The sequence below is a fragment of the Lactuca serriola genome, chromosome 6 (genome assembly GCF_051521515.1).
Source record: "Lactuca serriola cultivar US96UC23 chromosome 6, Lser_US96UC23_V15, whole genome shotgun sequence".
Taxonomy (NCBI): domain Eukaryota; kingdom Viridiplantae; phylum Streptophyta; class Magnoliopsida; order Asterales; family Asteraceae; genus Lactuca; species Lactuca serriola.
Window position 1 is genome coordinate 161,375,593 of NC_136413.1, and position 72,089 is coordinate 161,447,681.

The 72,089-nt window shown below is 36.8% G+C and overlaps 3 protein-coding genes across 3 annotated transcripts; 1 reads left to right on the forward strand and 2 right to left on the reverse strand.

Moving 5' to 3' along the window:
* Positions 1-5,852: 5,852 nt before the first annotated feature.
* Positions 5,853-8,515, reverse strand: LOC145060333 (uncharacterized). The gene is made up of 4 exons (XM_079008021.1): positions 8,392-8,515; positions 7,062-8,234; positions 6,815-6,999; positions 5,853-6,482 (listed from the first exon to the last, which is right to left on the reverse strand). Exons 1-4 carry the CDS (start codon positions 8,513-8,515, stop codon positions 5,853-5,855), a joined length of 2,112 nt encoding a protein of 703 aa, XP_078864147.1.
* Positions 8,516-17,978: 9,463 nt separating this feature from the next.
* LOC145057197 (ATP-dependent caseinolytic (Clp) protease/crotonase family protein) lies at positions 17,979-20,132 on the reverse strand. The gene is made up of 8 exons (XM_079004977.1): positions 19,923-20,132; positions 19,312-19,481; positions 19,160-19,234; positions 18,981-19,071; positions 18,833-18,884; positions 18,631-18,734; positions 18,407-18,483; positions 17,979-18,340 (listed from the first exon to the last, which is right to left on the reverse strand). The coding sequence occupies exons 1-8, from the start codon at positions 20,086-20,088 to the stop codon at positions 18,164-18,166; spliced, it is 912 nt and encodes a 303-aa protein (XP_078861103.1). The 5' UTR covers positions 20,089-20,132; the 3' UTR covers positions 17,979-18,163.
* Positions 20,133-60,122: 39,990 nt separating this feature from the next.
* Positions 60,123-62,012, forward strand: LOC145060334 (increased DNA methylation 1-like). Its single transcript, XM_079008022.1, has 5 exons — positions 60,123-60,767; positions 60,845-60,956; positions 61,032-61,353; positions 61,444-61,530; positions 61,604-62,012. The coding sequence occupies exons 1-5, from the start codon at positions 60,123-60,125 to the stop codon at positions 62,010-62,012; spliced, it is 1,575 nt and encodes a 524-aa protein (XP_078864148.1).
* The last annotated feature ends 10,077 nt before the right edge of the window (positions 62,013-72,089 follow it).

The window sequence follows — 72,089 nt, forward strand, 5'->3', positions numbered from 1 at the left end:
GTCATGGATAGTGCAAATCTAGGGCTTGTAAAGTTAAGATTTAAACCTACAAATTGATTGTAGATTGGTTGTGTGTGTGTGTGTGTGTGTATATATATATATATATATATATATATATATATATATATATATATGCATGTGTGTTCATTAGTATGTATGAGTTTTGAATCATGAAGACGTCGATAGAGAAATGGAAGATGATGCAGGTTAAAGTAAGATTTTGCATGTGAAAGGGAGAAGGGAAGATTGCAGGGGCGATCTTGGGGTTTCGGTGCTTATCGGAGTTCTGGTGTTCACCGGAGATCTTGGTTTCTAACGAAGCGCACACACTTACAAATTTTTTGTTCTGAATTTTTCTTGCTTTGCAGGTTTTGTATGAGAGAGAGAAAGAGAGGGACAAAGAGAAAGCCAAATGGAAGAACGATGGGGTTATAGGTTGCTCTCTCTCTTTTTTTTTTAATTTGCAGGTGAAAAAGAAGAAGAAGAAGAAGAAGAAGAAGAAGAAGAAGAAGAGAGAGAGAGAGAGAGAGAGAGAGAGAGAGAGAGAGAGGAGAAGGGGTACGGTGGGTGGAATCGAGGGGTAGGGTGATATTTTTTATTTTTTTTTTATTTTTTTTATAAGTTTTTAAACACTAAACTCAATAAAAATGAAAAAAAGAAATAAGAAGGGTAAAATGGACATTTCATTATTTTCAGAACTAAAACCAAAACTAAAGAAAAACTTTGATTTTGGACCATCTATTCAAGTTGGAAACTTTTTGGATCCTATCCAAAGTTTTTTTAATATCACAGGGACCAATTTTATAGTTTTGTGGCTAACCATATGGATCAATTTTGCATTTTATTGTACTTTTAACAAAATACTAATAAATAAATAAAATTAAAAAATTAATCATAAATTGATTTCATAAGCAACAAGTATACAAATTTGTACCCAGAAATTATTAAGGATATAAAAAACCAAATATAAAATTTAGAAAACAAAAACTTTTTAAAATTATTGAATTTAAAGCTAATCCATCAAAAACTTTTTTTGCTACCGTTTGAAGAAAAAAATCAAATGGGTGTAAAATATATGAACTTGACAAGTCATTAATTTGAGTCCATAGAAAAGACATAACCTCGGGCTTTTCGAAAAGGGCAAAACGAAAAAGGCAAAAGATGAATCGTGTTCAATTTAACTACTCAACTTATTTATTTAAGTGATCGAAGATAAAGTTGTAATCGGGTAACTTCCAACCCAATCTATTAAGTAAAGGAAAAATGACTCAAAAATGTAATTAAGTTTCAAATTTGTATAAAGAATACCATCGAAGTATATCATGTTCAAAAAATACCATTAAACTTAAGAAACCGTTCAAAAAATACCATCGAACTTGACTTTTTGTTATTATGTAACCTAGTGGTAACTGGATGATTAATTTACTAAGGCCCCGTTTGATATGCGTCTGAGTGAGTCAAGTCAGACATTTGATATGCGTCTGACTCGGTCAGCAAAATGTGTTTGGTAATCTAACTTTGGCCATCTGACTCGGTAAGAAATGTCTGACCGAGAAAGGAGTTGGCAGATGTTGACTAAAAAAGGAAGCAAGGCTTTCCAATAATACCCTTACCCTTGGATAAAGAATTCGTAGTTCAACAAAGTGGAATGGGAGGTTACGGGAAGTGAGCTCGGGTCTCCCCTATAAAAACATTGGTGTTTACCAACAAGCTAAATGATTTTTTGTATTTTAATCTCTAAAATAGTATATTTAATGTCTATTATGCTGGAAGTTTTTGTATATATTATTATTATTATAAAGAGCATCAGGGTAAAATGATCATTTTGCATCGGTCAACATATTGAGTGAAGTACAATCAAATAATATGATTTCTTACCCAGTCAGAATTTATTACTCAGATAGACATTTCCCAATCAACACTTTCTCAGCCAGCAACTATCAAACGGATCCTACATAAGTTAGATTTTACTTAACCTATTGACTGCTTAACTTACCATGTAGGTTTAAATGAATTTGCTTTGTTTTTGTTGTTTGAAGTGGCCGCTAAAATTTATATAGAATCAAACAAACTCCTCTTTTCTTTCGTCCTTTTCTTATTCGACAACTCCAAAGCAAAAACCAATTATCCTTCACTTTTCTTCTTCTTTTCTTTCTTGTTCCTGATGTACACCTAATTTCACACACAAAAAACTTGGATGATTTCTACTTACTTATTCTTCCTTGTTCTATTCCAAAAATAAGATCATGAAATCAAATATCCTTCTTTCTTCTTCTTGTTTCTTCTTTCTATTCGAGTTACATGAATCAAAAAAATTTCGTTCGAACCTTCAGGTGGTGCTCGGTTGTTGGTTTTTTCGACAAGGAAAGCAACAAGTGGCCAGTGTTTATCAGAGGTTGAGGGTAGTGATATGAGTTGTGTTAAACGAAGGTGGAGGTATTTGGTTTTCGTATTTTTTTTTTCTTCTTTTTTGTTTGGTTTTTCAGAAGGATGAAGATATATGATGAACAGTGGAGTGATTTGGTTTGTTTTTCTTTCTGGTTCATAGTTCGACAGAAAAAGGATCAAATATCCTTTCATTCCTTTCTTCTTCTTCTCTGGTTCACACGAAATCAGAGGCGGAGCTACTAAGGGGCCAGGGGAGGCCATGGCCCCCTGATTTTTGACTTCCTAAATACTTGTAGTATATATAAAATATAGATATTATTTCTTGACAAACTTTTTGGCCCCTCATTAACGTATTAACGTATGTATATATGTAATTTTATAAAGTTATCTACATCTTAATTAAATCTATAAGACAAAAAAATCAATCTTATATGATATTTCATATGAAGCCTAACAAATTAGGAAAACAGATTGATAACTAACAGATTCCATCAGAAATTTTGGAACAATAAAATCAATTATAACAAAATTAGGATTCTAATAAACTAGGAAATAAAAATTCTATAAAACTATCTGAAAATTATTCTACTATCCAGTCTATTAACTCGATTCTTTAAGAAGATACAAAACCCTAGACTAAAATTGTTGCTCACCGGAAAACATTTCACCACCGGAGTGCTAATCTCCGCCGGCCTTGCCGCCAGAAAACACGACGTGTAAATCCGAGGAGAAGCCTCTATCAGTCCGTCGCCAGTGCGTTTTCTATAACCCCTTTTTGTTGTCGGGGATCTCCATCTCTCTACTACGCTGGACTTGTAAATCCGACATTAAGACATTGAATGACCTGCAAATCCTAGGAGAAGCATCCGATAGTCCTTCAACGGTGTATTTTTTGCAACTCCCTTTCTCTTGTCGGTGCTCTCCATCTTTCTACAATGTCGGTTGCCGGATCTAGACTTGTAAGCTCCTCCATCTGATATCTCTTTCTCTATCTATCGTTCACTCCTTTCTCTCAGTAAAGTAGGTTGAATTTTTGTTTTTGAAAGATTAAAAGGCTGCCATATTAAAAAATACTTTTAATGCTATTTTAATGTGTGGTAGTTCCAAAATTCATTGATGTTACTTGATCATATTATTTGTAAATTGTCATTAAGGTATAATTGCAAATTTTATAAAACATATTTCAGTAAAACTAAAATAATTATTTGAATCAATATATAATCATAAATTGTTGTTTTAATTTGCTATTTTGTTAACCATTAGTAAATTATGTTACGTAGTGTATATAAAAATGAAAAAACAAATGGATAAAAAAAGCATGAAATTCTTTTCAAGTGCCCAAAAAGTCACCTAACTATTGCTTTGGATACTAATACCTCTATACCTAGTATTTGTTGAGAACCAATAAATAGTAATGATAAAATTATTTCACATGAACTTAATTTCTTTTTTGAAATTTTTATATGACATAGCTTTGAACAAAATTCGACTAAATTAAAACGTGTTATATGTTTAGTTTCGGCCCCTCCAGTTAAAATGTTTATGTTCCGCCCCTGACACGAAACACAAAGAAATCAAATATTTTTCTTTTTTCTTTGTTCGTGCTTCCTTGTTGCAGGTGGTCTCGGTGGTGTTTGATAGTTGGAACAAAAACGAAAGCAACTGGTGTGTATCATCAGAGAAAAGAAAATGAAGAAAATTACTTGTCTTCACTGTATTGACTTTCTTACAAGTACAAATGCTTTTTATATTACAGCTTACACTACGCACATCTAACTAATATGCACCTAACAGATTAACAACTATGGTTAAGTTAACTACTAAACTAACTATGATTAGAAATGTAACGGTAATACCCCCCCTCAAGATGGACTTTGAAAAATGTTTTTCAAACCCATCTTGGCCATTATAGGTATCATCTTATGTCGAGGTAACGATTTAGTAAAAATGTCTGCTAATTGGTGTGTTGTGCGTATGGGCATGAGTTTGATTGTATTATCCAAAATCTTATCACGAATGAAGTGGCAATCGATTTCGATATGCTTTGTTCATTCATGAAAGGTTGGATTTGATGCAAGCTTGATCGCCGATTCATTATCACAAAAAATTAAAGTAGGCTCATGAGTGTGAATGTTAAAGTTGCTTAGCAAATGATGAAGCCAAATGATCTCAGTTGTAGCAACAACTATTGCTCGGTATTCAGCTTCGATAGATGATCTAGAAACAATGGATTGTTTCTTTGACTTCTAAGAAATCATCAAGTCCCCTAGAAAAACACAAAAGCCAGAAACAGATCTCCTAGTATCCTGACATCCTGCCCAATCAGAATCTGAAAAAGCTGTAATCTTCAAAGAAGGTTTGGAAGAAAAAAACAATCCTTGACCAGGATTGAGTTTGAGGAACTTAAGCAGATGATTAGTAGCTTGAAGATGAGGTAATCTTGGATCTGTAACAAATTGACTTAACCTATTTACTACATAGGTAATGTCCGGTCGGGTTATGGTTAAGTACATTAACCGGCCAATTAAGCGTCTATATTGAGAAGGATCCAATAAGGGTGCCCCATTGAAATTTGATGTTTTACATGCAGGATCCATTGGATAATGGACAGGTTTGGCAGCTAACATACCAGTTTCTTCTAGAAGATTAAGGACATATTGTCTCTGAGAAATATAAATGCCATCTGTTGATCTGGCAATTTCAAGACCCAAGAAGTGTTGCAACTTTCCTAAATCCTTAAGCTTGAATGTGTTGCTTAAAGATTGTTTGATAGAGTCAATTTCATGGAGAGAAGCACCTGTTAACACAATATCGTCTACGTATACTAACAGGGCTACATATGAGGATCTTTTGCCCTTATAAAACAATGAGTAATCAGCTTTCGATTGTGTAAATCCTTGGGAAAGTAGAAATGAAGAAAAAGTGGCATACCGTTGACGAGATGCCTGCCTCAAACCATATAAAAATTTCTCTAGTTTGCATACAAATGGTTTACCATTCGAAGATACAGAATTACAACTATACCCTTGAGGTAACTTCATGTAAACCTCTTCTTCCAAAGCTCCATTCACGAAAGCATTATTCACGTCCAATTGAATAAGAGGCCAAGAACGTTGAGCAGCTGAAGTAAGCAACAATTTGACAGTAACGAGTTTAGCTACTGGGGAATAAGTATCCAAAAAATTGATACCTTCTTGTTGATTGAAGCCCTTAGCAACAAGGTGTGCCTTGTATCGTTCAACAGCACCATTAGAACGTCTTTTGATTTTGTATACCCTGTTAGATCCCAAAGCTTTTCTATCAGGAGGAAAGGGTACTATCGTCCAAGTATTATTGGCTTCAAGAGCCTTTAATTCTTCTTGCATAGCTAATTGCCATTCTTTGGATTTAGATGCTTCAGAATAGGATTGTGGTTCAGATTCAGTTGAAATGGCAAGAGTGAATGCTTGATATTTAGGTGAGAGTTAGGAATATGAGAGAACAGAAGATAAAGGGTATTTTGCATTGGTATCAATGGTCACATTGTTTACTAAACCACAATGATAATCTTGTAGATAAGTTGGACGGGTTCTATTTCTTTGAGGCCTTTGATTTCCAACTGAATGATCTTCATTGAAAATGGGAATGTGATCTGTATTATCAACTGGAACAGATGAATCAGGTAAAGGATCAGAAATAAAAGTATCTTCCTGGGAGCAAGGTATGACCATTGAATGAAAAGGATCTGATTGATGGTTATATGTGGAATGCTTAAAAGGAAAAACATGTTCATGAAACACAACATCACGAGATACGAATATTTCTTTTGTCTTAACATCCATCATTTTATACGCTTTCATTCCCATTGGATAACCAATAAAGATACAACATCTGGCACGTGTAGTAAATTTGTCCCTGTGACTGAGAAGTGTTGAAGCAAAAGTTAAACATCCAAAACTCCTAAATCTTGAATAATCTGGAGGATACTCATACAGCTTTTGAAATGGGGACAAATTATCATGAACATGTGAAGGAGTACGATTGATAAGAAATGTAGCACATAAAATACATTCAAACCAATATGATGTAGGAATATTTGACTGAAAGAATAACGCCTAAGCAACATTTAATAGGTGTTGATGCTTTCGTTCAACTATAGAATTCTGTTCTGGACATTGAGCACAAGAGAATTGATGCAATACTCCTTTTTGATTGAAAAATGCAGTAAAAGCCAACTCCTTTGCATTATCAGACCGAAAACCCTTAATTTTGGTGTTAAATTGTGTTTCAACCATAGCAAAAAATCGTGGAGTTATGCTTTGAACATCAGATTTATGCTTCATCATGTATACCCATGTAAATCTAGTGCAATCATCAACAATAGTTGCAAAATATTGATATCCCTTATAATCCTTTACATGATAAGGACCCATACATCACAATGTACCAACTCAAAAGGTTCATTTGCAATATTCTTGAAAGACTGAAAAGGTAAACGTTTCTGTTTAGCTAAAGGATAAATGGAACATACACTTTTATTCAAATCTTTATTTGAAACAGTGATACTACTAATAGATTGCAACTTTTCATTTGAAGGATGCCCAAACCGTTGGTGCCAACAATCAGCTGATACTACATTCACATTTAATCAGCTGATACTGCATTCACATTTACTTGTGCTTGTACTCCTATACGCATATCCTCAAGCACATAAAGTCCAACATGAACTCTAGCATTGCCAATCGTTATCTTGGTGTGTATCTGCTTCAAAATAGCATAATCATGATAAAACTTTGCCTTAATAGTCTTGAATTTAGCCAATTGAGAAATTGATACCAAATTCAATTCAAACTGTGGCACATAAAGAACATTAGTGAGAGTAATATGTTCATTTATGTTAACTTTTCCCATGCATTCAACTTGAATAACCATTTGATTGGGTAAACAAACACGAGTGTGTGAGATATCCACCAAATCATGAAACATATTTTTATCATTGCAAATATGCCTAGTTGCTCCGGTATCTAATATCCATATATTAGAATTGTAATGACTAGAAAAGAGAGTCAGAACATAATGATTACCTGAAGTGGTAACATGATCATGTGAAACAGAATTTGCTGAAGCCAATTGACCAGTAAGCATAGCAATAAGTTGTTGGCATTGTTCATTGGTAAGATTTGTAAGAGGAGAACTTGTATCATTACCAGAAGACTGACCCTCTGTAGCAGCAGCAACAACATTCACACGAGAATTATTTGAGATTGAGTTTTGATTTGAATGATATCCTGGCGGAAATCCATGCAGTTTGTAACACTTATCAACAGTGTGTCCTGAACGCTTGCAATGAGAACACATTGATGAATTCTTGTTGGAACCTTTGTTGAAATTGTTGTTGGAAACCCGATTTCTTGAATTGTTCAAGTTGTTATTGAAACTCTGAACATTACAAGCCATTGGAATGTTCATAGATTGATTATTTCCAATTTCTCGTTGTCTTTCTTCTTGAATAACCAAGGAAAAGATCCGATTAACTACAGGTATAGGATCCATGAGAAGTATTTGCCCTCGAATTTGGGCATATGAATCATTTAAACCCATAAGAAACATCATAGCGTGTTCAATTTCTTTTGCACCACCACATGTACATAAACCACATGTACAGTGAGTATCAAAATTGGACAATTCCTCCCAAAGAACTTTGAGCTTAGTAAAATACATACTTACAGAGTCCTGTCCTTGAACAGTATTCATCAAATCACGCTTAATTTGGAATATGCGAGGTCCATTGCTCTGTTGAAACCTTTCTTTGAGTTCATTCCAAATTGCAAAAGCAGTTTTTAGGTAAATCACTGAAGAAGAAATTTCTTTAGATATAGAGTTTAGGATCCAGGAAATTACAATACTGTTGTTGCGATTCTAGGCCTTGAAACGAATTACATCAGTATCCGGAGGTTAAGGAAGATCTCCAGTAACAAAATCAAGTTTGTTCGTAACTGAAAGGGCAATTGTCATGGATCGGACCAGGACGCATAACTGTCTCCAATAAGGTGCTGATTGACAAGAAGAGTGCCAGGATTATCCGAATGATGTAGAAAATACGGATCATCTGAAGAAAATTTGAATTTTGAGAACTTTCTCCAGACATTTTGACAAAACAAAAGATCCAGAAAAAAAAGACAAAATTGCAAGAATGGTCCCTGTGGTTAGGTCGAAATTGCCACTTTGGGCCAAACATGTTTAGGCTAGCACTTATGGTCCAAAGGTTTTCATTTTCTTGCCACTTTGATCCAATTTACTTTAAACTTTTTTGTAATGACGATTTTGCCCTTGGATTTTGTTTTTTCAATTATTTATTTATTTAAATACTTTTATAATTAAAAAAAATAAAAAAATAAGTATCTCTCTCTTTCTCTCTCTCTCTCTCTCTCTACCTACCTCCTCCCCCTCTCTCTCTCTCTCCCAAAACCATTTATCGTCCTTTTTTACCCAAACCATCGGAGCCAATCGTCATAACCATAGTGTCGGAACCCTAACTCCACCTTCACTAACAAATCTCATCTCCACCACTCCATCTTCAACAATTTAATCGATGGCCATTATCTGTTTCCACTTCAATTTATATGCGTACATGGTACCAGCCTACCTCTAGAATGATTTAAAAAGTAAACTGGTTGGAAACATGTGGCAATAGAAATTCATGTCTAACTGCCTGTTAGTTAGACGTTGAAGAACAAACTGCACGTTGACAAAACAATTACAAGAAGAAATATTCATTTAATGGCATAAAACTTGAACAGCTTACACAATTAGACAAAATTGCAGTATTCTTTTATGAAATTGGTGCTAGCTCTTCCCCTATCAAACAATAAACTCAAACACCCAATCCAAATACCCATTGATGTCTATAAAAAAATGAAGGCAAACAATCGGAGCTATTGCCTCGTTTCCAACCTCAACGACTAGCTGGAGACCCTTTCCCTTAAGGGGATTCTTTCAAAACAAAAAAAAAAACGGAGATACCTTATACATGTGAACTTCAATTACCTAACAATCTATACTCGAACCTTTTCTCATCCTTCTGTCAATCCTTGCTGACAAACCGTCCCCACCGGAGATGCCCCCCTCCTCGTGACTGAGTAACCATCGCCAGAGATCGAATGCTCCTTGTTTGTTATAGATTACCACCATCAAGCCACTTCCTACCTTCGATCCTATTTCTTCGTCTCAGACCAACTGAGGACCAAAGACCTTTTCCCCCCTCTCTCGACGCCCACCTTCCCTCCCTTCCTCCTTCGCACCTTACAGTCAGATTGGAACGAGCAAAACTTTGCTGCTTCTTCACACATTCGTCACTTCGGTCTCGTCGACCTCAAAGACAATCTCAGCCTACAATTCGACAGACGAAGCCTTATGCTCCATTCTACCAACGTCGTTGATTTTATCTATGTCAATTCCTTCGTGTTTGACTTCCTTTCGTTTGACAATCAGACAAAAAACGAGGGCATATGAGCCCTAATTTCATTAAGTTCGGCCACTTAAACACAATCAATATCTCATGAGATCCCTTTTTACATAAAAGCCCTAAATCATTTTGTGTTTATAAGAGAGAGAGAGAGAGAGAGAGAGAGAGAGAGAGAGAGAGAGAGAGAGAGAGAGAGAGAGAGAGAGAGAGAGAGACCTATTTTTTGTTTTTCTTTTAATTATAAAAGTATTTAAATAAATAAAAAACTGAAAAAACAAAATCCAAGGGCAAAATCGTCATTACAAAAAAGTTTAAAGTAAATTGGACAAAAGTGGCAAGAAAATGAAAACCTTTGGACCATAAGTGCTAGTCCAAACCTGTTTGGCCCAAAGTGGCAATTTCGACCTAACCATAGGGACCGTTCTTGCAATTTTGTCAGAAAAAAATAACGATCTTAAAGAAGAAAACAAAGAGATACAAATTGATTGAATCAAGCAATCAAGAAAAATCAAAGGAGAGAAATCAATCAAAGATCGTGAAGAAAGAACAATCAAGAATCAAGATTGAAATTGAGGATGCGGAAGCAAAAACCACGCTCTGATACCATATCATCAGAGAAAAGAAAATGAAGAAAATTACTTGTCTTCACTGTATTGACTTTCTTACAAGTACAAATGCTTTTTATATTATAGCTTACACTACGCACGTCTAACTAATATGCACCTAACAGATTAACAACTATGGTTAAGTTAACTACTAAACTAACTATGATTAGAAATGTAACGGTAATAGTGTGAAAGGTGAAAACGAAGGCAGCAATGGGTAGTCATAACAGCTGGTCAGTCTTGATGGTGATCACGATGGTGATGCTGGTTCTCAGAGCTGGAAAAGGTGGTGATAGTTTACGGTTGCAGCAGAGATGGGGTAGGGCTGTTGCAGACCGAAGGCAGCAACAGGAAGGAGACTAATTGCTGGTTCTGATGATTGACGACGGTTCAGAGTGGGGATGGAAACTGGAAATCGAGGTTGCAGTGGATGGAGATGCTAAGGTTGTTGCAGCTCTAGGTAAAGGAGGTGATTAAAACCGGTTTTGTTTTCGGTTGTGGGAAAAACGAAAGCAACAGGTGAGTGCACAGAAGGTCTTCGATTCCAAAAAAACTTGGCACATAATAGAGAAGGGTACCTAATTCCACGTAAGGGATGGAGTAAGATGGCCATGTAAAATTTAGTTGTGTTTTCCCGGTCATGTTTTACCTATAGTTCCCACATGGAAATATGAGAACAAAAAGTCAAGTTTAATGGTATTTTTTGATCGGTTTCTTAATTAAGCTTAATATTATTTTTTGAACAGGATAAACTTTCATGGTATATTTTGTACAAATTTGAAACTTAATTACCATTTTGAGTGAGTAAACATGAGTTAACCTATTTACAATAGAAAAAGGTAAATTAATTAACTAAAAATTATATCACTCAAATTAGTTACAAGCTTAAATAAAATTTCAAAGTACGATAAAAACATAATTCTAATTTAAATACATATAAATTGTTCAATAATAATTAAAATATTTAATTTCAAAGTAATTTTGGACAGTGGTCAGTACTGTCGACACAAAAATAAATAAATAAATAAATAAAAAAGATGAGAATTAGGATTTTTTTAAACATAAATAATAAGACAACATTATAATTTATGAATTAGTATTTAGATTGCTGCATAATAATATTTAAATAAGTATTAAAATAAATATATAATAAAATTAAGTGGATAGACAGGTTGAAAATGACTTGATAATTTTTATTTAACCCAACCCATTTAATTTAAATGGATTTAAAATCTCAACCCAACCCGTTAATTTTGGATAATTAGATTGGGTTGGTAGGTTGTGTCGATCATTGTTTTTCTACTACATACACACAGACATGCATAGTAAAAATGACGTTTTGTATAATAATAATAATAATAATAATAATAATAAGACATGTGCATCTCCTTTTGGCATATGCACAATATTTGCATTTTTTAAATAGGGAAAAAATCTATTAACCGTAAATTATTCCAGATGGTTTATACACACGTACTACTTTACTCATAAATCTTAATCCTAATAAAAGAGTACTTTTAATGACGTGGCATGTCCTTATGCCTTCTCATCCTTCAAGTTAAATTATTTTTTTACCCCGACTTTTAATCTCTCCTTAACCGGCTCAATTCTTCTTCATTTTCAGGAAACTCATTCGCTTCTCTTTAAAATCATAATCAAAATTCAAATCCTCCCAAATTTAAGCCGTAATTTAAGTAATGATCTACAAAACGTCGAGAATTCGTCGGTGTCATGGGATTATAAATTTATAATTGGATGTTTTGGCAGCAGGGCAGAAGCATCGGCTAGGGTTTATGTTTTCTAAGAATTCGTCGGTATAATCATCTTCTTTGTATGTTCTCAAATTGTTGTACTTTACCATTGTATTTACGATTTTTTGAACTTGATTTATAAAATTGTTGGATTTAGGATTTTGGAAATATATTTGTTCATTCTATTTTGATTTGATATTCGGATGTGGTTGAGGGTTATTATATCGTGGTGTCGACCTTGAGCTTTTCACTTGGAGCTACAGATTATGGAGTTATATTTCTTTGGCAAAGGTTGAGAAGTCTTCATCTCTATCTCTACTTTAGCCTAACATGTAAATCAAATATTTAAATTTCATTAACTTTACTCATTCGCACCCTCCTAAGTTGCTACATGTCAATCATCCTTTCTAAATTTCTACATGAGAACGACAAAGTGTATCGCAAGGATCAGTGATGTTGGGGAAATTATCTTTGGTCTGGTGATCTACCTCTTGGTACGACATTTCTTCTTCAATGACCAAGACCACTATAACATCCATAACTTTTACGTCAAATTTTAAAATTTTCAATCATAAATAAAACCCAATGGTATTGTTTACAGAAAATGTTTTCAAATCATTATTCAATCAAAGTGTCCCAAAAGCCAGATCATAAGGATGAGGAGCGGTACGGTCATGCATTCGCCTTTCCATGATCTCCTAAAGTACTTGAAACAATAACTGTAAATTGTAAGCCTGAGGGCTTAGTGTGCTACCCCCAAAATGCCAATACCACACTGATAATATCATATCAGTAATAATCAATCAATCAACATGCATACTGGGCCATCGACCTGACTGGTCCGCCCTACAGGCCTACAGTCTAACTGAATCTATACCGAGCCTTCAACATGACTGGACCGCCACGTGGGCCTACAGTCTCCTCAGATCGCTCATAGGGTATGTTGACCTTCAGCACAAAGCAGGACCGCCTCAACCCAACCGACGAGCAAATAATCATGTGCGCATAACTAACATATACTGGCATATAGAGACATCAAATATATCTATCTTACTGATCATCAATCATAGCGATTCCTCATAACTAGAGCACTGTCCCAGCAGGCCACTAACATACCAATCCCTAAGGATCATAAAAACATAACATAATGTCTATCCTGCTTCCGATCTATCAGATCATAATCTCATACATATCATATCATAACCATAACAACTAAAGGGCTGACCTTGGTGCCTTAGACCGTTTTGATACAGTGAGGATAACTCACCTTGCAGATGTCGACTCGGTAGATGAACTCCAACTCTTGGATCACTGCCAAAAACTCCACCACGTATTACCATAATACCATCATACCCATCAGTTCCCAACTTTTCAAGGTACTCCATAAACCAACTAGTCAACCCTTGGTCAAAGTCAAAGTCTTCAGTCAAGGTCAACAGTCCATGTTGAACCTTACTCGCCGAGTACCCTCGGATACTCGCCGAGTTCCTTGAAGTACTAGTCCACTCGCCGAGTAATCGGAGGGACTCGTCAACTTCCTTTGGTTTACGATCGAACTTTAAGGCCACTCTTCGAGTTTCCTTCTTGCAACTCGACGTTTACACACGCATACATAAATTGGGGAAACTTCAACTGACTCGTCGAGTTCTATGGCAATCTTCATCGGATTCGCCGAGTTGTTCATCCAACTCGCCGGGTCCAGGCTTATCTTCATATGACTCGTCGAGTCGACCTTGTAACTCGCCGAGTTCCTTCAGTCTTTAAGCCATATAGACTCTTTTAAGCCATGTAGTGGCTCCAATATAGATCCAAGCTCCTAAGGCATGCTTTTCACGTAAGGTTGCAAACTTTACGTGCATGCATAGCTAAAAAGGCTCTAAATGTAAAATCCAAGCTCACAATGGGGTTCCATACTCAAGGAAAGCTTCATACATGGTCAAACTCAGAGCTTTATGACTCTAGGACCCAAGAAGTGTCCAGATCTAAAGTTACAATTTCAGATCTAGCTCATATCCCACAATATCATCACAATCAAACCATAAAAACCCTAGATCTCAACCAAATGAGGTCTAGAAGGAAAAATGAGGTAAAGGTGGCGACTTGATACCTCCAAATGATGCTAATTGAGGTAGATTTCTGATTCCCACACCTTCCTTGCTCCTAGTCTCTTGCCCTCCAAGCTCTTCCTTTCCAAAAACCTTCTTTCTAAAGCTCAAGACACACAAGAATGAAGCACCACCCGAATTAGGGTTTCTATGAGCTCTCAAGGACTGCAAAGAGGCCAAAGGAGGCTTAAGCCTCTTTAAATAGGGTGCAAAACCCCGGGATTTAGGGTTTCATCTGTCAGCTCCTACTCGTCGAGTCCCTTCATGGACTCGGCGAGTAGGTCACTAAACACGCGATCCCACCCTGCTGCTACTCGACGAGTAATGCAACCAACTCGTCGAGTAGGACTTAAAACCAAAGAAAGTCTTATTTACATCAATACCTGAGAATCGGGGCGTTATAACCACATTGAGTTTGGTTGCAGCGGTTCCAATACTCTCTTACCCATCGCTAATAGGTATTATCTCTAACCACTATCTGACCCTTCTTCTCCCATCAATTTGAACCCCACCTAATTCAACTATACGACTATATCTAACAATTTCAGCTTCATTACTTTCCCTGTGTTTCTTTCTTGCAATTCACCTATTTTTGGAATATCATATATTTGTGGCCTGATCCTTCTAAATTTTACTTATGTATAAAAATTGCACTTGTAGGCTTCAAGCTTTGTATGATGGCAAAGCTTATGTTGGAGGTCATCTTCCAGACCCATACTTCTTCTTGACAGAATAATTAGTGTGCCATAATCCAAACTTTCGGTATAAACTAAAACTTCAATCTTATTTTATGTTTGTAAATGTTGTGTTTTAGTTTTTACATTGATACATTTTATAATAACTTATGTTCAAAAATCTCATCCAGATTACTTTCCACTTAAATTTGTAACATATGAACGATGGTCAGAATTAAAACCAAAAAAAGGGAGTATATCCGGCTGGATTAAGGATGCTTTACTTAATGATAAAAAGGAAATACAATAATCTTTTCAACATAATCTTAGTTTTATTCTCAACAGTGCTCCAATGTGGGATAGATATATTCAAATGCTTCTTTTAATATTATGTTTAGTTAGTTGTATTTTTAAGTATTTACTTTTTTTATGCAGGTTCGAGCTAAAAAATAAAATGTCTTTGTTAGGAGGTTTTTTAGAATTCAAAGGGAAGCAAGATGATACCATGTTAAGTAATATAAAAGTAATGACTTGTATCTATGTTAAAATTTATAAAATCATTTTTTTTTTCCTTTTTTACTTTAGTCAAGAGCAAGAAGTGTTTTATGTATTAGATCTTGGGGCAAATTTCCATGTTTCTTGAGTGCGGTTAACCAAAAAGTCATCTATTCAATGTCAAAAGTTTGTTGAGGTGTCAAATCCTCCTCAATTGATGGTTGGAAATTCATAATGGAAGTGGATATGCATTGACTCTATGATGATTGACGAGTAAGATTTTCTATTTTATCTAATCTAAATCAAAATATATTGTTGTATCAACAACTAAAGCTTTTGTTTGATGCCATTGCTGAAAGTAGAGCAGATTTGGTTCTGAGTGGTAATACTACATTGCTGAAATTGCAATAATTTTGGTTCTCAATTTCATGCTGATTTTAATAGCGTTTTTAATGGTTGCTTACTCTTCAGTATGGCTGCTCAAAGTTGTTTGCTATGATATGATGGTGATAGTGAAGTTGTATGCAACTTTTGGGGCTTTATCCATTTAGCTTTGTTGCGGCTAAATCACTTGGTGTTGCATTTCTTCATGGTTATATTTTGGTAGTAATGATATTTTGTTAAAATTGCTTCCAAAATTTACATATAGGACGTAGTTGTTTGATAAATATGATCATTCATTTGCGTAAGCTATCTAAATTACACGAGATACAAATAATATTAAAATGTTAGCATAATTAAAATATGTTAAACAAGAGGTACATATTCATCAATTATGTGATGCATGATGCTACGTTTGATGAGACATAGGTATAAAATAAAACATATTTAAACCGACATAATAGGTTTGAGGTGGTAATAGTAAACCAAAAATTTATGTGAACCATTCTAAAGATGAGTTGCATGTAATTAGCTAGGGGTGAGCAAAAACCGCACCGCAACTAAAATTAACCGCAAAACCCGCATAAACCGCAACCAATAAACCACAACCGCAATAAAAACCAATTGTGAGGTTTTCTGTTTTTCAAAAACCGCAAATTTGCGGTGCGGTGCGGTTATTAGTTTTCAAAAACCACAAAAAAAAACCGCACCGCATATATTATATACAACTTTTTTTTATTAATTATTAATATATTAAATATTAGAAATAAGACAAGTTTCATGAATGAAAGATAAATAAAATACTAGAACACAAAAGTATTGTTTTTTGTTATGTTTAACTTTGAAAAATGATGAAATTAGACAATTTTAAGAAATTTATTGTTAATTACTATTGATTTGACATTTTCAAGATATTATTTGTTTGTGATTTAAGTTAATTGTCTTATACATTATGATTTTTTATTATTAAAAGTAACATGTTTGAACTCTTAAAACAGTTTGAGCTCTAAATTGTGGTTAAAAACCACACAAATAACCACACCAAATCAATGCGATATTTTATGTTAGTTTTGGTTTCGTACCAAAAATAACTCAAAATTCCATAAGGCACTAATATCGTACTTTTTTTAATTTCATTCCAAATTACGATATTAATCAACGATTTAAACCTTAGAGGAAATTGAAACATTTCATTTTACGACATATATATGTAAATGGTAATGATATTTGTTGATCTATTCTCTGTTTTTGGAATATGACATTTTCCGTATATAACAAATCACCGAAAGAAAACCATTCACTCAAACAAAACTATTCAAACTATTCGACGGAACTAAAAAAACAAATTATGATATATATTCCTTTTAAAATGCATATAATAATATCCTTGTGTATATTATGGTTAACTATAATGCTTTTAAATTTAAACAATAACCGAAAATTATTTTGTGGACTCTTAATTGATGTTTTAAGATAAAACTATTATGTATAGTTTTAACCTAAAATGACAACGTATTTTTGTTTTTAGCCTAAAATAACAATGTACTTTTAAATTTAACCCAAACTAACAACATATTTTTATTTGTAACCCAAAGTAACATATTTCTATTTTTATCATGAAATAGTCAGCAGAAAGAAAACTCATCGCCGAAATAAACTATCTGTCGCCATGCATCGCTATATCTTGAATTTCATGTTCTTTTATCCAAAAAAAAACGTACTTATCTTTCTTAAAAGATAATAGCATCTTACTTCTATTTCTTGCTACTAATACAGATACTGCTTTTCATTTTATACCCATAATAGCAACGTACTATTCAATTATATATTTCAATATACAACATCATCATCTTATCATTAATCTAGAAATAAAGAACGTCGTTTGTATCTTCAAACAATTTTACAAATTAATTGAAATTAATTTTTAATTTTTAATATTTTTTTAATTTTGTTACCCGTGGATTCCACGGGTTGTAACCTAGTCACTACTATAGTAGCTATTCAAGAATAAAATAAACAATGTTTTTATATATATGAGCATATACACCTTTTTCTGATTTTTTATACAATTCTCTTATAAAAAGGATAGGTGTAAGGTGTATAGTGCATGTGTGTTTCGTTAAGCAAAAAAAACACGTTAAAGACTCTCTCCGTTATTTGATTTATCTATTGATCTTGTCTCATGTTTATATTATTCTCCAAGTTAAATACTTTAAATTCGCTAACAACCGTTTAACAAGTGTAACTACATTACTAATATAATTAAAAAAAAAAAAAATAAAGTACATTTCCAACATCAATAAACCAAAAATCGGTTATTTCATTCACCTTTATACAAAGGTTTTCGCTTCTCAGAAAACGCATTCAACCCTTCTAACCTATCACCCGTCACCAATATCTCTTCATAGCATTCTTCTTCCAATTCCAAACCACACCCAATCTCCATTTCTAAACCATGGTTAATCGCTCTTTTAGCCATCCGTATAGCCACAGGACCCTAATAACATTAACTCATAATATTATATTACAATAAAAATATTTCATATAATATTAATAAATGTACCTTTTGATTTATCTCACGTGCAATTTCAATCGCCTTTGAATACGCATCACCCGCAGGAACACAATAGTTAATCAGACCTACATGAAGTTATTTTAAGGTTTGTACTTTTTTTACCCATAATAGCAATGTACTTATATTTATTTGGTTATATAAAATATAAGTATATTTTTAAGATTGGTATATAAATAATAAGTATATTGCTATTATGTGTAAAAATAAAATACCAAATGACAATGCTTCTTTGGGAGTGATCTTTCGGCCTGTGAAAATAAGTTCTTTGGCTATTGAGCTTCCAATTAACCTAGGAAGCCTTTGTGTCCCTCCAGCCCTGTAAAAAATAAATAAAAATATAACAACCATTTTTTTTATTTAAAAATATATATATATATTCTTATATTATGCTTTATGCATAATTTGCATACATACGCTGGTATTACAGCAAGACTGGTTTCTGGTAAGCCAAGTTTGGCATCTTCTCCTGAAGACATGTCAAATTATTAAAAAATGAAAATTGTGTAAAAAAAATATCATAAATAATAAATAATTGTTAATGTACTTTTTAATTTTGTATTACCACATATTCGGATATCACAAGATAAAGCCATTTCAAGTCCCCCACCCAATGCTGCACCTTCTATAACTGCAATAGTTGGGATTTGAAGTGCCTAAACATGGAAATTTTATTTAAAAACTAAAATTTTAATTAAAGAAAGGATAACAAAGATAATGAGAGTAATACAGTATGAGACTCACCTCTAAGAATGAAAATGTTGACCTTAGTGAGTTGACAAAAGCTCGAACTTCGGGTATATCCATGGTTCTTCTTTCCTAAGTGAGAATCGAAAGTATTTATGATCAAGAAGTTGAAATTGTAACTTTAAAGAATTGCAGGTTTTAAAAGCTACCTTCAAATCAGCACCTGCACAGAAGACTTTAGAGACTGAGCTGCATATCATCAACACTTTTGCAGATGAGTCTACACTTACAGCTTCAAAGCTATTCTGTAGTCCTTTTAGAAAATCCTTCCCAAGGGCATTTTTAGCTTCGGGTCTATTCATGTTAATTTGGATAATTCCTGTCAAAGAAACAGTAACAAGTAATTTGATTTGTTTCCTAAGTTTCATCGAAGAGTTTGGGTTTCCATGGTGGTAAAATCATATAGTTATTTGTAATTTAGGGAGGAGGAGACAACTATCTGTTTTAGATTAGGAAACAGATCGAAATTTCAACACTAACTAAAGCGAGATATCTGTGCCTAATTGCAAATGAGATCATTGAAGATACTCAGAACGCTGTTTCATTTTCAACATTAATCAGGATCTCGAAGTATTTACCTAAAACTCTAACCCTAATAAAAATACACCTTCCTCTACGCCTAATTTGGGGGAAAAGATTCTTACGGATGTTTTCCGATATTAAGGCAAGAAGTAGAGCAGATTACACCGAGAGAGAGAAAGTATTTCAGTTGAGAAAAAGAACTATATACTCAAAAGTAGCATATGATCGTAATAGTTACCTGAATCGGCATCGGAAAGTTTTTGAACTTTGACGGATTCCGAAGCGGACTGAAGGAGGAGTGTTCGGATACTCTGGAATTGCAGTCGAGAGGGTAATAAGTAGGATTTTGTATCATTGAATGATCGATTGCAAAATCGTTTGCCAATGCTGGAGAAAACCACCATTTTTGGTTTTGATTACATGCATATGAACGACAATCCAACAATCCAAGTCGTTGATCAGAGGGATAAGTAGCAGCGAAAAGCTCAGAGTAAAAAAAAAAAAAGTCAAAGTACGGTGATGGTGTTAAAAATGGTAAAAGAAGGTTAAATGTCATATTAGAATTTTTTGTATTTGTTTTAAAAGATCACTAAATTATTTTTTTGTACATTTAGGGAATGAAGTCCGAATTTACCGTTTTAAAATGTCCTTATCTGACCTAATACCGGTAAAATCTGGTCCTCTACCCCTCTTCACGTCGTTACCCTCTTCGAACTCGCCGTCATCGTCTCCCTCATTCTTTCCTTCACCTACCTTCTAGGGTTCTTTGGCATCGATTTCGTTCAATCCTTCATCGGTACCTCACGTGTGGACTGCCGGAGAGCGGCTTCGATTCGACGGGAGACGTTAGAGAGAAAACCAGGAAGGTCGTTATTAGGGTTACCACTTGAAGGATTCGATTACAATTCGATATTTGGGCAGTGTTGTGAGATGCCTATTGGTTATGTTCAGGTACCTGTCGGAATCGCAGGACCTTCGTTGTTGAATGATTGCGAGTACATGGTGCCCATGGCTACGACATAGGGATATTTGGTTGCGATTTGCTCGACTTCAAAGCATTAAATGCTCAATCGCCGGAAAAAATCTCTACATTAGATTCACATGTAGCACAAGTGCTGCAATGGGGATGAACATGGTGTCAAAAGACGTCCAAAAAATTCTAGATTTTCTTCAAATCGATAAAATCGGGTTTTCATTCGATTTTAAGCCCTTGAGGATATAAATTTGTACAAAATCTGAAATTTGAAATTGATGTATAACAGGTTTTAATCTCAAGTAGCATTACAATAAAACTGGTGTACAAAGAATCTGAAATCAACAATTGAAGCTTGGATTAACAAAAAAAGAAGATGAATTGGATTGTTCCGATTCACGTTTCTGCTGCTCCGATTCGCGTTTCTGGTACACCGATTCACGAAGAAGATGAATTAGATTGTTCCGATTCACCACAAATGATTCTAAAATGGGAAGTACTTCAAATTAGTTTTGGGGATAAGTTTGGAGAGGGGAAACATGTTACTGTTACAGAGGAGGAGGTTGGAGGAGATGAGGCTACAGTTTGAGATTAAAACATGTTATAGTGGGTCAGGTGACTTTTTTAACAGGTCAAACAATACTTTATTCCCTTAATGTACAAAAAAAAGTTGGGTGACCTTCTTCTATACTTATAAAGCTAACATTTTTCCTTGAACCTCATACATTTGAAACATCCCACAAAATTTTCTAAGCACCTCATGCATTTGAAACCTCCTATTTTAATGAATACCACTCAAAAGTCTCTTAATAATGATCAACAATTCAAAGGTTTTATAACTTATGTAATATATTTAATAAACAATTAATGGATAATCTACTATAAAAATGCCAATCTCTTTGAGTAGACACACAAATACAAATCACATACAAAATTCACAAAGAAAACAAGTTTAAAGTTTTTTGTGTTGGTTTGAGGGCTTTAGACCATTTTTTGAGTCATGTTATTATGTTGGAGTTTTTAATTTGTAAGTTTTTATATACTAATTCTATATTTTATTGGTTTAAGTATTCTTTTATAACAATCATTGTATGTTGTGGTTGAAATTTTAGTGTAAATTAGATTAGATTCATGTTATCGATCATATGTTACAGAAGGTGATATAGATAATATTTAATTAAATATTGTATATATATTTGTATGTTTATATTGCTTCAAAGCAAAAATTAATTAAAAATCATAGATATGTCATAATATCAATATTATCCATACAAGTCTCTTTTAAAATGCAAATTGTCTATCTTATCATTTTATATTTATTATATGCTTAACATTTTAATTATAATAATAAGTGTTTTTGAAATGTTTTCTTTCAATTATTAATAATAATAAGTGGTTTTAAAATTAATGAACAATAATTATAAATAATAAAATCAAATTATAAAAATCATAGATATGTCATATTATACATGCAAGTCTCTTTTGAAATACAAAGACAAAATTGCAAGAAATGGTCCCTGTGGTATGTCTAAAATTGTTACTTTAGGCCAAACAAGTTTAGACTAGCAGCAATAGTCCAAAAGTTTTCATTTTGCTACGGTTTTGGTCCAAAACAGTCTAAAAATTCTAAAAGTGACGGATTTGCCCTTTTCTATTTGTTTTTTGCTTTTCTTTTTGTTATTTAATTATTTGATAACTAAAAAATAAAAAATAAATAAAATAAAATAAAATCTCTCTCTCTCTCTATCTCTCTCTCTCTCTCTCTCTCTCTCTCTCTCCATTTGGGTTTATCTATTAAGAACATCTTCATAATCTTAAGAACACTCAAGAACATCTTAATGAACTCAAGAACATCTTCTAACACTGTCACCGGTCGACCACCGTTTGCCACCACAACAACCTGCCACCACTGTCGTATGTCAGCTCCATCTCCACCTAAATTATTTCTACCACTTCATATCCATCTAAAAAACATCCTAAAAACAAAAACCATACACAAAAACAAAAGAACTACACTCATAAAACCATACACAAACACACTCATAACCCTACACCACCTAATGTCACCTTCAATCACCCAAGACCTCCCTTATCCCTCCATTACCACCATCCCTAACAACTAGAAATGTAAAAAAAGAGATAAAATAAGGGGTTGCCATCGATTCAGAAAGTAGAAAAATGAGAGCTATCATCGAGTATAGAAGAAGGAGAAAGAGGGTACCACTTTGGGTGACTGTGTTTGTCAAATGGATTCTGAGAATCGAAAGGGGAGGGGTCTGATTTCTAATTTGATACTACCGTTCAGTTCATTGGCGAAGAAAGAAATCTGTCGACCACCACCTATGCAACCCCTCTCTGCCTCCCTTTCGGTCGTGTAGCACCAGCAAACACATATCCCTTCACCTACCATCACATCGTTTGTAAGCGCCTCCTCCAAACATTATTCCTCCGCTACCTGATCTATTCTGATTCTTCATAAGTTGCTGTTACAGAGAGGTGATTCGAGGATCTTCACAAATTAGGGTTTCATCTCGCCACCCTTCTAGTTTCTAGGGTTTTAGACGTCGTTTAGGGTTTCAGAAGAAAATCTCACGACGAACAGATCTGGGTAACACCTTACATCGATGCTGGAAGTCAATCTTTGTCACCGCTTCTTTTTTTGCCCTTCCTCGATCTGTTGATACCCTCTATTTCCTTCTTCTTTGAGCTTCATCTCCATTCTCAATGCTCGATTTTTCCGGCGATGTTGTGTTGATTACCACCGGTGGTGGTCGACGTATTGGAGAAGGAGCGAGGTGGTGCAAAAGTCACCAACATTTGTGTTTAATGGATGTGGAACGGTGCCACTGATCGAAGATGGTGATGTGAGAGAGAGAGAGGAGAGAGAGAAATTTTATTTTATTTGATTTATTTTTTATTTTTTTTATTAATTGAATAATTAAATAACAAAAAGAAAAGCAAAAAACAAATGGAAAAGGGCAAATCCGTCATTTTTAAAATTTTTAGACTATTTTGGACCAAAACCGCAACAAAATGAAAACTTTTGGACTATTGCTGCTAGTCCAAACCTGTTTGGCCCAAAGTAGCAATTTTGGACATACCACAGGGACCATTCTTGCAATTTTGTCAAATACAAATTGTCAATGTTATCACTTTATTATTTAGTATATGTTTCATATTTAAATAATAATATTAAGCGTTTCTTAAAACTCTTCTATAACTTATTAATAATAATAAGTGGTTTAAAATTAATGAACAATAATTTTAAATAATAATAACATCAAATTATAAATTACATAACATTAGCTACAAACAAATTGTACTTTAAATTAACATCATTATTGAAATTAGAAAATAATCGCATAAATAAAAATTTAAAGTAATCAATCATAACAACTAGGTGTTAACCCCGTGTATTACATGAGTTGATTAAAAAATATATTAAATATTAAAGTGTAACATCAAATATTTTTGAAAATAAAATTTCGAAATAATAAAGAAGGAAAAACATATTCATTGCAATTTATTGTCACATTTATTACAATAAATACTTTACATATATAAGTATAAGTATTATATGATTTTTTAATTTTAAAATTTGAAAAAATCCATAAAATGACGTGTGGATATTATTTATTTTAAAAATACTACAAAATGACAAGTGTCAAAATTAATAAGAGATTGACAAGTGGCAAAATTTATCTTCATTTATTAGGGAGGATTGTTAAAAGTAATACTACATAGATAAATATATTTAATTCTATTTATAAGGAAGGTAGGTTGATATCAATGAATATTATTGTTCAAAATAGTTAAGATTTTATATATAAGTTAGTGTAAAAATAATATGTCAAAGTTAATGTCAATAACCTAACCATTATAAACATATATATTTTCAATATTCTAACAATATAATGTCAACCTACGCCGCGCAACGCGCGGAAATTCGTCTAGTTTAAAATAAACACGAAAAATTCGATGAGCTAATATGACATTTGCCCTTTTGATACAAGATGGTTTTACCTTTCTAAGTTTTTAAAGGATTATAGGGAAGCTTTCAAAGTTAATATTTTTAATTATGCAAAGGTATTTGGCTAAGTTTGTTAAAACAACTTATTAGCTTAACAAGTTAAAAAAATATTTGAATTAAAATAACTTATTCCGATTGGAAACCGCTAATATGCCATTTTTTCATAAGTTACTTTTTCTAACTTATTATCTTATAAATAAATAACCTAATAAGTAATAAACTTTTTTTGTCAAACACCCTGAAGGACTTTGAAGTTGAGTTGTTCGTTTGGATGGAACGGTTTGATCTGATCCAATCAAATGAATCCAAATTGATTTATGAATCTGAATAGTCCAAACTATATTCAAATCCGATCTGATTCAATTACATTTCAGTTGGATCGGTTTTAATAATTCGGTTTTCAACAACCGAAACATTTTAAAACGACATATAATTATAATATTATCCACTTTTACAGAAGAAGCAAAAAAAAATTAGATATGATTTGAAATTTATAAACAACTACTAAGAATGTATATTATAGTTTAATATTGTATAGAAAAAAAAAACTTTTGAGAGAAAATGCATATTAATGTTTGTTATTAGCTAAAACTTTTTGAACATATTTGAAAAATAAATTACAAACTTAATAAATAATTATAGAGATATTAATGGACTATTCGGTTCTTATTTTATAAACCAAAACCAATCTGAATCCAAAATAATAATTTGGTTTTCTTGAGAACCAATCCAAACATCCGAATATCCGAACCAAATAGTCCAATCAAAATTGTCCAATTGGACAATTCGGTTTTATCCGAATAGTGAACAACCTTACTTTGAAGAGTCGGGTTGATTAGTAAAGGATATAATGCTTCGTCTATCTTTTAAATTCTTAAAAAATCTGATCCTCTAATTTTAAAAGATTATAGGTTGATTAATCCCATTGGGTTACACACAAAGTATGATTTAAGCATAAAAAGACAAAAGAGAAAGATTATGGACTAATTTGTTAACTTATTATCTTATGATTAGATATATATAAAAGCTAGTAAAGTTCAAGGGTTAAAATGTAATTATCTTGAAATTTGAATTATGGATAATTATCCTGAAATTAATGACAGGAGTTTTCCAAAACCAAAGATAAAAGGCCTAGTCGAACCCTAGGCTAGAACCGACCATATTTCCCATCTAATTTCTCTCTCTCTCTCTCTCTCTCTCTCTATCTCTCTCTCTACATTTACCCTCCCTTCCAAGGCCAGGGTTTTTAGCCACTATAAGGAACAAGGGCTAAGTTAATATTTCTTGGATTATTGCTTTGGGGTGCAACTATAAGAGAGGGGTGCTACTTTGTAACCTCGAATCATCCAAGACTTATGAAGAATCAAACAAGAAAAATATTTTTTCATCATTCTCTGTAGAGTTTAGTCTATTGGTAAAAGGGAGGTTAATGTTGATATACCTAATCATGTCCTAAACACCAATAACAAAAGGAAGGACTATTTCGAGATATGTTATGATAGACTATTTGTTTCCATAATAAGATAAGAACCAATAAAGCATACATACGCAATATATCTGAAGGGAAGTAAAAGAATGAAACATGAAGAAGATAATTTGATCATGGTTTACGAGCCCCGACTAATATCCTCAGGATCACAAGACAAATCATTCTTCCTAAATGTTTATTTTATGGTCTTATAATTCAAACTATTTGTATAATGTATTGTGATATTTTTTTGACTTATTTAAATGTAGAACGTTTTCACGTGCTTAAAAGAAACTCCTGAAATCTAAGAAACTAGTATTGTACTAATGGTTCAAAGCTAATTCTAATATTTGAATGAGATGTGTTACTGTGGAATCATCTTCTTGGACATATAAATGAGAATTGCATTACCAAATATCCAGTTGGATAGGATTTTAGAATTCATTTGACCTAAAGTCTTATGAGAAATGCAACTCTTATTTGTCAAGATAGATGAAAAAGGCATTATGTTATAATGTGAATATCTGTTGGAATTAGTTTAACTAATGGACCATAATGATTAACCATAATACATACTGATTTGACTACAACTAAAAGGTTTGGGTGAAATTATTTATGACATCATAGTAATAGACATATAAATGAGAAATCCATTATCAATTATCCAACTAGATAGGGATTTGGAAATCATTTGACTACAAGTCTTATGAAAAATGTAAATCTTGTTTATCAAGATAGATGATGAATACATCACTTGGTGATTTGAATATTTGTTGGAATTAGTTCACACCAAAGGACTGTTTAGATTAACCACAATGCATAGTAGGACCAACTTCATTACCTTCAAAAGGTATGAACATGCTTATCTGAATAAACATAAGTCTAAAACCTTTTAGGTGTTAAAAGCTCTCATAAAACAAAGTTAAGAGTCAATTGGGTAAAAAGATGAGATACTTAAATCCAATAGGAACAATGAGCATCCTAGTTAAAACTTTATCGACCATTTAAGGAATTGTGAAACAGTTTCACTATCTATGTACACCTAGAACATTTCCATAGGGAGTGTAGTTAGAAAGAGAAACAAATCATTTTTTGATTTGGTACTGGATGATTCCTAGTATGCTTGCAAATAGTTCATGGATATTACCATGAATAGCGTTACAAGATTCCTTGGTCTTGCACCAACTAAGAAGGTTTATGAGACACCCTATAAGATGTGGAGAATGGTTTATTCCTCACTATCACATACGGAAGTCTACGATTATGAGGTTTACGCTCGTCATGAAGCGCTCAACAATCTAGAACTTAAAATAGAGACGTGTTATCTCATTGGATAGCCCAATAATCATTTTTGGGCATTTTTTCAACAAACCCTCTGAGAGAAAGTTTTTGTTGCTCAAAGGGAAGTTATCCAAGAGAGGGAGATGGTATGAAAAAGAGGATAGTATGAGCCATATTAATCTTGATAAGATTCAAGAGTCAACCAAGGAAGAACCTAAAGTTGACCAGAGCATTCAATTCGGGTTGAAAGAGCTATTAAGGGAACTAACATACCTCCACCTTTTCCTTATATATTTGATAGAGGAAGTCATACCACCTAGTTATATTGATACTATTACAGAGGCAAATGAGTCATTGATAGATAGCAATCAAAGTATACTAGCTATCAGAAGCTATGACAGACCCTAAAGGCTGCAAGATGGAAGGAGGATATGGAGATTGAGATTCAGTCCATGTATATTTGAAACTTGGTTGATCAAACACATGGCCTTAACCATTAAGCATAAGTGGTTCTTCAAGATAAAACAAGCATGGATGGGAATAAACACATATTCAAACCAAGATAGGTTGTGAAGGATATGTAATCTTATGAAGTTCATTTATAGACTAAAACGAGCATCTTGTAATTGTAATTTTTCTTCAATGAGAGAATTCAAGGAGTTTGAATTTTGAGAAACGAATACGAGCCATATATATTTGTCAAAGAAAGTGGGAGAAATTGGAATATTTGTTTAAATAAGAGAATTCAAGAGTTTGAATTTCGTGAGATGAGGATGAGCCATAAATATGTCATTGCTAGTGGGAGAACTATTGCCAGCCTTGTAATGTATATGGATAATATACAATTCATAGGAAATGATGTTCTAACTTAGCAAGTGTAACAATTTGTCTTAGTTTGGGAATGATTTCACTTTGAAATACATAGGAGAAGCAACACATGTATATAATATAAGGATCTATGGAGATAGACATGAGTGATTAGTTAAATTAAGCCAAAGTACATAAAGTCTTATGGAAACTCGAAATGCAAAACTCCATAAGAGTTTGTGCTCAATAAAGCATGTCATGACATTAAGCTATGATAATGTCCTAGTTCTACCGATGAGTTAGAGGAAATGATTCGAGTCCCATAAGCTTCTGCTATAGGATTGATCATATGTGTTATAACATGTACTATATCTTATAACTTGTATGCCTTGAGTGTGACAAGTCGTATCAAATCAACTTGGCAAGAAGCAACAAATCAATATCAAGACCATTTCTAAGTTTCCTAAGAAGATAAAGAAGATGATCTTGTTAGCATGGAAGAGATCAATATAAAGGTTACATTGATGCTAAGTTCCACACGTATAAAGACGATTTTGTTTAATGTGTGCTTTTACTGAACGGTGAAGTATTAGCTTTGTAGAGTACCAAGTAATACACCATAGTGGATTTAACAATAAACTTAGAGTATCTTTCAACTAGCTAGACTACAAAGGAAAAATATATGACTAAAATATATTCATTAATGACATTAGTGTTTATTCATTGATGGCCCATTTGAAGTTTCTTCCGACTATAATGATGAATTTACCTTGAGTAAAGATCCCAAGTCATACAGTGTTACATGACGTATACTCGGTAGGTACCATCACATTTGATAGATAGTTGAATGCGAAGACGTCATAGTCAGTGGAGTCATATCGAAAGAAGATATTTTCGATCCATTCTCTAAGCCAATGTTATTGTACATATGTGTGCATAGTTCACATATTTTATAAATAACTAAATATTTATTTGCCACACATTTTATAAATACGTAATATATAGATGCCAAGTATTTTATAAATAATCACTATATATATATATATATATATATATATATATATATATATATATATATATGATATGTAATTGTATTTTTATATAACAACCCAAATACATGTATGTTGTGTGATTTTACATAAGCACACACTACATGTATATTTAAGTGTATATAGAGTTATAACTTAAAGAGATGAAATACTAGTACAAGTATAATAATATTTGGCATTCTTTTACTCCAAGTCTAGATTTCTTTATATATTATGCGCATGTATGTATTAAACTCATGATGCATGGATGTAGATGTACTGTGTGCATATGTAATTGCTTCTAAATTTCACAAATCCTCACACATACGCATGAAATATCATAAGATTTGTTTTAAACCAAAAGTACAAGTAATATATCATGCAAGTACAAATAATGATCAAATCTTAGTCTCTCTTTCCTTACTCCCATACAACCTCTTCTCACACATAATCTTTCACAAAGTCTCTTATAAACATGTGCATGCAATGTTTATTTAGATTTGATAGTACCACTACTTGATAGATTATAAATACAAAATAATACATCTCATATATTCTTAAATATCACTTCATTTACTGAATTCATCATTTCTCATTTGTTTCTCTCATACTCTTTCTCTCGCTCCCTCCCTTTCACTTCTTGCTTCACCGAAAAAATAAGGCAGTAAAGGAAGAGTTGTTGCCCCTCCATTCCAACCACCTTCTATCCCATCTCTTCCCTCACTTCACGTCATCAAGTAACCCAAAAACACCCTCCTGGTCTATGGCTTATTTTCTGCTATTGTCGATGTCGCAAACAACCCCATTGGCGATCTTTTTAACGAGAGAAACAGGTTAGAAAACCCACTAGCTGTCCTCCCTTTGTTCGATCATTTCAGCCCTCCAAGCAGTCCCTCATCACTTTCCTACTTCAGCATCAAACCTAAGCGAGTCTCCTTCCTTTTCCCGTCGAAAACAGCCCAAGAAACCACCATAATCGTCCGCCAAGTGCCAACGTGGTTGGCGGTGCGTGGAGACCCGATGGGTGAACTCCAATGACTAGTTTGTTGCATAAACTCAGTTTCCTAAGTTTCTAAGATATAAACATAATCTAATTTTCTTAAATTGTCTCCAAAGTATCCCGTTCAAAACTCGAGATTGTGACCCAGTTTCTGATTTCCCAAACAAAACAAGCACATACTGTTAGGGTGAGTTTCTACGACCCCTCTTTTATGATTTTCGAGTTTTGGGGGAGAATACATGTGTATTTGTTGTTATTTTGATAATCTTGAAGTTTTAAGGAACTAAAATGCATCTTATATGATTTTAGGTATAAATCTTGAAAGACTGTTAACAAAAAGAATATACCTTGTTGAATGTTCATAGACATATATTGATTGTTAAAATAAGATATACCTAGATATTATTGTGAAAAACATGAGTATACATGTGCTTGAAAAATATTAAAAGAAGGTAAATTATGTTGATATATATATATATATATATATATATATATATATATATATATATATATATATATATATATATATATATATGCATTAAGTTGATAAAATAAAGTCATGAAAAACTTGATTATAATTGTATATATGTATGATTGATATGTAAAGATTATGTAATATGTAATATCGGGTGATCTTATCAAAATTATGTATTTGTACACAAGTATCATGTATAAAAAGAATGAAATCAAATTAAGATAATATATGTATATTAGTAAAAATAACATCAAATTAATATATATATATATATATATATATATATATATATATATATATATATATATATATATATATATATATATATATATATATGTGTGTGTGTGTGTGTGTGTATGTGTGAATATGAATATATGTAAAAATAACATTAAAACCGATTAAAACCAACAAGGTATATTTTTATGTTAATTTTAAAAATATAAGCCATTTTACATATGATTACGAATCTTGTTATATATTAAAGTATTTTGATTTATAGGTAAAAGTCGTGTTATTATAAATGATACATTCTATTAATTATGTAAATTATTGATTGTATGGAAATGGTTTGTTTCATGTTCGTTGAAACATGAAATTAGTCCAAGTGCAATCGTCATGCTACCTAAATTTTATGATAGTAAAATAACACAATTTTGAAAGATGCTAAGCCTTGAGTATTCATAAAATTAAATATCTTATTCATCATTTTCCTAAATAATAATGTACTATAATTATCTAAAAATTTATAATTGAAAGTTTAGGACTAGGATGCCTATGCATATTGTTAGGGTCCTACACACATGAGTTTTCCTATATAAGCTAAGTGTGTTTTCTAAGCACAGACTGCAAATCTTAGTAAAAATCATATGCTTATTAACCGTTAATCTATAAGGAACGATGAACAACATGCATAAGATCGGTTGCTTATATGTGTATGGGTAGATAGCCCCGACATCGATTGCTAGCTTACAACCATCATCTGAATAGTCGAATTGGGTGTTGACATTTCGTCTCTACTTATACCACGATGTTCATAAAGCATTGGTGTAGAATTTTAGCATGCTTCTTTTTAGTGTTGGTGTAGAGGTTTCGTTTTGTAGTTCAGTTATGAGCTCAATATATACCTTGAAGTTTACCTTGTTGATGTATAGAATTGAAATAGGGTTCATACGCAGACTATTCACTCTTACAAGTTGGATATAAGACTGTAAGTAGTGGGGAAGTTTAGTTCTTCTAATTGATTGTCTGTTTCCAAATTAAGTAAGAAAATACTTAATAATTATTACGACACAACGATACAACATTATAAATTTACCTATAATAAGTTATTCTCATAAACAGTACCATCGTTTGTATGGAAATCCAAAGATGAAAAACAATTATTTTCTTTTATGTTTTCAAAGGGATAAAAGTAACTTCATTTATATAATGTGCCTCTCAAATTTTATATAAAATTCACTTTTGGTCATAAAGGTTTATGGAGTCAAAACCTATAGAACTCACCAACAATCTTTTGTTGATGTATCTTAACACATGTATTCTCATGTCATTAAGGTGCGTAAGTTCTCACTTAGAATTCATGGATTCTTATTCATGTACTTTTGATATAAGTTATGTTTTTGTAACATCTGGAATTCCAGGTATCATATTTTAATTATTTATTTTATGTCAAGAAGAGAGACTCGACGAGTTAGCGCTCAGACTCGTCGAGTAGGATCGCGAAATGGTGACGTGTTTAATGAAGGGACTCGACGAGTCAAAGAGTCGACTCGACAAGTCCGTGCTGTAGCCAAAAACCCTAAATCCTCGGGCCTGTGCCCTATTTAAAGGATCTTATGGCCCTCATTGGCGGCCACCTTTACCCTTAAGAGAACTAGAGGACCAGAGAGCATAGTGAGTGAGAGAAAAAGCTATTTGCATCATTTCTAGTGTGATTTTGCAAGAAAGAAGGAAGGAGGGCAAGCTAGATGGGTTAAGGAGCTCAGATCTGCTACCATTTTATCAGAAGAGGCTACTAGAGGTATAGATCTATGCTCAATCTCGTGTTTATGGTGATCTACTTGAATCTAGGGTTTTCTTACTCCTTCTTTAGCTTGGATTAAAAGCATATGAGGTCCCAAGGTGGAATGCTTCTTAGATCTGGACCTTGAGAGGTCCAGAGTGTCCCAACCATCCTGCTTTATGTTGTTCCATTGTAGATATAAACCTAACACAAAATAAGCATTATGGACGTTGCATGAGTGTAAAGATTGGACCTTTACGTGATTATTGAGTATGGTAAGGTCAGATTTATAGGTTAGAGAAACAAATCTGACATCAGAAGGTCATTTGAGTGTTGCCATGGAAGGAACTCGCCGAGTCCATAAGGGAACTCGACGAGGCGAGTCGGGGTTGCCCTGCGATTCATGACCAGTGGTAACCCGTCGAGTGGAAGGTTCACTCGACGAGTCGAGTGAGACCTTAGAAGGATTCAGAGGACACGCTTGGACTCGCCGAGTCACCCATGTGCACTCGACAAGTCTGGTCAAAGCTTGACCATTGACTAGAGTTGACTTTAGTTGACCTTGGGGTTTTGGTCAAGCTGATTCAAGAAAGGTCAAATAGGGGTAGAATGGTCTTCTACCCATTATTAGAGATGAGAACATGAGAGGATTTTGATTAGAGATGCTATCCTGTTGATAGGAGGAGACTAGGTCGGGGTATTCGAGCACGAGAGTTTATCCGACTTCATACGAGGTGAGTCTTCTCACTATACTTTACCTAGAGTGGTAATTAGAGTTATGTGACAGAGTAATTTGTATGCTATTTATATGATGTGATTTTTATGTGATTTGTGCCATGTATGATTCAGTGTTTACAGAGTTAGGGCCGGAAGGTCCACAGAGTTAGGACCAGAGGGTCCACAGAGCTATGGGACTGGAGGGTCCCACTGAGACACATTAACCAGAGGGTCAAACAGAGTTATAGCCTCTAGTAGCTAATATGTGTTGTATGTGGTATTTTGGGGAACTCACTAAGAATTTATGCTTACAGTGTTATGTGTTGTGTGTTTCAGGTACTAGCGAGGATCGCAGGAAGGCGCCGGCATGATCCGTATACACTGACAGAGGATTGTATTTTGTGATCTTCGGATATGTTTTATTACGATGATATTTGACGAACATGAGATTGGAAAATATTGTATGAGTTTTATGTTGTTTGAAAAATGAAAAATTGTTTAAAATTTTCACGTCGTTACAAGTTGGTAACAAAGCCTTGGTTTGAGGGATTCAGATGCACCTTCAGGCGTATCTGAACTCAAATTGAGGATTTGAGAAAGTTTTTCATAAAAAGAAACCATTTTTCTAAAAGAGTAAAAGACTTTGAGAAAAGCAGAAGGGAGTAGTGTGTACGATCAGCTAGCGCCCAAATGATGATTTCCCCAAATACCCTTACATTATGTGTTATTAGATATTATGTGATATGCTATGCATGCTATAGTAGGCTAGGTATTCATATCTAGGACTAGAGTGGCCTGATTTGTGATGCCTTAGCCTAGGAGATTACTGCTACTATGAGATAATTCGAGAGCGGGTAGGTAGTAGTGAGGAGTTTATGAGTGGCCTACAGGAGAGTATCATGTGCGTAGCGAAATATAGAGTACTTGTGATCTGGAATCCTAGGAGGAGGACTTGGAGTGAATGTTGTTGCATTGCAGAAGGTAGTATAGGGCCTGTACTACTGGAAACACCAGATCAGTGAGCAGTCCGAGTAAGAATCCTTAGGGTACTAAGGAACAAGTAGGGTTGAGTGATCGAGTGCGAGGATACTCGAGCGGGTCTCCGATTTTTTTTTTTGTGTTGTGTTTCAGAGACATCATGGTGAGTACGCGCCACACTCCAGAGAGCAGCGGTGTTAGCAATGAGGAGATCCGCATGATGATTCATGAGGAGGTGGCTGTGGCCATCCAAGCTGAGATACCGGAGATGTTTGGGTCTATAAAGACCACGTTGATCAAGAATTTTGATGAGCGGTATGATGCTCTTACTGATGCAGCTGTTGCTGCGGCCACCCAGCCGTCGCTACTGCCAGGCCACAGGGGGTGACTCGTTGCTGTACCGAGAGTTCAACAACACGAAGCCACCAGAGTTTGATCGGACTCAGGATCCGATAGCTGCAATGAGATGGATCTCTAACATTAAGGGATGCTTCTACACGTGTTCATGTCCGGAGCATTTGAGGGTACGGTTCGCGTTGAACCAGCTTTGGTTGGGAGTGAAGGACTGGTGGAAGTTCGTGACGGTGGATTTCACTTTTGTAGAGCTTACCGCAGTGACCTGGGAGAGGTTCACTGCTATGTTTCGTGATGAGTACGTTCCCTCGGTGGAGAGGGAATGGTTGGCCCAGGAGTTCTTGACCCTCAAGCAGGGTACTGAGTTTGTTACTACGATTACCAGGATGTTTCACGAGAGGGCGATGTTTTGCCCTGAGCATGTGTCTTCTGAGTAGGCATGCATGAGTCGATATCTAAGCATATTGAGGAGGGACATTCGCGAGTTCGTGGCGAACTCAACGTACTGGAGATTCGCCGAGCTCCAGTAAAATGCTCGGAAGAGGGAGATCGAGCTTGAGACTCTGGCCAGGGAGGAGGCGGAGTCTCAGGGGAGGGATCGGCGACCGACCCAGTCCCAGCCGGCAGCCAAGCGGGGAAATCCCGCCTATTCGAGACCAGGGAACCAGAGGGGCCGCACTTGCGGTAAGTGCGGCAAGAGTCATGAGGGGATTTGTCGAGTAGGGTTTTGCTTCTAATGTGGCAAGGAGGGCACAAGGTTAAGGATTGCCCCAAGGGATTTATAGTTTTCTTTCACTGCAACCAGACCGGCCATCGGAAAGCCGAGTGTCCACAGCTGCGGGGGTCGGCACAGGGAGCACCACAGGGATCTGCCCCTGCTGTCGTACGAGCTATCGAGATTCGGCCAACGAAGGCTGAGGCACCAAAGGCTCGCAGGAGAGCCTTCTAGTTGACAGCGGAGGAGGTCTGCGTAATGCCCGAAGTCGTGGCTGGTATGTATCCTTATATTTTTTATTGCTGAGTTTGAGATTTTGTGCTTATATTGTGGTACGGTTAGGTACTTTTCTTGTGAATTATGTACCTGCTTTTGTGTTATTTGACTCGGGTGCGAGTCGATCTTTCGTATCATTAGCGTTTAGTCAGCACATCAGTATCCAACGAGAGGTGTTGAGTCGACCTCTGCGAGTTTCTATAGCCGACGAGTGAGTGGTATATGCGACTGATGTGATTCGAGGATGTGCACTCGAGATCTTCGGTGTTGAGTTCCCGATAGATCTAGTCCCGATTGCGATAGGGGATGTTTGTGTCATTGTGGGTATGGATTGGTTGAGTCGATTTGGAGCGCCAGCTAGTGATGATACAAGACCTTATTGGGGGAGTACTGACGGTGTATGGCGAGGGTACCCGATCCGGGTCAGCATTTTATTCGGATGCCAGAGCGAGACAGAGTTTACAGCAGGGCTGTAAAGGGTTCATAGCCTATGTGATGGACACGCGAGTTGCTGCTGAGAGGCCAATTCTATCGAGGAGGTACCGATAGTACGTGAGTTCCCAGATTGCCGGGTGTGCCTCCGGAGAGGCAGGCGGAGTTTCACATTGATTTGGTTCTGGGAGCAGCGCCTATTGCCAAGGCTTCCTATCGCCTTGCGCCACCAGAGATGCAGGAGTTAGCCTCATAGCTTCAGGAGTTGTTGGGAAAGGGGTTCATTCGACCGAGTAGCTCACCGTGGGGAGCGCCGATCCTTTTTGTTAAGAAAAAAGATGGTTCACACCAGATGTGCATTGATTACCGGGAGTTGAACAAATTTACGGTCAAGAATCGTTATCCACTACCGAGGATCGATGATCTATTCGATCAGTTGCAGGGTGCATCTTGGTTCTCCAAGATTGACTTGAGGTCGGGATATCATCAGATGAAGGTGCGGGATGAGGATATCCCGAAGACTGATTTCAGGACTCGTTACGGGCATTATGAGTTCGTGGTGATGCCTTTTGGGCTCACCAATGCACCCGCAGCGTTCATGGATCTCATGAACAGGGTGTGCAGGCCGATGTTGGATCGTTCGGTGATTGTGCTCATCGACGATATTCTGGTGTATTCGAGATCTAAAGAGCAGCATGAGGAGCATCTGAGAGAGATTCTCGGAGTTTGAGATCAGAGAGGCTCTACGCCAAATTCTCCAAGTGTGATTTCTGGTTACGAGAGGTCCAGTTCTTGGGGCACCTCGTCAACCAGAATGGGATATTGGTCGATCCGGCCAAGATTGACGCGGTTATGAGCTGGGAGGTGCCGAGATCCCCCACCGAGATCAGGAGTTTCCTAGGGTTGGTCGGCTATTACCAAAGGTTTATCAGAGATTTCTCCAAGATTTCTGTTCCTCTCACCAGGTTGACCCAGAAGGGCATTGCTTTTATTTGGGGTCCTGAGCAGCAGACCTCATTCGAAACACTTCGCCAGAGATTGTGCGAAGCCCCAGTGTTAGCCCTTTAGGAGGGAATGGAGGATTTTGTGGTGTACTGTGACGCGTCTATATCGGGATTGGGTGCTATGCTTATACAGAGAGGGCATGTGATAGCATATGCATCGAGGCTGCTGAAGCCCCATGAGACGAGGTATCCCACCCACGATTTAGAGTTGGGGGTAGTGGCGTTCGCCCTCAAGATATGGCGTCATTATTTGTATGGGGTTCGGTGTACCATATACACGTACCACAAGAGTTTGAAGTACTTGATGGATCAACCCAACCTGAACATGCGCCAGAGGAGATGGTTGGATGTGGTAAAGGATTATGACTGCAAGATCCTGTACCACCTGGGCAAGGCTAACGTTGTAGCCGAGAGAGTGCCCCGATACAAGACATTTGTATGAGGATGACGGTGATGACTCCGGTGTTGGATACCATACGAGAGGCCCAGGCAGAGGCTGTGAGACTGGAGAACCGCAAGAGAGAGCGGGTGATTGGACAAGTATCTGAGTTCTTACCGATAGACGAGGGCTTTTGACCTTTCAGGGTCGGATTTGGGTGCCGTTTGCGGGCGGGGCACGTGCCATACTGATGGAGGAGGCGCATAGATCGAGGTTTTCGATCTATCCTGGGGCCACTAAGATGTATTTGGACCTAAAGAGAGAGTATTGATGGCCCTGTGTGAAGAGGGATGTGGTGTGGTTTGTTGAGAGGGGTTTGACCTGTCGCAGGGTTAAAGCCGAGCACCAACGTCCACATGGCAAGTTGCAGCCACTTGAGGTTCCCCAGTGGAAGTGGGAACAAATTTCTATGGATTTCATCACCAAATTGCCGAGGACTGCGAGGGGTGTAGATGCAATTTGGGTGATCGTTGACCGGATGACGAAGAGCGCTCACTTCCTTGCTATCAGTGAGAGCTCTTCCGCGGAGAGGCCGGAGGAGATATACGTGAGGGAGGTGGTGTCGCGGCATGGGGTGCCAATCTCAATTCTGTCAGATCGAGACGCTTGAGGACATGCTTTGAGCATGTGTATTGGAGTTCGGAGGAAGTTGGGACACATACCTACCGTTGGCTGAGTTTTAATAAACAACAACCACCACTCGAGCATTGGTATGCCTCCCTTTGAGATGTTGTATGGGAGGAGATGCCAGACTCCCATCTGCTGGGGAGAGGTAGGGCAGCGAGTGATGGGTAGCATTGAGATAGTGCTTCGGATGACTGAGCAGATAAAGCAGGTCAGACAAAGGTTGCTGACAGCTCAGAGTCGCCAGAAAATTATGCGGATAGACGAAGATCCGAGCTTGAGTTTCAGGTTGGTGACTTTATAATCCTGAACGTATCTCCTTGGAAAGGAGTGATCCGATTAAGGAAGAGGGGCAAGCTGGGGCCCTGGTACATTGGCCCTTTCAGGGTCACCGCGAGGATGGGCAGGGTAGCGTATCATTTAGAGCTACCTGCGGAGTTGAGCCAGATACATGATACATTCCACATGTCTCAGTTGAGGAAGTGTATAGCCGACGAGTCGGCGGTAGTGCCACTATAAGATATTCATGTGGATGCAAGCTTGAATTATGTTGAGAGGCCGATCGCGATTCTAGATCAGAGGATCAAGGTTCTGAGGAACAAGGAGGTGCCCCTGGTTCAGGTCCAGTGGCAACATCGGAGAGGGTCTGAGTTAACTTTGGAGCCAGAGTTGCAGATGCTGGAGCAGCATCCAGAGTTGTTTGCAGAGCGAGACTTCGAGAGTGAAGTCTGATTCTAGTGGGAGAGAATTGTAACATCCGGAATTCTAGGTATCATATTTTAATTATTTATTTTATGTCAAGAAGAGAGAATTTACGAGTTAGCGCCCAGAATCATCGAGTAGGATCATGACTTGCTAACGTGTTTAATGAAGGGACTCGACGAGTCGGAGATTCGACTCGATGAGTCCGCGCTGTGGTTAGAAACCCTAAATCCTCGGGCCTATGCCCTATTTAAAGGATCTTATGGCCCTCATTGGCGGCCACCTTTACCCTTGAGAGAACCAGCGGACCAGAGAGCATAGTAAGTGAGAGAAAAAGCTATTTGCATAATTTCTAGTGTGATTTTGCAAGAAAGAAGGAAAGAGGGAAAGCTAGACGGGTTAAGGAGCTCAGATCTGTTACCATTTTATCAGAAAAGGCTACTAGAGGTATAGATCTATGCTCAATCTTGTGTTTAAGGTGATCTACTTGAATCTAGGGTTTTCTTACTCCTTCTTTAGCTTGGATTCAAAGCATATTAGGTCCCAAGGTGGAATGCTTCTTAGATCTGGATCTTGAGAGGCCCAGAGAGTCCCAACCATCCTGATTTATGCTGTTCCATTATAGATATAAACCTAGGTTGCCATTTTAGAAGCTATTTCATCAAAAGAAGCATTACGGACATTGCGTGAGTGTAAAGATTGGACCTTTACATGATTATTGAGTATGGTAAGGTCAGATCTATAGGTTAGAGAAACAGATCTGACCTCAGAAGGTCATTTGAGTGTTACCATGGAAGGAACTCACCGAGTCTGTAAGGGAACTTGACGAGTCGAGTCGGGGTTGCCTCGCGATTCATGACCAGTGGTAACCCGTCGAGTGGAAGGTTCACTCGACGAGTCGAGTGAGACCTTAGAAGGATTTAGAGGACACGCTTGGACTCGCCGAGTCACCCATGTGCACTCTACGAGTCTGGTCAAAGCTTGACCATTGACTAGAGTTGACTTTAGTTGACCTTGGGTTTTTGGTCAAGTTGATTCAAGAAAGGTCAGAGAGGGGTAGAATGGTCTTCTACCCATTATTAGAGATGAGAACATGAGAGGATTTTGATTAGAGATGATTTCCTGTTGATAGGAGGAGACTAGGTCGGGGTATTCGAGCACGAGAGTTTATCCGACTTCATACGAGGTGAGTCTTCTCACTATGCTTTACCTAGAGTGGTAATTAGAGTTATGTGACAGAGTAATTTGTATGCTATTTATTTGATGTGATTTCTATGTGATTTGTGCCATGTATGATTTAGAGTTTACAGAGTTACGACCGGAAGGTCCACAGAGTTAGGACCAGAGGGTCCACAGAGCTAAGACCAGAGGGTCCACAGAGCTATGGGACTGGAGGGTCCCACTGAGACACATTGACCAGAGGGTCAACCAGAGTTATTGCCTCGAGTGGCTAATATGTGTTGTATGTGGTATTTTGGGGAACTCACTAAGCATTTATGCTTACAATGTTATGTGTTATGTGTTTCAGGTACTAGCGAGGATCGCAGGAAGGCGCCGACATGATCCGTACACACTGACAGAGGATTGTATTTTGTGATCTTGGTATATGTTTTATTATGATGATATTTGACAAGCATGAGATTTGAAAATATTGTATGAGTTTTATGTTGTTTGAAAAATAATTTTTTTTTTAAATTTTCACGTCGTTACAGTTTTGATGCCATGTTTCGCATTATCGAAGAATTATAATAATAGTAAGATACACTTTATGACTTATGATGTTAGAACCTTATGTTATTTTAGGTACTGTTCAATGTATGCCATAACTGTGATATTTTATTAACGTCGCTCACCTTAGTGTTTTAGCTGTCGGCCGGGGGTGTGACGCATACTCTTGGAAGTAAGTAATGATTTAAGACTGTCATGGAGTATTAGTAGATTGGACATAACATGAAGATTACTACTATCACTCATGATTACTTAATGGAGATTTTAAATATTGGAATAAGCTGCATTTAGAGATTACTTCATCGATGAAGTCGCGAGTAATTCTAAGATGATAATATCTCTTATTTTTCAAATCAAGATACATGAGCCTTTTTACTTTACAAATCTGTTATGCATTGGTTTTCTCCAATGCTATTTGTAAATGGTAGTAATAAAGGGTATGTCCATGTCTGTCATGGTGAGTAGACGCAAAATATGCATTCGAAGTTTATTTGTTCCTTCTGACTTATAGGAGAAGCGATATCTATGGGCCCTTGATGATTTGGTGATGACATCTAGAGTACATGGTTGGGCCTTGATTGAAACTGATGTGTTAAATTTAGTAGTCAGATATATTCATAACAAATATTTATTGGGAAACATAATCTTGAACATTAAGATTGACCCTTATCCATGTCTCAGTTTATACATATATCTTGAAGAAAAAAGGAATATGTGATCCTTTATCTAAGGGTTGGATATTGTTTATACCAGAGTTTGACAGTTTCTTTGGATGACATACTATTTTTTGATTATTGGAGAAGTATTAGACCTTGTATTGTTGATGACCTGTCCAAGTGGGAGATTGTTGGAACGAGTATCCAAGATCATTAAATATTAGAAATATTTCTATAAATGACAGAGTTATTTTGGGTTGCCCTTATAACTTAATTGAGAAATTAAAAAGACAAAATAATATAAGAGAAATATAACACCTAATCCAGGTATGATCTTATGCTTTGTATGTTAAGTTCAAAGAGTTGGTTTTTGGTATATTAGCCCAATCCACGACGTGGTGATTGGCTTAGGACGAAATGCTAATGCCTCTTCGCCACGACGTGACATTCATTATGACCATGACGCGATGTTGTTATGGGCTCAAAACCCTAGACCTCAAATTGTGAACCCTATTTAAAGAATGATAGACCTAGGGTTTCCCCTAACCCAACCTCCATTTCTCTAGAAAGAATCCACCAAAACCCTCGCTTTCCTTTCATGTTTTAAGACTCTTTGTGTGTGTCTGTGTCTGGAATTTTAAAAGGAAGATCGTCACCCTTTAGATCTTGTGAGTGTTTCTTTAAGAGATCCAGCATCGTATGCATCTTTTGGACTTCTGTAAGTGTTCAAATTCCTTGGTTGGCAGCTTAAAATTCATAGATCTAGCTTTTATGGAAATTTTGGTCCATTTTATGGTTTTGTTTGGAGTTCATGGAGGAATTCCAGATAAAGCTTGCAAATTGATCAATGTGGAGTGTCCCTGGACTATTTTATTTTTGAGATCTAGTGTGATTTGGGGCCATGCAAAGAATAAAGGTCATACCTTTACCATTTTGACCCAAAATGGTGTATAACATGAATGAGGTGTTCATGTCGATAAAGTTATAATTTTTATGACTTTTTTCATGTATTAAAGCTTTTTGGAGAGTTTGAGGCTTGGTCTTAACAGATTAAGAACTTAATAAAGAAATGAGTTTTCCAACCACACCATAGTGTGGCTAGGGGTTAACCATGGGGTGGCAAGCAAACTACTCGCGAGTGATTTGTTCCCCCGTTATCATGACGTGGCCATGGGTTGGATAGGGTACGGTGGTTGGAGGGTTAAATTTGACCGTTGACTTTTGTTAAGGTTAACTTTAGGTCAAAATTTAGGGTTTAGGTCATATGCTGAGAATTGACCTTGGATTACATGTGTAGGTGGTTGTTGTGCTTGCCTTGGCATTTTACGAGCTGTAGATTTGTTTGTGAGGTGAGTATTCTCAATATGTTACTTATATCATATGTTATATGTGAGCTACTGGTAACTCAAGGTTGTTGATAACCTAAATTTCTACTTGCGAGTTGCTAATAGCCCAAGGTTGCTGATAACCTAAACTGTTGTTTTTGAGTTGCTGATAACTCGAGGTTGTTGATAGCCCTAGTCTGCAGTATTTGAGCTGCTAATGAATCAAGGTTACAAATAACCCATAGTTGCTTTATATTTTTAGCTATGTTGTGTTGTATGCGATACTTTGGGGAACTCACTAAGCTTTGGCTTGTAGTTGTGAATTTAAATGTAATCGAGCAATTTCATCATTATAAATCTAAGATCCTACACTATATCACAAGATTAATTGGTTACTTGGAATAGTAGCAGAAATTTATGATAATATATGTGATTTTATGAAAGAATAATAACCTTGTGTGTATACCCAAATTCTACACTAGATTGGTTATCATTATCCATTTTCTCTCTCGACTTTATGCAAATTCCACAAATAAAACCAGAATGTGTGCATATCACCTCCTTTACTGTTGTTTCTGAACATAATCATTAACAATTACAAAATTTTTAGATTAAACATAATTCAAAATGAAAATATAATAGAATACCTAACATAATCTCTTGTTACGTTTAAGATGATGAACCATTTGGTTCTTTTGTAGTTTCTGATACATTAATCTTCCTCTTTGTTGTCATATGGAACACCAAAATCTTAGAATTAAACAAAGAATGAAATTTTGAAATATAGGTAAACTTTAGCTTCATGAGGTTGATAGTATGCCTCCAAATATCTTCTTACTCAGAATATGCATTACACATTACATACATTACATATAGTTATGGTCATAAGTTTGATGTAATATTAAATGAATATAACAATGCCATCATGTACCTTTCAATACGATACTTATCATCATCCATTTTCTCTCTTCTTTTTCTTCTTCTTCTTCTTCTTCTTCTTCTTCTTCTTCCACTTATAGTTATACTTATACTTCTTCATATTCTCTTTATTATTATTATTATTATTATTATTATTATTATTATTATTATTATTATTATTATTATTATTATTATTATTATTCTTGTTATTATCATTATCATCATCATCATCATCATCATCATCATCATCATCATCATCACCATCTTAGTTCTTCATCTACTTGCTCTTCTGGTTCTGGTTCAGGGGGGTAAATATTATAATTTGAATTTAACTCCACTCCGAAAAATACAGCTCTATTATCCTACTTCATGAGTTCAATGGTGAGCCATTCATGGCCTATCCAACTCGGAGTAAGAAACATATTTAAGAATACTGTAATGACCCATTCACTGCTTGCGAAAGAAGAAGTTGGAGGACTCAAGAGAGAAACAGTAGATCCAGAAGTTTCATCCCTTTAGTTGCATTTCCTGGTAATAAAGCCTCAAACTTGATCATTCTCTTCTTAGATCTATTTATGACCTTTTTGTGGGTTATGGTCCAAGATTTGATAACTTGTGGGTAAGGATCGACCCAAGAGCTTCTCGTCCAGATCTAGTGCCTTGAGAGGCTGTGAGGACATAAAGGTGCAAACTTTATGCCCTTAGAGTCCACATGCAAGTGCTAAAGAAGTATTTATGGCCTTTAGAGCACAAAAGGCCATGCATTGACGCAAGCTTGAGACTTTTCGTGGTAATCCGATAGCTAGACCCTAGATCTAGGTTTGCATGCGTGGATTTGAGATTCTAAGGCTTTTTGGATAAGATCTGTGTCCTAAAGGAATTAGGGTTTTGTCTAAACCCTTTAAGAAGAGTTATAACGGGTAAAGTTGGAAACTTTACCTTTAGATAGGCCATTCCAGTGAGCAAACGAACTAAGGACCTTAGATCTAGAAGATAGGGACTTAATCTATTAAGATGGCCAAGAAGACAGAGGGACTCGTCGAGTCCGTATGGGAACTCAACGAGTCGAGTCGTGTTATCCCGATTGTAGTTTATAGTAGAACTCGAAGAGTCTGTAGAAGGACTCGACAAGTTATTTGCTAAGTTACGACTGAGCAGCTCGATAGGACTCGACAAGTCAGAGGAACAACTCGGCGAGTTGAATTGCGATTCCAGGATTTCTGAGTTATAGAACTCGGAGAGTTGAAGGGCTGGATAGGTGAGTTGGTCAACCCAGAAGGTTGACTTTGACCAGAGCGTTGACTTTGACCAGGGGTGAAATGGTAATTTTACCCTTATATGGATTTTCAGTTTCTAACTAAGTATTATTGTATAGAATTAACCGGGCAGTCGTGGGAGAAGTCAACAGAGATTCCTCGCGCACAAGATCAACATCCAGTTTGAGAGGTGAGTCTTCCTTCTGTAGGAACGGGTCGAAGTCACCAATGCCGGCCCGTTTATGTATGTTAGTATGTGCCAAACTTCGGTCCGATGCCGGGGCGGTCCCAAGAAGTAGTTATGTATGATTGATGTCTTTGTGATTCATGCATGTTATGTGTTATGTGTTCCGAGCCTAGGCCTGATTTTGGGGTAAGCCTGATGTATGCTAGTTATATGTTATGTGTTATGTGTTTCGGGCTTCGGCCCGATGCCAGGGCAAGCCTGATATATGTTATATGTTTATGATATATGTTATGAAGTGTGTATGTCGGGGTAAGCCCAATGCCAGGTGGGGCCCGATGGCAGACGTGGTCTGATGCCGGGGTGAGCCCGATGCCGGACAGGAGTCCTATACCGGGTAAGCCGATGTCGGGTTCCTCCCGATGCAGCTGGGAGTAGTCCTAAAGTTATGTTATTTGTTATATGTTATGTGTATGGTATGTGGTAGTTTGGGGGAGCTCACTAAGCTTTATGCTTACAGTTTTCAGTTTGGTTTCAGGTACTTCAGCTAGCAAAGGGAAGGGCTTGGGATGATTGCATGACACACACCATAGTTTTCTAGCATGGGAGATTTACTATGATATTTGATATGAAATTTTGATATGTTGACAGATTTTATGATATTTTAAGATACATTGTTTATGATTTTATATTATGGTGATGATATTTATGGTTTTAATAATGATTTAAAAACGAAAATTTTGGACTGGATTTTTGGGATGTTTCATGTTGGTATCAGAGCCTTGGTTTGATGCATTCAGGCACACTTTCGGGTATGTTTGAACTCAAAGTAAGGAATTGATATGGATGTTCTCAAAAGAAAAACCATGTTTATAAAAAGGATTTTGAGAAAAGAAAAGAGTTTTAGAAAAAGCAAAATGAATTTTGAAAAAGAGAAAAGGGTGTGGTGCATGCAATTAGCCGAGCTCAAGTAAGTACTCGCAAATTACCCATACAAGTCTATGTTATGATATGGTTATCAGCTTTATGAGAATTGCATGCTAGATTAGGACTAAGGACCTAGGAAGAATGCCTTATGTGCCTGTTATATGTGTATCAGCTGTATGAGAACCGCATGCTAGCTCAGTATCATAGCCTGAGTAGCATATGCTTGATTATATGTACTCAATGCTCGAATGCTGCTTGATTTGTACTTATAGGATTTCTAGTTATCTTTTGCTAACTAGTAAATGAATATGTTAAGTTACATATTGCAAGGACTAAATAATTTCAAAAGGTTTGGTTTAGCCTTATTTCGCAGCTCTCGTTTGAGTCTAACCATTGTAGGGTAGAACCTCTCATTCGAAGAGTTATCTAGTCTTAGTGATATGTAATAGTATTCGCGAGCTAGTTAGGGGAAGATAGCAGGGACTACTTGTTGGATAAGGTGTCTAAGTCCATTAATATATTTAGTATGTACTTGACCCGACATGGCATGGTCCATTTGGGTTGCATGTCATCTCAACAATTGGATAGACAAAATGAGAATAAGGACACTTATGATTTGTTAATATATTCTAATATATTAATATGAAATCATATTATTTAATTAGTATTGATCAAGAATTAATTTGGAATTAATTTTGTGATCAAAAGAGACTAATTAAATATATGGGGATTGATTATGTAAATCTTTCATTCTTATATAGTGGGCTTATGGTCCATGATTCACTAGATTGGGATAGGCCCATTGGGTGCTCCATCGATGCTCCATGGAGGTTAAAACCCATGGATCATGGGGGAAATGCAAACTCATGCACATTAGGGTTTACATGGTGTAACCCTATATGTGACACACTATATAAGGAACCTCATATGGAGCAAAATCGGCATCTTAGACACAAGAAGTGAGGGCTACCCGAATTTTTTGCTCAAGTGTACTTCTCTCAAGTTACTCCAAGAGTTGTGGTGTTGTGTGAAGCATTTGAGGCATCACATTTGGGGTGCTAGGCTCACAAGGTCTTTAGGAATCCAAGAAACAAGAATGTATGTCATTCTACTAATTTTTTATAGTACAAGTTTAGGGAGATCACTGCCAAGTTTAGGGAGAGGGCCCTTCTCGTTTCACAATATGTGGTGGACGAGGAGATGAAAAGGCACGATGTCATGAGATGTTCCGGAGCGATATACACCAGTTTGTGAGCCGCTCCAACTGCAAGACATTAGAAGACATGATTGCTAGAGCTAGAGAGAGAGAGAGAGAGTTGGATTTAGAGATGGAGAGGAAGAGGAAACCCGAGGGGGGGGGGTTAGTCAGGGAGTTCGGGCAAGAAGCCCAAGGTGTCAGATCATAGATCTCAGAGCCAGCAGAGCCACGGTCGTTGTGGAAAATGCGGCAGGATGCACGAGGGAAAGTGCAAGGAGGGGAGTTTGGGCTGCTACAAGTGCGGCCGAACTGGTCATATGAGCCAAGACTGCATAGCCAGTACCACCACCTCGACTGCATCAGATCTGATTTGCTTTTAATGCAATCAGAGGGGACACAAGTGGTCCTAGTGCCCGAGTTTAGCAACAGCAGGGAAGTTGGCGGTACTTTCTCCTGCCACATTGAGGATTACAAATGGCCGTCAGGGCCGGGCTGAGGCGCCTACGGCATGGAGCAACGCTTTTCAGCTTACTGCAGAGGAGGCACGCGTAGCTCCTGACGTGGTGACGGGTATGTACCTTTCTCTTATCTCTTTATTGATATTGTTTGTTACTTATGTTTATATGTTTTGTTATAGGATCGTTCTTAGTGAACGGTATATCAGCTTTGGTTTGTTTGATTCGGGTGTCACCCGATCTTTTGTGTCACTCGCGCTAAGCAATGATTTGTAGGAGTTCTGAGAGAGCTAGATTGTCCACTTGATGTAGAGATAGCAGATTCCAGGACTATCGCGGTACCTTCTCCTGCCACATTGAGGATTACAGATGGCCGTCAGGGCCGGGCTGAGGCGCCTACGGCATGGAGCAACGCTTTTCAGCTTACTGCAGAGGAGGCACGCGTAGCTCCTGACGTGGTGACGGGTATGTATCTTTCTCTTATCTCTTTATTGATATTGTTTGTTACTTATGTTTATATGTTTTGTTATAGGATCGTTCTTAGTGAACGGTATACCAGCTTTGGTTTGTTTGATTCGGGTGTCACCCGATGTTTTGTGTCACTCGCGCTAAGCAATGATTTGTAGGAGCTCTGGGGGAGCTAGATTGTCTACTTGATGTAGAGATAGCAGATGCCAGGACTATCAGGGTTGCGATGGTTCACAGAGGAGATACGCTATAGTTATTCGATCAGAAGTTTTCAGTAGACCTGGTTCCTATTCCCCTGTGTGGGAATAAGGTTATAGTAGGTATGGATTGGTTGAGCCCCAATGGGGCAGTGATTGACTATGAGCAGCAGTTAGTGAGGGTTCACACTTCTAGTGGGGGAGAGTTAGTGATCCAGGGCGAGAGGCCACATCGTGCACCAGTTCTATGTTCAGCAGCGATAGCGAGGCGCCACCTTCAGCAGGGTTGCACATGATACATCGCCTATGTCATGGATACCTAGGAGAAGGGAAAGGCGACATTTGATGATGTATCGGTAGTGCGAGAGTACCCAGACATATTCCCGTAGGATTTAACTAGGATACCTCCGGAGAGATAGATTGAGTTTAGGATTCACCTGGTTCCTGGTGCGGCTTCGATAGCCAAGGCACCATATCGGTTGGCTCCTCCCGAGATACAAGAGTTGTCTACGCAGCTGCAAGAGCTGTTAGACAAGGGTTTTATCAGGCTGAGCAGTTCACCACAGGGAGCCCCGATCCTGTTTGTGAAAAAGAAGGACGAGTCACATCGCATGTGCATAGACTACCGGGAGCTAAATAAGGTAATAGTGAAGAATCGTTACCCACTTTCGAGGATAGATGATTTGTATGACCAACTTCTGGGAGCATCTTGGTTCTCAAGGATTAATCTACGGTCAAGGTATCACTAGATGCGAGTCAGAGACGATGATATGCAGAAGACATCTTTCAGGACTCACAATGGTCATTATGAGTTTGTGGTGATGCCGTTTAGGCTCAACAATGCCTCAGCCGCGTTCATTGACCTCATGAATCATGTGTGCAGACCGATGCTGGATCGGTCTGTAATAGTCTTCAACGATGATGTCTTGGTTTACTGTAAGACACATGAGCAGCATGAGGAGCACCTAATGGAGGTGTTGGAGACACTGAGTAGGGAGAGACTTTTTGTGAAGTTCTCCAAGTGTGAGTTATGGTTGCGTGAGGTGCAGTTCCTTGGGCATCTTGTCAACCAGAAGGGTATTCTAGTCGATCCGGCCAAGATAGAGGCCGTGATGCAGTGGGAGATTCCGAGGTCTCCATTTGTGATTTGGAGTTTGCTGGGTCTGGCAGGGTATTACATGAGATTTATTCAGGACTTCTCCAAGATTGTAGTTCCGTTGACCCGATTGACCAAAAAGTTAGTGGTTTTTCGCTGGGGACCTGAGTAGCAGGAAGCCTTTGAGATGCTCAGGCAGTGGTTGTGCGAGGCACCAATTCTCACTCTGCCAGAGGGTGTAGATGACTTTGTAGTCTAATTTGATGCTTCTATCACAGGCATGGGAGCAGTGTTGATGCAGTGAGATCATGTGATAGCTTATCCCTCAAGACAACTGAAGCCTCATGAGGCTAACTATCCGACGCACGATTTAGAGTTGGGGGCTATTGTGTTCGCCCTCAAGATTTGGCGGCATTACCTCTACGGGGTCCGTTGTACCATTTACACGGACCACAAGAGTTTGAGGTACCTCATGGATGAGCCAAATCTGAACATGAGGCAGCGTTGGTGGTTAGATGTGGTGAAGGGCTACGATTGTGAGAACCTTTACCACCTGGGAAAGGCCAACGTAGTGACCGACGCCCTGAGCCGCAAGGTGGTAACGGCCCCGGTCCTAGAAATCTGTCAAAGGATGATAGTGATTACTCCATTTCTAGAGCAGATCCAAGAGATGCAATTTGCGGTCATGAAGGAGGAGCGTCGAAAGTACGAGCGGATTATAGGCTAAGTGGCCTCCTTTGATTATGACATCAGTGGGTTGTTGACCTTGGATGGGAGGGTCTGGGTACCGTACTAGAGCGGAGCACAACATATATTGATGGACGAGGCCCACAAGTCCAGGTTCTCTATCCATCCTGGGGAAATGAAGATATACAGAGATCTTCAGGCCGATTATTGGTGGCCTTGCATGAAGCGGGATGTAGCATGGTATGTAGAGAGATTCCTAACCTGCAGGAAGGTCAAGGCAGAGCACCAGAGGCCTCACGGCAAGATGCAACTGTTAGACATCCCCGTGTGGAAATGGGAGGACATTACTATGAATTTAATCACTAAGCTTCCCAGGACCGCACGTGGGGTTGATGCGATTTAGGTCATCGTGGATCGGTTAACTAAGAGCGCCCACTTCATACTGATCCAGGAGAGCATCTCGGATGAGAAGTTGGCCGAGATTTACGTGCGAGAGGTAGTGGCATGACATGGAGTACTTATCTTAGTGGCGTCAGACCGAGATGTCCATTTTACTTCTAGATTTTGGAAGCGGTTTCACGATGAGATGAGTAATTGTCTCCATTTCAGCACCGCTTTCCACCTCCAGACGGACGGATAGAGTGAGAGGATGATTCAGACTCTCGAGGACATGCTTCGTGCATGCATTTGGATTTTGGTGGCAGTTGGGATACGTATCTTCCGTTAGCGGAATTTTCGTATAACAACAGTTACCACGCCAGTATAGACTGTCCTCCCTTCAAGACGCTCTATGGGAGGAAGTGTAGGACTCCAATCTATTGGGGTGAGGTCGGTCAAAGGGTTATGGGGAGTACGGAGGTAGTACTCAAAACCACAAAGCGGATCCAGCAGGTCCGGAGCAGGCTTCATACTGCTCAGAGTCGGCAAAAGAGCTACGCCGGCAAGCGGCGTTTAGACTTGGAGTTTCGGGAGGGAGACATGGTCTTCCTGAAGGTGTCACCTTGGAAAGGTGACATACGGTTCCGGAAATGGGGCAAGCTGGACCCCAGGTATATTGGCCCCTTCAGAGTCATAGCCCGGGTGGGCAAGGTAGCGTACAGACTGGATCTTCCCGCTGAGCTCATCCAGATCCACAACATTTTCCATGTTTCCCAGCTACGGAAGTGCTTAATTGATGATAGGGGATTTTACCCTTAGAGGATATTTAGGTTGATGACAACCTGAATTACATTGAGAGACCGGTGGCAATTATGGATCGCAAGATGAAGGAGCTGAGAAAGAAGAGGGTCGAGCTAGTGAAGGTGCAGTCGCAGCATCGCAAGGGATCAGAGTGGACTTGGGAGCCCGAGGAGGAGATGAAGGAGCACTACCCAGAGTTGTTTTCAGACACAACAGACTTCGAGGATGAAGTATAAGACAAGAGGGGGAGAATTGTAACAACCCGTTCCCTGCTTGTAGAAGAATAAGAAGTTGGAGGACTCATGAGAGAAATAGTAGATCCAGAAGTTTCATCCCTTTAGCTGCATTTCCTAGTAATAAAGCCTCAAACTTGATCATTCTCTTCTTAGATCTATTTATGACCTCTTTTTTTGGGTTTTGGTCCAAGATTTGCTAACTTGTGGGTAAGGATTGACTCGATATCTTCTCTTCCAGATCTAGTGCCTTGAGAGGCTGTGAGGACATAAAGGTGCAAAATTTATGCCCTTAGAGTCCACATGCAAGTGCTAAAGAAGTATTTATGGCCTTTTGAGCTCAAAAAGGCCATGCATTGATGCAAGCTTGAGACTTTTTGTGGTTATCTGATAGCTAGACCCTAGATCTAGGTTTTCATGCGTGGATTTGAGTTTCTAAGGCTTTTTGGACAAGATCCATGTCCTAAAGGAATTAGGGTTTTGTCTAAACCCTTTAAGAAGAGTTATGAATGGGTAAAGTTGGAAACTTTACCCTTAGAAAGGCCATTCCAGTGAGCAAACGAACTAAGGACCTCGGATCTAGATGATAAGGGCTTAATTTATTAAGATTGCCAAGTAGACATAGGGACTCAACGAGTCAAGTCATGTTGTCCCAATTCCAATTTATAGTAGAAATCGACGAGTCTGTAGAAGGACTCGACCAGTTGATTCGCCAAGTCACGACTATGCAGCTCGATAGGACTCGACGAGTCAGAGGAACGACTCGGCGGGTTAAGTCGCGATTCCAGGATATCTGAGTTAAAGAACTCAGCGAGTTAAGGGGTTAAATCGGCGAGTTGGTCAACCCAGAAGGTTGACTTTGACCAGAGCGTAGACTTTGACCAAGGGTGAAATGGTCATTTTACCCCTAGATAGATTTTCAGTTTCTAACTAAGTGTTATTGTATATAGTTAGCCAGGGAGTCGTGGGAGCAAACAACAGAGATTCCTCATGTACTAGATCAGCATCCAGTTTGAGAGGTGAGTCTTCCTTCAGTAGGAACGGGTAGAAGGCACCAATGTCAGCCCGTTTATGTATGTTAGTATGTGTCGGACTTCGGTCCGATGCCAGGGCTAGCCCGATGTAGAGTATGTGTTATGGACTTCGGTCCGATGCCGAGGCGGTCCCCAGAAGTAGTTATGTATGCTTGATGTATTTTTGATTCATGCATGTTATTTGCTATGTGTTCCGGCCCTAGGCCCGATGTCAGGGTAAGCCCGATGTATGCTAGTTATATGTTATGTGTTATGTGTTCCGGGCTTTTACCCGATGCCGGGGAAAGCCCTATGTATGTTATATGTTATGCTATATGTTTATGATATATTCTATGCATTGTGTATGCCGGGGTAAGCCCGATGTCGGGCGGGGCCCGATGCCAAACATGGTCTGATGTCGGGGTGAGCTCGATGCCGGACAAAAGTCCGATGTTGGGTAAGCCGATGTCGGGTTTGTCCCGATGCAGCTGTGAGTAGTCCCAAAGTTATGTTATTTTTTATATGTTATGTGTATGGTATTTGGTAGTTTGTGGGAGCTCACTAAGCTTCGTGCTTACAGTTTTCATTTTGGTTCCAGGTACTTCAGCTAGCAAAGGGAAAGGCTCAGGATGTTCGCATGACACACACCACAATTTTCTAGGTTGGGAGATTTACTGTTATATTCTATATGAGATTTTGATATGTTGATAGATTTTATGATATTTTGAGATACATGGTTTACGATTTTATGTTATGGTGATGATATTTATGGTTTTAATAATGATTTAAAAACGAAAATTTTGGACCGGATTTTTGGGATGTTTCAAATACTCAATTTCCATAACTGGTAATAAGATTAGGAGAATACAAAAACTACCAAAAAAGTCCTATATTGTCTTAACACTGTGTTTTACGGTGCTAATTTTCCTAAGAAAAGGCTCCTGGTCTGATTTCAGCATTCTCCGGTATTGCACCTTTAATATTTAAATTCTTGATCAATTTATATTCTCTTGAAGCTCATCTATGCACAACCAAAGCACACTCTCCTCCTTGCCACCAAAGTCCTTGCCAACCAAACCCCACTCTCTTATCTTTCCTAATAAACATTCTAGTTCCTTAATAGGACAACAATATTTGGTGTTTTTTTAAAAGTCATGGTCCCCTGGTTATTATGTAAATGACACAAAATGGACAACAACCACAAGCCATCATTTCCATAAATAAGAAATCAAATGCTTTAGATACACTCTTCTTTAAAAAACAATTTTTTTTCCTCATACACACCTTGAGTGGTGGGAGTGTGTGGATGATCTTTATATAGTATTTTGATTATTATTGTTTTTTTAATATTATTGTAGTTATTTCTTAAATCTTGTGATTAGCTGTTATATAGTAAATGTGTTTTCCCTTTATTTTGTAACCTAAACCTTTATCAATCCAGGAATAAATATTTACTATGCAAATCTCAATTGATTTGTCCAATTTTGTTTTAAAACCGAACCAAACCATATCTCAACACAACACCATTTTATAAAGTATATACATTTCCATACTTGATTAACTATTTAATGTATTTCCTATTTTTCTTGTATTGAAATTAATGGTATTGTTACATATAAATTAATTATAATGTGTTTTGTTATTATATATTGTGCAATTCATCATATATCTTTTTTTCTTGATTTTATATATTTTTACGTCCATAAGTCTGCGTATGTTATTGCTATTTTGTATTGATTTAAAGAACCAAAATCGATCACTTTGATAAAAATGGAAACAAATTTAACTCTTTTAGATCTAGAACAAAACATATTTTGTGATGTTCTTGTTTAAACAAAAAAAGAGTCTAATTGACATGTACACACCCTTTTCTTTTCAAACAACCATAGTATCCTATTTGCGTCATCCCATTCCATATGGCAATCCTTTTTATCTTGCCCATGTTCTTATATATCTATATTTGGTGTTTCATAGTAGGACAAAACATATCCAAATGATATACAACTTCATCAAATAGCTTATTAGTTATGATTATCAAGGTGGTGACAACAAAGAAGTTAAAGTTGTGCTTAACTTCAATTGGCATTCTAGATAATTGATGAAAATGTGATGGACTTAAGATAGGAGGTTACACACTTTTGGTTTATGAGACATGGAGGAAGTTTGCTTAGGGCTAGGAGGGGTTGTGCCCATATTGTATGTAAATAGGAGAAGGGAAAAGGATATTTTTTTCATTGCCATTTGAAACTGAGAAATTATAGAGCTAAAATAGGAAACACAAGCATGAAATAAAAGAAAGATAAAAAGACAGACCAGGAGTCTTGACTTTTGTAGCAAAAAGACAAATTTTAAGATTCTACTAATGCAGTAACTAAATACACGTGGCAGTGATTATTTGAATAAATTAACCAACACTCCCCATTGATTCAAAGTTTCATACTCCGAGCTGCATTCTGAAGAACTCATGTTTGGCTTGAGGAATAGATTTAGTGAATATATCTATTGTCTGCTCATTTGTCCCATAAAAGCTCAGGTTAATCTTTCCATAAATGATCAACTTGCGAATAAAATGGTATTCCGCATTTATATGCTTCGTTCGGGTAAGGAAAGAAGGATTATTGTCCATCGTGATTGTTGATCTTTTGTCACAAAATACCTCTGTTGCATCTTCTTACTCAACACGCAAATCAACAAGAACTTTTTGAAGCCATACGGCTTGTCGAGCTGCTACATTTGCTGCTATGTACTCGGCTTCCGATGAGGATAAAGCCATTGTATCTTGCTTCTTAGAACTCCATGTTACAACTCCGGAACCAAAGATGAAAACATTGACTGATGTTCTTTTGCGATCATCTAAACACTCAGCCCAATCGCTATCGTTGAAGCCTACCTGCCTAAATTCAGTAACTTTTGAATACCAGATGCCTTAATTCTTGGTACATTCTACATAATGAAGAATCCTTTTGGCTACACCAAGATGCAGCTTTGTAGGGATGTGAATAAACCTTGATACTACACTAACATGGAAAGAAATATCTAGTCTACTGTGCGTCAGGTAGTTCAGACCACTAACTAGACTTTTAAACATACTTCAGTTTGCTTTTTCGGATCCATCTTCATGATGTAGCTTGTCATTAATGTTCATTGGTGCTTTTGATACTTTACCACCAGCCATATTGAACTTTTTGAGCAGGTCTTTAGCATACATCTTTTGATATAAAATAACTCCATCTTTTCTTTGCAGCACTTCAAGCACATGAAAAATATTTTAATAACCCTAAATCTGTCATCTCAAATGTGCTCATTATGAAAGATTTAAAATCATCAAATAAGGACTTAGATGACCCCATATAGATGATATCATCCACATAAAGGAAAACTAACAAGAACTCTCTATTACCTTGTTGCTTAAGGTAAAGAGTGGGCTTATTCTCACTTCTTTTGAACCCGTTTTCTTGAAAAAATAATCAATCATATTGTACCATGCACGCGGAGCCTGCTTCAGACCATACAAAGCCTTTCACAACTTGTAGGCTTTATTTTCATCATCTTTAACAAAAAATCCTTAAGGTTGAGCTACATGCACTTCTTTATGTAACTCATCGTTCAAGAAGGCAAACTTCACATCAAATTAAAAAAAAAAGTAGTTGAAATTGTGCAACCAATGTTATAATAATTCTCATTGTCTCGAATCTAGCCACGGGGGAAAACGTCTTTTCATAGTCTATACCGTATTCTTGTGAATACCCTTTCGCAACAAGATGGGCTTTGTGCTTTTGAAGACTTCCATCAACATTATACTTTGTTTGATATAACCACTTAAGCTCTACAATATTCTTGTCTTTTGGAACATCAACCAACTCCCATGTTGAGTTTCATTCAATGGCTTGTATTTCTTCTGTCATAGCTTTCTGCCACTGATGTTGCTGAACAACTTCTTCATAATCGGTTGGATATGTCGCATACAAGGCAAATGTACACGAGTTGTAAACATCCCCACAAATTTGAACTTCTTTGGTGTATCATCATAAGTGTCCCTTGGTTACACATTATTTGAATAATTATCATTTTCAAAATCTGAACTTATAGAATCTGAACTTGTAGAGCCTTGGTCGTCGTAGGGTATTTCTACATTATTGCATGAACTTGTGGATGGTATATCGTCAAAGTTTATAACATGATCTCTTTATTTTGGCTATTAGGTATCCACCTTGCTCCTTCATTAAACTCAATATTCCTGCTTATTATCATTTTCCCACTAAGAGGGTTATATAAATGATATGCTTTGGATTGAGGACTATACCCAATGAAAATTCATTTTAGAGATTTTTCATCAAGTTTTGAACGAGACTTTACAAAAGCATATGCTATACAACCAAAGACTTTTTGGTGGCTTACTGTGGGTTTTCTACCCGTCCAAGCTTCATATGGTGTGTGATTCATAACAACTCTAGTTGGAGAGATATTAAGTATATACACGGCTGTAGTAACAGCCTCTCCCCAAAACTGATCAGACAGTCCCTTCGCTTTCATCATGCTTCTTTCCATTCCTTCTACTATTCTATTTTTCCTCTCTGCTACCCTATTATGTTGGGGTGTTTCTGGTGCTTTTAGTTGCATGTAAATGCCATTTTTATCATAAAAATCAATAAACTCGTTAGATAAAAACTCTCCACCACGATCAGTTCTGAGAGCCTTGATGTTCTTATCACTTTGTTTCTCTACAAGTGCTTTGAAATTCTTGTAACACTCAAAGGATTCTGACTTGAGTTTTAAGAAATAGATCTAACTCATACGACTGAAATCATCGGTAAGCAAGAAAAAATATTGACTTACGCTAAACGTCTCAACTTTCATAGGACCACATAAGTTAGCATGTATAAGGTCTAGGCAATCTGAAGCTCTCCAAGAACTTACAGCATGAAACAACTTTCTTCTTTGTTTCACATAAACACACACCTCATAAAAACCAACTTCACCAATATTTGGCAACCCGAAAACCATATCCTTCCTGCTTAGCAATCTCATTCCATTCACATTCAAATCCCCACATCGTATATGCCAAAGCCTAGCCTTGTTATCACAACTAACTGTTAGGGCTTTCTAATCATTTGTAACATCAAGAGGGAACACTTGATTTTGAGTCATTTGGACAACAGTTATAGGTTGCCCAGATTTCTTGTTAATTATGGAACATGTATCAGCATTAAACACCATACAGTATCCACTTCTCATTAGCTGTCAACGCTTAGTAAGTTGTATGCTAAACTTGGTACAAATTAAACATCATGAAGAACTTTAGTATTACCTTGCATGGTTTCGATAGTAATTATACCTTTGCCTTTAACTTCAATCTTTCGGTCATTCCTAAGTCGGACTTCACTTTTCTTTGTTTCATTAAGATCCTAGAATGAAGATTGTGAACCATGGATGTGATTCGAGCATCCAATGTCTTAAACAACCTACCTTCTTCTTCCACCTTTTCAGTAAAGTTAACTTTATTTTCATCTTTTTGCTTGGTCCAATAATCAGCTTCAACATGTCCAGACCTATTACAATACCGACATTGCAAGTTGCTCTTTTGGTAACGTTGATCTGCAACGTTTTCTCTTCCTCTTCCACGACCCCGACCCCAAAAAGTTCCTCTTACTTGGCCACGACCACCAGAAAAACCACTAGATTTTTCTAGCCTTCCTTTAGAAGAATTGCCTCTTACTTGGAATGCTTTCACATCACCTTTTTCGCTGCCCTTGTTTAACATTTCTTCGTGTGTAATAAAAGAACTCATCAACTCATCAAATGTGTAAGTTGATAGGTCCTTTGATTCTTCAATCGCAACAACAACATGATTAAATTCCTTGGTTAGGCTTCATAAAATTTTGCTTACTATTGTTTCTTCACCAAAATTTTCACAATAAGTTTTCATGTGATTGACAAGTCCAGATACTCTATAAAGAAATACTTGCACATATTCATTTTCTTTCATAACCAAAGTTTCAAATTCACGACAAAGTGATTGAAGTTTCACATTGATTACCTTTTTATCACCCATATATTCTTGCTTCAGAATTTCCTATGCCTCCGTGGATGTTGATGTTGCAGCAATACGAGGAAATATTTCATCATCCAATGCCGATTGGATGTATAGAAGAGCCTTTGCATCCTTATTAAAATTGTCATGTAATGGATGATTTGGTTGAGCCGGTGCTGGAGTTGGCTATGTATATCCCTTATCCACCAATTCCCAAAGCTCCTGGGATATGAACAAAGTCTTCATTTTTAAACTCCATAAATTATATTTTTCTCCTTTGAAGACTGGAATCAGAGGCTAAGTAGCAGAATTATTGTTGTTGCTTGCCATAACTATCTCTCTTAGGTGTTTCACTCAATTACTCATCTCTTTTGCTTGATCTTGATAAAGAAAGAAGCAAATAAGAACATGGAAGTGCTCTAATACCATTATTGTATGTAAATAGGACAAGGGAAAAAGGATAATTTTTCACTGCCATTTGAAACTGAGAAATTACAGAGCTTACATAGGAAACAAAAAGATGAACCGAAAGAAAGATAAAAAGAAAGACTAGGACTCTTGACATTTGTAACTGAAAGACAATTTTTAAAACTCTACTAATGTAGTATTCAAGACACATGGTGGTGATTATTTGAATAAATTAACCAACACCCCCTCCCCCATGATTTTGTTGTTAGAAATATCCCTTAGCCTTAAGTTTTTATATATATTAGACCTAAAAATATAAAATTTATGTTGTGCACCCTTCCGAAATAAATGTTCAAGCTTTGTCGTTGTTATGAGAGGTATATACACTTGAAATTGGTTGGTTTGGTGATCAACCTCTAAGTAGGAGATTGTTGAGTTGTACATACTGATTCCTTGTGCATCTGATCAACGGTATTGCAGCCCAGTATGTGTTTCGGTTCTACTGTTGAGTGGTGCACACGTCTCTATATAAAAATCTCAATGTAATTTTAACTCTCATTCATAAATTAATAATAAATCTCTCTATTTCGTTAGAATACATAGCACGATTACCCTAATTGTGAACCACATCGATCATTGTAATTTTTTGCATCTCTAATTGTGTATTTCTTCGAGATCCTAACCATTCCAAATTAGTATATTGAAAATACATGTAATTTCTCCATAATCTTGTGTAACTTCTAGTATTATTTTAATATGATAAAAAGACACTTAAATAGAAAAGTTCCTTTTGTCAAATAGAAAACTACAGTATTTTGTATTAAATGTGAATTGAAAGAAAAGATGTACTTTTCACAAAAATGGAACTTATGAAATTGTCTCATTGAATGCATCTTGAAGGCATACACCCGGTAATTGGAAACCTAGTAACAAAAATCAACATTTTCTTCTTTTTCTGAATTGATCAATCATCTTATACCTTATTAATCCTATGTTACTTTATTCATTTATATAAACGCTTATATATTTCGGTACTATCCATTTTGAGCAAAGAATAAATTATAGACAAAAAGGTATCGATCCAATTTGTGTTTTCTTTATTGGAAAGAACGAAAGGTCGAGATGAATTAGCAGTAGTGAGAAACTGAATTTTCATACGCAAAAGAAGTATAAAATGAGGGCTTTGAAGCCTATGAACCGAAATCCGAGCAAGAAAGAGCATTTCAAAACAGGATCATCTAATAAAAAACGGAGACTACTTGATGATGGTCATTTTGCTTGGAAAAATGGAGGAACAAGTTCATCAAAATCGCAAAGAATCAGCACTCGTAGAAGCAAGAGGTTAGAGAACTGCAACCCCAAAGAAACACAAAAAAGTGCCACAATTCTATCATGGCTGGTCGATTCCAAAATAGTCCCAGATAGCGCAACCATCTACTATACAGGCACAACAACTCAAGATGGTTTTAAGAAAGGGACAATAGAGGCCAATGGGATTGTATGTACTTGTTGTCGAAGCTTTTTCACTGTCCCGGGTTTCCAAGTGCACACAGGAGGGAGAATTATTGATAATCCCTATGATGCAATCGGAGTTGATGGAATTCAAGGAGATGGAAGTATTACTCCCCTTTCACAATGTATGGAATCAGCTTTGAAAAAACGAGATGAACCCGAACACCATGGGATCAAACATGTTACAACGAAAGAAACAGATGGCGATATTTATGATGATGCGTGTATGTTATGTGCTGATGGAGGGAATTTGATTTGTTGCGAACAATGTAACTCGACATTTCACGAGAAATGCTTAGGCATGCAGGTAATTATAAGTTGAATTTGGTTTTGTTCTTCATTTGCTATACTTGTCTTTCGTAAAATGAGACTTCTAGTGTGCAGGTGGTGCCTGATGAGCCATATTATTGTTCGTATTGCGCTTGCAAGTTATGTGGAAAGCCTATTACCAAAAGGGATTCTTCTTGGCTCACTTGCTCTTTATGTGAAAAACAATGTATACGAATTAATTATAATATCTTGTATCCTTATCGAACATTAGAGAATTACTTAATTGTTTATGTAAATACAGATCATGTGAAGTGTTCAAAAGAGTCGTTAACGATTGACATTAATCGCTTTCCAAGAGCATTTTGTGAGAAAAGTTGTCGAAGCATTCATGAAAAGTTGGAAAGCAAGTTAGGAGTGAAAAGAATGCTTGAAGACGACTTGTCGTGGACTTTGTTGCACAGATTTGATAGAGAATATGGTTCTTACGAGGTTGGTGCAACCAAAAGACTCGAGTGCTACAGCAAGCTTGCGGTTGCATTCAGATTATTCACAGCTTGTTTTGAGCCCATAAGAGATCGACATACGAGAATCAACATGATTCGAAATGTAGTATACAATTGTGGGTGAGTAATAATGAAAAAATAAATCAAATTTGTAAGGAAATTTCAAGACTTTAATAGTTGATCATAATCATGGTTTAAAGATTTATTTAGGTCCGATTACCAAAGGATAAATTTCCGTCGCTTTTTCACTGGTATAATTGAAAAGGGTGATGAAGTTATAGCAGTGGCATCAATCAGGTATATTTCATAAGTTATGACTTTAGGATTCATGGGAACTCGTTTTCTTGATGTGTTTTGCTTATTTTTTTAGAGTTCATGGAAGTAACCTAGCAGAGATACCATTTATAGCAACGGCTGAACGACACCGAAACAAAGGAATGTGTGGCAAACTGTTGAGTGGGATCGAATCTGTAAGTCATGGTTTAAGATTAGGGTATCTTTTCTTGTTTCTTGATAATATCGATTTAGAAAAATATGGTGGTTTGGTTATAGTATCCGAATTGAATCGGCAGGATCTTCAAGATTTTGGAGTTAGAACGTTGGTTATCCCTTCTTCATCAGAGACGATAAGGGTTTGGAACGAGAAATATGGTTTTAATCTTCTAAAGGAGGAGACAAAGAAAGAAATCATGAAACTGAACGTACTTATGTTTCATGATTGTTTAAGAATGCAGAAGACGATACGAGGTTATACCTTCCTTCTCTTTCTCTTTCTCTAGATCTGTGCACACACGTTTGCACGTATATATATAATTTAAGATGGTTGATTATACCTTCCTTCTCTTTGTCTAGATCAGGGCACCATTTTGTTTTATTGTAAATGCATTGAAGTTCAATGGATTGACACATCAATATTCCACTAACTATACAATTTAACCCATTAAACTTTACACTCCATTAAACTATTAAAAGTTCAATGGATTGCCACATCATCATTTTATTTTTTTATAAATAATATTAATAAATAAAACTAAAATATTACTTTAATTAGACATTCAAAATTATAATTATAAAATATTAATTATAGTTTACAATTTAAAAATTAAAAGTTACGAATAATACATTAAATAAAATGTTATCTTTTTAAAATATTTTTATGATTTATATATTTTTTTATTCTTTAAAATAAAAAAATATAAAGTAACTTAATAAACTAAGTTATTGAATATAAAATAAAATAAAGATAAATAAAAAAAATAATAATATATAATATGTTTGTTGAAAAAAAAGTGTTATTTTCACTAGAAATTGTTATATTAAATTGAAAAAAAAAAGTAAAAAAAAAGCATTACACGGTTCAATGGGGATTGAACTCCCCATTCAATAAACTCAAGCTACATTGCATTTTTACTCTATTGAGTGCCACATCACTACTTTTTATCCCATTAAACTCTTTATAGAATCCTCATTGGGGATGGCCTAAGTGACATACAATAAATTCAATTAATTAATATTGACTAATGCATAACAACATTGCTTTCTTCATGCAGAACGAATCGATTTAAACGCCGAACCACCTCAAGAGTGTGACAGAAGAACAATAGCATGTTGATTTTGACAACTTTTTTTTAAAAGCAATATATACTCTATCTATATCTATATTAGGGTGTAAACGAACTGAACGTTCAGTGAACTGCTCGTGAACCGTTCGGCAGGAAGTTCGTTTATTTAATAAACGAACGAACATGAACACAAATTCTCGTTTATTTAGTTAAACAACAAACATGAACAATGGTCTCGTTCGTTCAATTATGGTTGTGAACGTTCGTTTATATTCGTTTATATAAGTTCGTACATATATGTTTTAATTGTGTTTGATTATATTACTATATTATATGTTATTTTTTGTTCATATAAGTTCAATTATATTTGTTTATCTTTGTTCATTTATGTTCATTTAGCATGTTCACGAACATAAACGAACGAACATGAACAATGTAATTTGTTAAACGAACGAACATGAACAAGAAAAATCGTTCGTTTATCCGTTCGTGATTGTTAATTTATTTGTTCGGCTAACTTAAAAGAACGAACATAAACACGCCCTCGTTCGTGTTTGTTTTGTTCGTTTACAGCCCTAATCTATATATTTTATATGTAGCCTGCAATTTTCAGTCATATACAGTAACAGATCCAGAAAGAAAAAACAAGAGACTACACTACTAAAAAAACACTCATTTACAAAGGATGTTTTCGTCATAAAATCGTCATCAACCGACGAATTTAGACCAATTTCACAATTATCAGATTTTGTGATGGATTGCTAACGGATTTGTGATGCATTATCGAAATTATATACTAAATTTACATTTAACGGCAAATTTTGAAAGATAAGCGGGGCAACATAGTAGCTTCGCCTCTCACATATACTTAGGTCATCTCCAATGCATTGAACTCTTAAGAGTTTAATGGATTGTCACATCAGCATTCCACTAACTATATCATTTTATCCATTAAACTCTACACTCCATTAAACTCTTAAGAGTTTAATGAATTTCCACATCAACATTTAATTATATCTTTTTATAAATAATATTGTAAAACTATAATATTACATTAATTAGAAATTAAAAGTTACAAATTGTAAATTATTAATTAATGATTGTTGTATATGTTATTGTTTTAAAATATTTTTAAGATTTAAATATTTTTTATTTAGAATATTATAATATAAATTACCTTGATGATTTAAATTATTCAATATAACTTAAAATAAATTACAAATATTATAAATAAGAAAATAATGACATATATATATATATATATATATATATATATATATATATATATATATATATATATATATATAGGGTGTAATTATTTAAATACAAAGTTTTATTGGTGAAATGGTTTAAAAAAGAAAAAAAAAATGCATACCACCGTTCAATGGGGATTAAACTCCACTTCATTGAACTCCACCCACAATGGTGGGTTTATGTATTGAACTCTTTTTTTTCCCCATTAAACTCACCATTAAATCCCCATTGGGGATGGCCTTAGCTTTTGTAATGATCAAAAATATTTTTTTTTAAGAGAACATTTGAAAAATATTTTTTATTAAGAGAACACTTGAAAACAAATTTGAACTACACAATTTTTTTAAATTAAAATAATCAAATAATATTAATATAAATCAAAAAATAAGTAAAAATTAAAAAAATCTCAATAACCAACACCACTCACCACTCCAACAACACCACCCACCACCATCACCCATCACCGCCACCCGTCACCGCCTACCCACCTCCACCACCCCTACCTACCACCCACGAAAACTACCATCACCACCACCCGCCACTGCCAACCACGACCACCATCCACGACCACCGACCCACCCACCACACCACCTATCACCACTACCCCTACCCACCACCCACAAAAATCACCATACACCACCGACCAATGCCAACCACAACCAACCTCAACCACCACCACCCATAACCACCGACCACCACCACCCATCACTACCCGCCGCCACCACCACCACCACCACCCACCATGACCACCACCACCCATCACTACCACCTACCCACCAGCCATTATTATAACCACCACCCGCCACACCAACCATTATGACCACCACCTGCCATTACCACCAAGCACTACTCATCACCACAACTCATCACCACCACCCGCCTCCACCACCTATCACCACCACCACCCACCACGACCACCACAACCTACCTCCACCACCCATCACTACCACATATCCACCACCCACTATTATGACCACCACCCGCCACACAAACTATTATGACCACCACCTGTCATTACTACCAAGCACCACCCATCACCACAACCCACCACCACCACCCATCACTACCACTCATCTCCACCACCTATCACCACCACCCACCCATCACCACTACTATCACCACCACCCGCCTCCACCACCCACCTACAACCACCCCGCCAACCACCCGTCACTACCCATCACCACGATTCACCTCCACCATCCATCACCACCACCGTCATCACCACCCCACCCATCACCCGCCAAAATCACCATACACCACCATCACCACCCGTCACCACCACCAACCACCACCTACCACCTTCACCACCACCAGTTATCATCACCACCCACCTCTACCTCCCATCATTACCACCCACCCAACACCCACCATTACGACCATCACTTGCTACACCTACCATTATGACTACCACCAGCCACCACCACCAACCACCCATCACCACAACCCGCCACCACCACTCATCACCACTACCTACCTTCACCACTCATCACCTCCACCCACCACCCACCATCACCACCTACTAACATAATCACCCACCACCAACCACCACCACTACCCATCACCACTACCCACCTCCACAACCCATCACCACCCCACCTATCACTCGCCAAAACTAACCATACACCACCATCACCACCCGTCACCACCAACCACCACCACTACTACCACCCACCACCACCAACCGTCTTGACCACCCATCACCATTACCCGCCACCACCACCAAACAGTACCACATGTCACCACCACCCATCATCATTTGATTCGGATCTCTAGTGACGACTCATTTGTTCCGGTTTATAAAACCTTCAATGTTCAAAGATCCCATGGTTGGTCAATGATTATGATACTTCGACTATCTCCATCACGGAAATAAACTAGTAGCCACCCTCAAGGTCAGGCTCTACGCGAGATGGGAAGCAGCGAACTGCCACTGGTGAAGGAGCGTGATTCACTCCTTCATTTCTTAGACTATCCTCTCAAACAGAGGGAGGGGATGGAAGATGGGGATAAGTGAAAAGCAGTTTCCGATGGTCGGAGACCGTGAGAGATGGCAACAACAAATCTGGAGAGAGTAAAGAGGCACTAGTCCAGTGATTCTTGTGGCTTATAGTTGTTCCGACGGTGTTTTGGTGGTTCTGTCGACAGCTAAATGGTGGTTCCGACAGTCTAGATCTAACTTAACATAACAAAGAGTGTGTAGATTGTGGGACAAAAATAATTATTTTTATTAAAAGCTTTTTGTTAAACTTCTAAATTTTAATTTTTGAAATTAGTGCTTCAAATTTGTTCTTAATTGTTGTCGATTTAAGAAATGTTCTCATTTAAACACACACACGCATATATATATATATATATATATATATATATATATATATATATATATATATATATATATGTGTGTGTGTGTGTGTGTGTGTGTGTGTCACGGACGGGACTTCAAATATATTAAGCTATATATGGATATACAAGTTTATATCTTCTTTTTAATGGATGGTTAATGTTTAGAAGTTAAATCTACTTACCAAAATATGTTTCAACTTTAAGGCTAAATATTTTGTTTTTTGTTATTATGTAATGCAAATTGCAACTTTTATTAGTAAAAAATTTATCACCTAAACTTCTTCAACATCTCTTTCTATAAGTATGCCAAGTAAAACATTTGATGGAATTAAGTAATCTAATTTATCAAACGCATGTTTAGCAAAACAAGCTGGAAGTCGGTAACTAGTAGCTTTTAGATTAAAAAATTATATAAAAATCAAAAGGCTTTCAAACGCATTTGATGAAATTAATTAATCCAATTTTATCAAACATATGTGTAAAATTATATAAAAATTAAAAGGCATTCAAAAGCCACTTGAAGTAGCTTTTGGATTAAAATCTTTTTGTTTAAAATAAAATGTAACAACGTAAATTTTCAGAACAATTTTTCGTTTTTAAAATCATACTTTCATTCTTAAAATATCATAATAATCCAATGTATCACATGTTATCACCATAAACAAATCCCAAGATCTCAACTAGATAAATCATCTCAGTGTGTACGGATCATGTCGGCGCCTTTCCCCGGTCATCGCTAGTACCTGAAACACATAGCACAACAACTGTAAGCATAAATGCTTAATGAGTTCCCCAAAATACCACATACAACACATACGCCTTTCCAGGCCATAACTCTACGGGACCTTCCGGTCCAAGTGTCTCAGGGGACTTCCGTCCCAAATCCCGGTAGACCTTCCAGTCCTACCCGTATCGACCTTTCGGTCTATAACCTCCTGACCTTCCGGTCCATGTCCTCTTGACCTTCCTGTCCATATCATCTTGACCTTCCGGTCCTTCTCATACATAGCATACATAACACATACATCTCACATATCAACATATATAGCACATATAAGACCTTCCGGTCACACATAGGTGCCCTTCCAGGTACAGTATAGTGAGAAGACTCACCTCGGCTATCTCGGATAATCTTGCACACGCACCGACTGATCTAGCCTCCGCCTAAACACATAGACAATTATCTCAATCAATAACGGCTATCCATGCTACACTATTCTCTTACATGACCCCTAAGAAGGCTAGAAGACCATTTTACCCTTCAAATGGTCCACAAGTCCGATTGTTGACCAAACCCTAAGGGTCAACAAAAGTCAACGGTCAAACTTTGACCCGACTCGTGGAGTACACATGGGCGACTCGGCGAGTCCAAGCGGGTCCTCTAAGTCCTTCTAGCCTCTCTTGGCTCGTCGAGTCATCCTTCCACTCGACGGGTTCCTTCTGTCACGAATCGCGGGGTAACCCCAACTCGACTCGTCGAGTCCACTTATGAACTCGACGAGTTGACTCCATGATCACACTCAAATGACCTTTTGAGGTCAGATCTGTTTCTCTAATCCATAGATCTGACCTTCACAAGCACAATAATCACGTAAAGGTTGAATCTTGGTACACATGCAACACCCCTAAAGCTTCTTTTGGGTAAATAACTACTAAAAGCCCAACCTAGGTTCATTTCCTCCATGAAACCACATAAAGCAGGTTGGCTAAGGCTCTCTGGACCTCAAAAGGTCCGGATCCAGAGTCTATCACTCAATGGGACAACATAAGCATCAAATCTAGCCAATAAAGGGTGTAGAAAATCTTAAAATTCAAGGATCTCATATTAAACAGAAAAAGGGATCGATTTCTACCTCAAAGTTGCAGATTCAAGCTGGAAACCCACAGAATAGCAATCCCCTCGACCTCCTCTTGCTGGAACCACTTTCTCCTTGGCTAAACCACACCAAAAATGATCAAAATAGCTCAATCTCTCTCACAACTCGCTCAAGCTCTCTAGGGTTCTCTCTCAGGTCTGGTAGCCATAAATGGAGGCCATAAAGGCCTTTAAATAGGACACAGACTCCGAGAATTAGGGTTTCATTGCACAGCGCGGACTCGTCGAGTCCACCTTGCTGACTCGTCGAGTCCATTCATTAATCTAGTCAGCAATCACGGTCCTACTCGACGAGTCCATGACTCGACTCGTCGAGTCCCTATCTTAACTAAAAAAAATAAATAATCGAACACAATACCTGAAACACCGGGTGTTACATAAAAGCTAAAAGTTAGTCATGTTGTGAGTAGTAAGTTTGATCGATAGAGTTTCCATATTTAAAGTAGTTTTTTTTTTGAACCGCAAACACTCACCTATGAATCGTACTTTTGATTCTATGCCTTTTGTCCACTACATGATTTGAACTCTCGAGCACTTAGTGGAGAAAACATATTTTCAGTACACATGATACCTACTGGTTTTAATTGAGAGAAATCCAGAAAATTTTCCCTACAAAATTCCTTAATTTGTTCCTTCTTCTTCTCTATATCTACGAGTGGTTTTGTTTGATATCCAAATTCCTTTCATCTCGTTACCCTTCATTTGGTACTAGAACTAGGTGAATGTCTGTGTATACATCTCGTAACACCATGGATGCCTCCAAGAACAAAGACGAACAATTCATGCTCCATTATCTGATACTCGCCAAAAACAACTACATCGTATGGGTAATTACGATGAAAGTATTCATGTAAGCACAAGTAGTCCACTACATCATTGAATCAATAAACACGAGAGAAGTCGTGGATGTACGTAGAGATACAAATGGCTATATCAACCATTTATGAGGGAATACTATGGAATTTTTGTTACCGTTGACGGAGAATGAACCGACGAATGAGGCGTGTGACCTTGAAAACCATGTATATGGGTGTGGATAGGGTGGAGACTACAAAAGTACATTCTTTGAAGGTCAAGTTTGAGGCATTAATAATGAACTAGACCGACTCAATTGAAGAATTTGCTATGAAGTTGAACAACCTGACGAATAACATTTGGGCCTGAGGAGATAAGAGCGAGGAGTGATATGTAGTGAAAAACCTACATGCAGTTTCAATGAAGTTTCACCAAACCACTTAAGCAATCGAGCTATTTGGAGACTTAGATCGTAGGTCTATCAAAAAGCAATCAGTAGCCTAAGGACTCAAGAAGAGAAGATTTGAGGACCCAAGCACAATGATGATAATATATTGTTGTTCACTCATGACGAGTAAATGAGTAGGTAAAAAATAATTGGTGATGACTGGTGTGTTGTCGTCTAATAAAAAGGAATTAACCACTTACTGTTGAAAGTGGATCATGGGAAAGAGCATGGTCGTAGTAACTAAGGTACAAAAGAAGGTTTCATGGTGGTGATTCGATTAAAAAACAATATAAGGGTTGTGGTCCCATTTGGAGTCATGATAAGCGTATAATCAAGTGTGAAAAATATGAAGATTGTGGAAACTAGTAAACCCCTTTGGAAAGAAATCAGGAGGTAAATCTTTCCTAAACTCACAAAAATGAATCGGTGTTATACTTGGTTGTGCACAAAGAAACTATTATAAATGAAGAAAATGTAACACCAAAGTTGTTAACGAAGCAAAAAATGGTTTGAATTCGAACATTTGGTGTTTAAATAATGGAGCAAGTAGCCATATGATAAGACGATGATTAAATTTATATGAAATAGATACATGTGTTAGAGGGAATGTGAAGATAAGTAATAGCTCGAGGGTACTCATGTAAGGCAAAACATCTATAAACTTGCATTGTAAAAATGGAGAAAAGTGTTGAAATTATAAGTTAGACTTAATATATAATTAACGTGGTAATTTAAAGTAACAGAAATAAAGTAGTTATTAGGGGTATGGTAATCGGCTTCTTCTAAGGGTTACAATGGTTTCTTCTAAAGGTTACATCAATGCATGTATTTATATATTTAGTGTTTGAATATTGTATGTTGGTTGTTATGTGATATAATAAAAAGTCTTTATTTCCATGTGCATAACTCACCCTCTTCATGAATTCTTTCCATAATTTTTCTTGCATATTTGTGTTATTTTATGACTGAATCCCAACAAAAAGAAGGTATTATGTGATGTCTTTTATATCCCAAGTCTCTATCGCAATATCATTAGCTTGAAGCAACTTGATGAAGATGTAAGCAAGGTGTTCATGCATGAGGATATTCCATGGGTTTATATGGAGAAAAAGATGAAATTCATATAAAGGTAAAATGCTCCCTAAAAGGGTCGTATAAAAGACTGTTGGAAGATGTAAACCAGCTTCTTTATTGTAGGAAAAGCTTAACCTAACATGGATTTGGCATAAGCGCCTTGGCTATGTTAATGTTTAATAAATTAACCTTATGAACCACAAAAAATGGTCACTGAACTACCTAAATTTAATCCACCAGCTCGAGTTTGTAAATGTTGCATAATAAGTAAACAAGAACGTACATGGTTCCCATCACATGAAAACTTTAGATTCGAGAAGGTTCTATAACATTTTCATGGTGGAATTTATGGTCTAATCACGCCACGTACACCTACCGGTAATCTCTATTTTATTATGTTAGTCGATGACTATTCAAGAATGATGTGGACATTTATGTTAAAAACGAAAGATGAATCATTTTATTACTTCAAGAACTTTTGTTTTTTTTTTTAGAAAAAATCAGGCAAAAAATTGCACATGTCCAGAACCAATTAGGGAGGAGAGTTCCTCACAAAAATATAGGAAAACTATTGTCAAGAGAATGATATATCATGAAATCTAACGATACATTACTAGTCACAACAAAATGGCATCATGGAGAAGCAAAACTGAACAATGGTTGATATGGAAAGAAGTTAACTTAAACAAATAAATTTACCAACATGTTTACATGGAAGGCATTAGACACTCCACCTACATACTTAAGTAAGTGATGAAAAAAAACTTCAGAACCTAACTCCGTATGAGGCATATCCGGAAACAAACCAAACCTCAAACACTTAAGGGTGTTTGGGTGAATCGCTTATATGAAAATCACCATTGTCCATTTAAAGAAACTCGATGAATGGAACAGACTTTAGGACTAAATCATATGTTTGTATGATTCGAATTTTGGAAAAAAAATCCATGTTAGTTGGCACGTATATTTTGATAAAGAAATACATTAAACATGGGTTTTAATAAGTACACACAACTTAGCACATTACAACCTTTAAGTTTCACTATTAAAGGTGAAGACTCACTTGGTATAGTGATAGACATAAATATGAGACACCATGTGATGGACCAACTGAAGCACGCCTCACAAGATCAAGAAGAAGTAAACCACTTAGATTTGAATAACTTTATTGTAACGTCGCAATTTTCACAACAAAAGTTTCACTTTTTAATTCAGATAAAAGAAGGCATTTGTTAAAGTAACATTATAAAAACCATTTGCTCCAAAAGTTTACATTCCAAAATCAGGGTATGTTCATAAGTGCGAAATCATAAAATACGAAGTTGTTTATGTGTGTACAATCAAGTATTCCCCTACCTACGATCATCTGAATGATTTGAAACATGTAATCCACAACTGTAAGCCAAAGCTTAGTCAGTTCCACAAAATAACACACACTACAATATACATACAAGCACATAAACATTGGCCTTCAATCCACGACTAGTCCACCCCTCTCGCCTACAAC

Excerpts from the sequence above, each read along its gene's own strand:
- LOC145057197 (XM_079004977.1), bottom strand. The coding sequence starts at position 20,088 with ATGGTGGTTTTCTCCAGCATTGGCAAACGATTTTGCAATCGATCATTC. Across the intron at positions 19,235-19,311 it reads GTGCAGGTGCTGATTTGAAG|GAAAGAAGAACCATGGATAT; the intron begins GTAGCTTTTAAA and ends ATTCTCACTTAG. Across the intron at positions 19,072-19,159 it reads CAACATTTTCATTCTTAGAG|GCACTTCAAATCCCAACTAT; the intron begins GTGAGTCTCATA and ends TTCCATGTTTAG.
- LOC145060334 (XM_079008022.1), top strand. The coding sequence starts at position 60,123 with ATGAGGGCTTTGAAGCCTATGAACCGAAATCCGAGCAAGAAAGAGCAT. Across the intron at positions 60,768-60,844 it reads AGAAATGCTTAGGCATGCAG|GTGGTGCCTGATGAGCCATA; the intron begins GTAATTATAAGT and ends TCTAGTGTGCAG. Across the intron at positions 61,354-61,443 it reads AATGTAGTATACAATTGTGG|GTCCGATTACCAAAGGATAA; the intron begins GTGAGTAATAAT and ends AGATTTATTTAG.
- LOC145060333 (XM_079008021.1), bottom strand. The coding sequence starts at position 8,515 with ATGTCTGGAGAAAGTTCTCAAAATTCAAATTTTCTTCAGATGATCCGT. Across the intron at positions 8,235-8,391 it reads GGAGACAGTTATGCGTCCTG|AAATTTCTTCTTCAGTGATT; the intron begins GTCCGATCCATG and ends CTATATCTAAAG. Across the intron at positions 6,483-6,814 it reads CAAATGAACCTTTTGAGTTG|GCGTTATTCTTTCAGTCAAA; the intron begins GTACATTGTGAT and ends AATGTTGCTTAG.